The following is a 72,089-nucleotide window of genomic DNA, read 5'->3' on the forward strand; positions in this document are numbered from 1 at the left end:
GGGTGGGAAGATTTGGGAGAATGACATTGAAACATGTAAAATATCATGTAAGAAATGAGTTGCCAGTCCAGGTTCGATGCACGATACTGGATGCTTGGGGCTAGTGCACTGGGACGACCCAGAGGGATGGTGTGGGGAGGGAGGAGGGAGGAGGGTTCAGGATGGGGAACACATGTATACCTGTGGTGGATTCATTTCGATATTTGGCAAAACTAATACAATTATGTAAAGTTTAAAAATAAAATTAAAAAAAAAAGAAAAAAAAAGAGTGAATTTTATGGTATGTGAGTTATACTTTTTTAAGAAAGTCGTTGAATGAATAAAATAGTCGTATTTTGAATGTAGATGTAAGAGAATTCATTGCAGTTTTAAAATGCTGTTTTCTGATTCTTGAAATAGAACAACAGCAATGACCAAAACAAACACAAATAAAGCAAAGTTAAAGGAAATAAAATTTAAGTCTGATTTCTAAATAGCACAATTAGTTGTCAGGAGACAGTAAAGATACTTGGTGTATATCCTTGAATTTTGAGATTTTGGCAAGCATATATATAATAGAAATTTCTTTGCTGCTTTTTCAGAGGCAAAATTGTGACTAGATCAACTCTGCTCCTTTTTTGGCATAAAAATATTTTTATGCCTTGTAAGTATTACACTTATATTTACTGACACAAGTTTCTGATGCCTAACATGTTGCATGTTATTTTCTTGGGTAAATTTAATGTAATAATAGCCATGAAGTTTCTCATTAACTATAAAATTTTACAAGCAAACTCACCTGAATGTCGTATTTTAATATATTTGTTTTCTGAGTAAATGAGTATTTGTCATAAGGGTGGTAGGAATCTTTTAAGTTAGTTTTAAAGTAAAACACTGGGTGTTTGGTTTCTCTCTTATCTTCACCACGTAATTAACAGAAGAGGGCAGTCATAGACTGCTTTCAAGAATTCCATAGCTTACATATTTCAGAGGCAAAACCCTGTAATTCTGCTTTAAAAACACTGCCTTCAGCTAGGAAGGACCTTCAGGTCCTACTTGCTATCTAAACTCATTGCTGCCAACCATTTATACCTTGAATGTATTTCTTAGACATGAAGTTCGGTTCAGTTCAGTCTCTCAGTCGTGTCCGACATGAAGGGTCTTTAATAATTTTCTAATTCTCATTTTTTTAAGATTGAAGTATAGTTGGTCTACAGTATTGTGTCAGTTTCAGGTATACAGCAAAGCGATTCAATTACACACACACACACACACACACACACACACACACATTTTCAGATTCTTTTCCATCATAGGCTATTACAAGAAACTGAATATAGTTCTCTGTGCTATACAGGAGATTCTTGTTGGTTATCTATTTTATATTATATAGTGGTGTGTATCTGTTTACCTTATACTCCTAACTTATCCCTCCCTCCAGCACCTACCCTCCACCACTTCTGCCTTTGGTAACCACAAGTTTGTTTTCTATGTCTGTGAGTCTGTTTTGTAAATAAATCCATTTGCATTATTTTTAGATTATACATGTAAGTGATATCATATAAAATTTGTCTTTGTCTGACTTACTTCACTCAGTTGATAGTCTCTAGGTCTGTCTATGTTGCTGCTAATGGCAAAATTTCATTTTTTATGGCTGAGTAATATTCTATTACATATGTATACATACATATCATGTCTTCTTTATCCATTCATCTGCTGATGGGCACTTAGGTTGCTCTCATGTCTTCCTATTGCAAATAGTTCTGCTACGAACACTGAGGTGCACATATCTTTTCAAAATAGAGATTTTGTCTTTTCTAGATATATGCCTAGGAATAGGATTGCTGGGTCATATGATCGTTCTATTTTTAGTTTTTTAAGGAACCTTCCTACTATTCTTCATAGTGGCTGCACCAATTTACATTTTTGCCAACATTATAGGAGGGTTCCCTTTTCTCCATATCCTCTTCAGCATTTATTGTTTGTAGACTTTTTGATGATGGTTATCCTGACTGCTGGGAGGTGTGGTTTTGATTTGCATTTCTCTGATCATTAGCAGTGTTGAGCATCTTTTCATATACCTATTGGCCATCTGTGTACCTTCTTCAGAAAAATGTCTATTCAAGTCTTTTGCCCATTTTTTAATTGTTCTTTTTTTTAAATTTTATTTTATTTTTAAACTTTACAATATTGCATTAGTTTTGCCAAATATTGAAATGAATCCGCCACAGGTATACCTGTGTTCCCCATCCTGAACCCTCCTCCCTCTTCTCTCCCCATACCCTCCCTCTGGGTCGTCCCAGTGCACCAGCCCCAAGCATCCAGTATCGTGCATCGAACCTGGACTGGCGACTCGTTTCATACATGATATTATACATGTTTCAATGCCATTCTCCCAAATCTCCCCACCCTCTCCCTCTCCCACAGAGTCCATAAGCCTGATCTATACATCAGTGTCTCTTTTGCTGTCTCGTACACAGGGTAATTGTTACCATCTTTCTAAATTCCATATATATGCGTTAGTATACTGTATTGGTGTTTTTCTTTCTGGCTTACTTCACTCTGTATACTAGGTTCCAGTTTCATCCATCTCATTAGAACTGATTCAAATGTATTCTTTTTAATGGCTGAGTAATACTCCATTGTGTATGTACCACAGCTTTCTTAGCCATTCATCTGCTGATGGGCATCTAGGTTGCTTCCATGTCCTGGCTATTATAAACAGTGCTGCGATGAACATTGGGGTACACGTGTCTCTTTCCCTTCTGGTTTCCTCAGTGTGTATGCCCAGCAGTGGGATTGCTGGATCATAAGGCAGTTCTATTTCCAGTTTTTTAAGGAATCTCCACACTGTTCTCCATAGTGGCTGTACTAGTTTGCATTCCCACCAACGGTGTAAGAGAGTTCCCTTTTCTCCACACCCTCTCCAGCATTTATTGCTTGTAGACTTTTGGATCGCAGCCATTCTGACTGGCGTGAAATGGTACCTCATAGTGGTTTTGATTTGCATTTCTCTGATAATGAGTGATGTTGAACATCTTTTCATGTGTTTGTTAGCCATCTGTATGTCTTCTTTGGAGAAATGTCTATTTAGTTCTTTGGTCCATTTTTTGATTGGGTCGTTTATTTTTCTGGAGTTGAGCTGTAGGAGTTGCTTGTATATTTTTGAGATTAGGTGTTTGTCAGTTGCTTCATTTGCTATTGTTTTCTCCCATTCTGAAGGCTGTCTTTTCACCTTGCTAATAGTTTCCTTTGTTGTGTGAAGCTTTTAAGTTTAATTAGGTCCCATTTGTTTATTTTTGCTTTTATTTCCAATATTCTGGGAGGTGGGTCATAGAGGATCCTGCTGTGATGTATGTCGGAGACTGTTTTGCTTATGTTCTCCTCTAGGAGTTTTATAGTTTCTGGTCTTACATTGAGATCTTTAATCCATTTTGAGTTTATTTTTGTGTATGGTGTTAGAAAGTGTTCTAGTTTCATTCTTTTACAAGTGGTTGACCAGTTTTCCCAGCACCACTTGTTAAAGAGATTGTCTTTAATCTAATTGTTCTTTTTTATATTGAGTTGGATGAGCTATTAATATATTTTGGATATTGACCCCTTATGGGCCAGATCATTTGCAAATATTTTACCCCATATCTACTTCAGTAGGTTGACTTTTCATTTTGTCAGTGGTTTCCTTTGCCATGTAAAAGCTTTTAAGTTTAATTAGATGCCATTTGTTTATTTTTACTTTTGTTTCCTTTCCCTTAGAAGATAGACCCAAAAAGATATTACTATGATTTATGTCAAAGCATATTCTACATATATTCTTTTCTAGGAGTTTTATGGTTTCTGGTCTTACATTTAGGTCTTTAATCCATTTTGAGTTTATTTTTTTATATGGTGTGAGAAAATGTTCTAATTTCACTCTTTTATATGTAGCTATCCAGTTTTCCCAGCATCTCTATTGAAGAGACTATCTTTTCCCCCATTGTATATTCTTGCCTCCTTTATTATAGATTAATTGACCATAAGTGTGTGGGTTTACTTCTGGTCTCTTTAATCTGCTCCATTGATTTATGTGTCTATTTTTGTGCCAATACTGTTTTGACTATTGTAGCCTTGTAGTGTAGTCTGAAGTCAGGGAACCTGATATCTCCAGCTCTGTTCTTCCTTCTCAAGGTTGTTTTCACCAACTCTAACCTTTTCTCTGAGATCTGTATGAAAATTTTGAAAGGCTTTTTTGACGTCTCAAATTTTGAATTTTCTACAGACACTTCAAATTCATTTTGTTCAAAATTAAGCTCATAAAGTACTGAATTTATGGCAGAACAAAACTCCCTCATAGAGTCTCTGTCTCTTTGTATACAGTCACTATCTTTCCAGTTCCCTAAGTAAATTACCTTAATCATTATTATTCTTCCTTCATATCGTACTAACAATTAGTCACAAAGTCTTTTTTTAAAAAATTATAGTTGCCGTACAATATGTAAATTACAGGTATACAATATAGTGATTCACAATTTTTAAAGATTATACTCCATATAGTTATTATAATATATTGGCTGTATTCCTTGTGTTGTACAGGGCACCAAGTCTTGAAAATTCTGATCAGAGGAATATCTAAAATCTAACTTTCCTGTTTTATTCAGGTCTCACTTTTTTTCTTTCATGGCCCAAACCACACCTACATATCCAATCTTATTTCTTTAATCATCCTCTATTTTCTCATTCAAACTTGCATTTCTTATTAAAGAAACTACCCACTGGTATTTGCAGAAGCCATTCTGGCCCCCACTCCCTGGTTCTGGTCCATTTCTCGTATATACTGTGATTCCTCATTCCATCTCTTCTACTTCCTAACCTTGGCATTTATATGTAAGTCCCGGCCCTTAAGGTTTGAATCTGGGACTCCTAATTGGCTTCCTCTATTCTGGACCTTTGCAGGTAATTTAGTGACCGTAGTCATGCTCATGCCCAGTGGTCTGCAGCCCAGGCAAGCCTAACTCCCAGTCCCTGTGTGGAGACACTGGATATTTTGCTGGTGTTGATTCTAGAAACATAGTTTTGTGTGTGTGTGTGTGTGTGTGTGTTTAAGATAGGTGCAAAAATACACTTTAAACCAGCAGCTTTTTCTGCAAATATTTTTGCATACACACTGTATGCTAGCTGCTATTCTGGTTACTAATGATATAGCAGTCAACAAAAATCCTTACATTCTAGTGGGATAAGTGCATCTGTTGAAGTTCAGATATGAGGGAGGGGAACGCTGACCACATAGTTATACAAACCCACCTGGCTTAAAAAGAGAAACTGCTTGTCCTACAGGTGTCAGCATCTCCTCCCACAGTTGTCTAAGGGGTCTGCAAGCCATCACTGCTTTATGTATTCAAATACGTCTTGGAGTCGCTAAGGAAAACTGCCTTCCTTTTTTTTTTTTTTTGGCTGCGATGCACAGCTGGCAGGATCTTAGTTCCCCCAACAGCTTGAAGTCCTAGTCAATGGGCCACAGGGGAATTCCCCAAACTGTCTTTCTTACTTGTGTATGCATTCTAAGCCACTTCAGTTGTATCCAACTCTTTGCAACCCCATAGACTGGGACCCGCAGGGTTCCTCTGTCCATGGGACTCTTACTTAAGCAATTGCAATTCTGTTTGGAAACCCAAGACTTATAATTGGCATGTTTAATAGTACAATATTTTGTAATATTATAGTAATACAACGCAGTGCTCATTGCAGCCTTCCTCCAGCCTGGGTTTGAATCTTATCACACAAAAGGAGCCCAAGGCCATTCCACAAGGAAAGCTATACCGAAAAGGACATGGATGAGCTTTAAACTCAAAGGCTGGCTTTCCTGACCTCTCTAGGAAGATAATTGTCTTTCAAACCTGAAGAGTGAAGAGGTTTCCCCAGACTCCTTTTACTTGCATTTAGCATATCAAACGGAGAAGGCAATGGCACCCCACTCCAGTACTCTTGCCTGGAAAATCCCATGGATAGGGGAGCCTAGTGGGCTGCAGTACATGGGGTCGCACAGAGTTGGATACAACTGAAGCGACTTAACAGCAGCAGCAGCATGTCAAAAGCTAGGCCTAATAGCTACCAGTCTTTCAAAGCACCACAAGCCATAATAGGATACATTGTGTTCACATGACCCAGTTCACATGTGTGTATAACATTCAGGGTATATATCTGCCACAGGGAAAAAAAAAGGTTTCACATAAACAACTTACTTTTATTACTTGCAATGTATTTTGATATAATTTATCAATTTCCTTTCCTTTTAATCCACTATTCACAATACATAAAAAACTTGCCCAGGGCTTTTCAAAAGGCAGGATTCAAAAAGAAAAGGAGAGAGTCAGCTTCTGGAGGGGATAAGGTGTTGGGGGCCAGGGCTGAAGGACAGGATCTTTAGGGATCTGGAGCATTTAAATTCCTGGTGTTGAGTAGAACTGATCAGAGGGACAACATCTTATGTTGGAGGATGGAATTAAAGTGATGTAGGTTGTATGAAGAATGTATGAAGCCCCTGAATTCAGAGAGAATTGTAAGGTCACCAAGACACTGTGAGAAAGAGATAAGGATGATGCAACTGCAAAATGTTTACATTCTTATGATGATAAGCACAGAATGAGCTACAACCGCAACTGGAGTTTGACCAAAGAAGGACAAATTGTAACTGATGTTATACTGTATAGATCCCACTCCTGATGGCCTGGGCCATCAACCCCCTCTTCTTGATACTGATATTTTAATAAGAAAATTAATTGTTAAAACTGTGGTCTACTCAGTGTCTCCTTAGAGAAAAACTAGGGAGCATTTTTGGACTGAGAGGGAAGGAAACTGTGTAAGAAAGATGAGAAAATAAAAATTATAAAACTAGATTAAGCATAAAAATGTATAGACTTGCATACTTAGAATATACCTGGATGCCTTAGACCTATTATAATTAAGTGACAAGGTTGTATTGAGTATAGCGGTAGAAGTTGTGTCTCTATGTTGCTTCATGAGTGTGCCCTATCTAATGCATTTGCGGCAACAAGTAGATTAGCCTAAGATTTTCCTGGGTAGGATTAAATTTAGATTTTCTTCTTCTTTGCTTCCTAAAATAGTAGAGTTTTACAAGTAGGATCAGATAGAAGAGGCAAAGACCTCATTGTCATACATCTGAATATAGTGAGTAATCGTGTAACCTGTTTCAAATGACTTTTGTTCAAATATCATTCAGCAGGCCTTCCCTGATCACTCTATTTATAACTGTACTCTGACTACTCATTCTCCTATTATGCTTTACTTTCTTAGATTGCATTTATCACAAATGAACAGTTGTGTGTTTGCATGCACACATGTGTTAGTGACATAATGAATTCCCAAGTTCCCAATACCAAGCTTCATAGTCATTAGTATTTTACCAGTTTTATTTAAGCTATACCCCAACTGGGCTTCCCAGGTGGTTCAGTGGTAAAGTATCTGCCTTCCAATGTGGAAGACACAGGTTTGATCCCTGAGTTGGGAAGATCCCCTGGAGGAGGATATGGCAACCCACTCCAGTAGTCTTGCCTGGAGAATCCCATGGACAGAGGAGCCTGGAGGGCTACAGTCCATGGGGTTGCTAAGAGTCCAACATGATTGAGCAACAACAAAAATAACCCAACTACTTTTTTTTCCTACTGAGTTTTGAAGCAAATCTCAGATATTTTGGCATTTCTTTCCTGTGTTTTGCTTATTGTGTTTACTGTCTGTTTTATCTTACTAGAATGTGAACTAGATGAGGGCAGTGATTTTATTTATTTTTTAATTGAAGGATAATTGCTTTACAGAATTTTGTTGTTTTCTGTCAAACCTCAACATGAATCAGCCATAGGTATACATATATCCCCTCCCTCTTGAACCTCTTCCCCTCTCCCTCCCCATCCCACCCCTCTAGGTTGATGCAGAGCCCTTTTTTGAGTTCCCTGAGACATACAACAAATTCCCATTGGCTATCTATTTTACTTATGATAATATAAATTTCCATGTTACTCTTTCCATACATCTCACCCTCTCCTCCCCTTCCCCCATGTCCATAAGTCTGTTCTCTATGTTTTTTTCTCCATTGCTGCCCTGCAAATAAATTCTTTGGCACCATATTTCTAAATTCCATATATATGCATTAGTATATGATATTTATCTTTCTCTTTCTGACTTACTTCACGGCTCTAGGTTCATCCACCTCATTAGAAGTGACTCAAATGGGCTCCTTTTTATGGCTGAGTAATATTCCGTTGTGTGTATGTACCACAACTTCTTTATCCATTCATCTGTTGATGGACATCTAGATTGCTTTTATGTTCTAGCTATTGTAAATAGTGCTACACTGAACATTGGGATGCATGTGTATTTTTCATTTATGGTTTCCTCAGGGTATATGCCTAGGAGTGGGGTTGCTAGGTCATATGGTGGTTTTATTCCTAGTTTTTTAAGGAATCTCCATACTGTCTTCCATACTGGCTTTATCAATTTACTTTCCCACCAACAGTGCAGAAGTGTTCCCTTTTCTCCACACCCTCTCCAGCATTTATTGTTTATAGACTTTTTGATGATGGCCATTCTGACTGGTGTGAGGTGATATCTAATTGTACTTTTGATTTGCATTTCTCTAATAATGAGTGATGTTGAGTATCTTTTCATGTGTTTCTTAGCCATCTGTATGTCTTCTTTGGAGAAATGTCTGTTTAGGTCTTTTCCCCACTTTTTGATTGGGTTGTTTGTTTTTCTAGTATTAAGTTGTATGAGCTGCTTGTATATTTTGCAAATTAATCCTTTGTCAGTTGTTTAATTTGCTATTATTTTCTCCCCTTTTGAGGGTTGACTTTTCACTTTGCTTATAGTTTCCTTTGCTGTGCAAAAGCCTTTAAGTTTAATCAGGTCCCACTTGTTTACTTTTGTTTTTGTATCTGTTTCTCTAGGAGGTGAGTCATAGAGGATCTTGCTTTGATTTATGCCATCAAGTGTTTTGCCTTTGTTTTCCTCTAAGAATTTTACAGTTTCTGGTCTTACATTTAGGTCTTTAATCCATTTTGAGTTTAATATTTGTGTATGGTGTTAGGAAGTGTTCTAATTTCATTCTTTTACATGTAGCTGTCCAGTTTTCCCAGCACCACTTTTTGAAGAAGCTGTCTTTGCCCCATTGTATATTCTTGCCTCCTTTGTCAAAAATAAGGTACTCATAGTTGCATGGGTTTGTTTCTGGGCTTTCTATCCTGTTCCATTGGTCTATATTTCTGTTTTTGTGCCAGTTGCCATACTGTCTTGAGGACTGTAGCTTTGTAGTAGAATCTGAAGTCAGGAAGCTTGATTCCTCCAGCTCCATTTTTCTTTCTCAAGACTGCTTTGGCTATTTGGGGTCTTTTGTGTTTCCATATGAATTGTGAAATTTTTTGTTCTAGTTCTCTGAAAAATGCCATTGGTAATCTGATAGGGATTGCACTGAATCTGTAGACTGAATTTGGTAATATAGTTATTTTCACAATATTGATTCATTCTACCCAGGAACATGGAATATCTCTCCATCTGTTTATGTCATCTTTGATTTCTTTTATCAGTGTCTTATAACTTTCTGTATACAGTTCTTTTGTCTCCTTAGGTTGGTTTATTCCTAGATATTTTATTCTTTTTGTTTCAATGGTGAATTGGATTGATTTCTTAATTTCTCTTTCTGATTTTTCATTGTTGGTATATAGAAGTGCAAATGACTTCTGTGTATTGATTTTGCATCCTTCGATTTTGCTAAATTCACTGATTAGCTCTAGTAATTTTCTGATAGTATCTTTGGGGTTTTCTGTGTATAGTATCATGTTATCTGCAAACAGTGAAAGTTTTTCTTCTTTTCTGATTTGGATTCTTTTATTTGTTTCTCTTCTCTGATTGCTGTAGCTAGGACTTCCAAAGCTATGTTGAATAATAGTGGTGAGAGTGAACACCCTTGTCTTGTTCTTGATCTTAGGGGGAATGCTTTCAGTTTTTCCATTGAGAATAATGTTAGCTGTGGGCTTATCATATATGGCCTTTACTATGTTGAGGTAGGTTCCTTCTATGCCCATTTTTGAAGAGTTTTAATCATAAATGGGTGCTGAATTTTGTCAAAGGCTTTTTCTGCATCTATTGAGATTACCATACGGTTTTTATCTTTCAATTTGTTAATATGGTGTATCATATTGATTGATTTGCGTATATTGAAGAATCCTTGCTTCCCTGGAATAAACCCAACTTGATCATGGTGTTTGAGCTTTTTAATGTGTTGTTGCATTCTGTTTGCTAGAATTTTGTTGAGGATTTTTGCATCTATGCTCATCAGTGATATTGGCCTGTAGTTTTCTTTTTTGTGTGTTGTCTTTGTCTGGTTTTGGTATCAGAGTGATGGTGGCCTCACAGAATGAGTTTGAAAGTGTTCCTTCCTCTGCAATTTTTTGAAAGAGTTTTAGAAGGATAGGCATTAGCTCTTCTCTAAATGTTTGATAGAATTCACCTATGAAGCCATCTGGTCCTAGTCTTTTGTTTTGGGGGAGATTTTTGATCACAGTTTCAATTTCAGTGCTTGTAATTGGGTTGTTCATAATTTCTATTTCTTCCTGGTTCAGTTTTGGATTGAACTTTTCTAAGAATCTGTCCATTTCTTCCGGGTTATTCATTTTATTTCCATATAGTTGTTCATAATAGTCTCTTATAATCATTTGTATTTCTGCATCATCTCTTGTAATCTCTCCTTTTTCATTTCTAATTCTGTTGATTCGCTGTGGGGGCAGCTCAGATTCTAATCTGGCCCTACTCCTCTGTGTTCTTGCCTCCAATGTCCATAGCTAACAGAACTAGTGTGTTTTCTTTTGTGGGAGCTCTCAGTGTCCTTTTATATATTCCATAGACACAGAGTCTGCCTACTTGATCATGTGGATTTAATCTGCAGCTTGTACAGCTGGTGGGAAGGTTTAGGGTCTTCTTCCTTAGCCACACTGCCCCTGGATTTCAATTGGGGTTTTATTTCCATCTCTGCATGTGGGTCATCCACTGGGGTTTGCTTCTGAGGCTGCCCCGGAGGACCTGGGTCTGCCCAAGTGAGGGCCATGTGTGGAGGTGAAATAGCTGCTTGGGTCACAGAGGCTCTGGTAGCACCAGGTACTCAGGCAAGTTGGTGGCTAGGCCAGCAGGAAATATAGTTCTCTGGAAAGGTATGGCAACCAGTATTGGCGAGTACACTCCAGTATTCTTGCCTGGAAATCCCCAATGACAGAGAAGCCTGGTAGACCACAGTACACAGGGTTGCAAAGAGTTGGACACGACTGAAGTGACCCCCACGTGCATAGATGCCAGACTTTTTGTTTCACCTGTGGCAACTCTGCCCCAGTGAGGGCTAAGCGTGAAGATGGTGCCATTGCTTGGGTCGTGGGGACCCTGATGGCTCCATGAGTGCAGGCACATGGATTGCCTGAGCTGCAGGAGTTATGGCCCTCTCAGAGTCTTTTGTCCAGATTCTGGTAGCTGGTGATCAGTAGGCCTCTTTGACTAGTTTTTCTCCGTAGCTCTGCCCATTCAGGCCCTTAGGGGGCTTCCTTGCCTGGGGTCCTTCTCTGTTGTTTGGCACATCAGGCACACGTAGAGGGCCTCCCCTCCCCACCACCCCCACCCCGGCTGGGGTCCTTCTCTGTATCAGCACGTCAGGCACTAAAGGGGCACACTGGGTGGGATCCTACTCTGTTGTTCCAGGCATCAGGCACTTAGTAGCCCAGCCTCTCTATTGTTCAGCTGCTGATACTGGCGTGTGGGGAGAGAGAGGCTACAGTGATGGCTCTACCCACTCCGCATGACTCAGCAGTATTACCTTGCTTCCGTGGCTGCCTGGATTTCCTTCACAGGTGTTTCCCACCACAATCTCCTCCCTCAGGTCCCCTCAGTCTGTCTCTCTGCAGTCAACAGCAGCCCTCTCCCTGAGATTGCTCTACAATCCCTATGCTCCAACTCCCAGCCACTGTGCCTTCTCTGGGACCTGCATGCCTGTCCAGGGTACATATGGCTGCAGCAAGGACTGTCTGATTCTCATTCCATTTAGGCTGTCACAGATCAACTGCTTCACTCTCAGCCTTAAATGTTTCTCCTCTGACCCAGACAATTGCCCCAGTGTGGGGACTGGACCCTTACTTCAGTTTCCCTACCTGCCAAGGGCAAGTCCAGGCCAACTAACATGTCTGTTTCTCCCCCTAGTTCCTTTGTCCCACCGAGTTTTGACGGTTCTATATATTCTTTTCTGGAGGTCAGATACTCCTCTCCACTCTCCACTGGTTTTCTGCAAGCACTTCTGTGTCTCAAGGTGTATTCCTGATGTATCCATGGAGAGAGATGTACTCCACATCCACCTACTTCTCCGCCAACTTGTGCTATCTCTCTGAGGGCGGTGATTTTTATCTGCTACATTTGCAGAAACATTCCTAGCTACTAAAAAGTTTCCTGACACATAGTAAGTGCTCAATAAATACTTTTTAATAAATAAATATGGAATCTACAAAAGCAGCATTTTTATTCTCTTGCTAATTAGGCATAGATAAATGTTTAACTTAATTTAGAAAACCTGGCAGTTCCCCATTGGGTAATTTATATGGGGGTTTCTGGCCATCTCCTAGACTTTATTTGAAGTAGCCCACAGAAAACTAAGATCCTGGCATCCAGTCCCATCACTTCATGGCAAATAGATGGGGAGACAGTGGAAACGGTGATAGACATTTTCTTGGGGTCCAAAATCACGCCAGATGGTGACTGCAGCCATGAAATTAAAAGATGCTTGCTCCTTGAAAGAAAAGCTATGACCAATCTAGACAGTATATTAAAAAGCAGAGACATTACTTTGCTGACAAAGGTCCGTCTAATCAAGGCTGTGGTTTTTCCAGTAGTCATATATACAAGAGAGTGGGACTATAAAGAAAGCTGAGCACCAAAGAATTGATGCTTTTGAACTGTGATGTTGGAGAAGACTCTTGAGAGTCCCTTGGACTGCAAGGAGAGCCAAACAATCCATCCTAAAGGAAATCAGTCTTGAATATATATTATGAGAACTAATGCTGAAGCTGAAACTCCAATACTTTGGCCACCTGATGTGAAGTACTGACTCATTGGAAAAGACCCTGATGCTTGGAAAGATTGAGGGCAGGAGGAGAAGGGGATGACAGAAGATGAAATGGTTGAATGGCATCACTGACTCATGGACATGAGTTTGAGTAAACTCTGGGAGTTGGTGATGGACAGGGGGGCCTGGGGGCTGCAGTCCATGGGATCACCAAGAGTCGGACACGACTGAGCTACTGAACTGAACTGAATGTAGTTGACAAAGCTATTAATAGATTTTAGTAATAAATATTCTTTTCCCCTTCCTTAGCATGGAAAGGGAAGACCATTCCTCAGCTCCACTGCTGTTGAGTAGAGCTGTGGCACTAGATATGTGAGTGAAATGTGAGCAGCAGTGATGCGTATCACTTTTAGGCAGAGATAGGGAAAAGCCCGTTGAAACTTTTTTTTTTTTTCTTTTTAATTTGGCCACCTGACATGTGAGATCTTAGTTCCCTAACCAGTGATTGAACCTGTGCCCCTGGATATGAAGCATGGAATCTTAACCATTGAACCACTAGGGCAATCCTTTCTTTCTTTCTTTCTTTTTTTGCTGGTAATGGAGGAGGCCTTAAGCTGAGATGAAAGAGACAACCCATTGAAGCAATCTACATTAGTCGAAAGTCTATGGAACACAGCTGTGCGAAAACAGTCCCTAATCCTGCAACAACTGCATAAAGGAATAAACTGATTTTATCTGAGTTTTTTTTTAATAGTAGCATAGCCTAGATTCTCCTAATATAGCTACTATTGCTGTTATTTTTAAAGATGCTTTTATTTAACTGCTGAATTTAATTTTTTGGAGTACTGTTTTATAAAAAGAAATTTCTAATTAGGAATAATCATTAATTCAATCCATTACTAATTCTTTTAGAATTCATCTTCAAAAGATATCCCAATTACCACAACTTTTTCAATATTTAAAAAACTTTTAAATCTTTTATGTGGTTAACTACAAGAGCCTCTGAACTCATTCTCTATGTTCTCCAAATCCCTTTTCCTCCCCAGTCTATGCTCAACACAGTAGCTAGAGATGGTTTAAAGGCTAAGTCAGACCATGCCACTTCTTTTTACCAAATTTCTTTTTTTTCTTAATTTAAAATATAGTTGATTTATAATGTTGTGTTAATTCCTGCTGTACAGCAAAATGATTTCACTTATACACATATATGTATTCTTTTTTTCTTTTTTTAATTCTTTTCCATTACCACTTATCATGGGAGATTGGCTATAGCTCCCTGTGCTATGCAGTAGGACCTTGTTTATCTGTTCTAAATGTCAGTGGTTTGCATCTAGTAACCCCATACTCCCAGTCCATCCCCCTCCTTATGCACCTCCCCCTGGGCAACCACAAGTCTGTTCTCTATGTCTGTGAGTCTGTTTTTGTTTTGTAGATAGGTTCATTTGTGTCATATTTTCAGTTCAGTCAGTCGTGTCCGACTCTTTGTGACCCCATGAACCGCAGCATGCCAGGCTTCCCTGTCCATCACCAACTCCTGGGGTTTACTCAAACTCTTGTCCATTGAGTAGGTGATGCCATCCAACCATCTCATCCTCTGTCATTCCCTTCTTCTCTCTCCTTCAATCTTTCCCAGCATCAGGGTCTTTTCCAATGAGTCAGTTATTCGCATCAGGTGGCCAAGGTATGGGAACTTCAGCTTCAGCATCAGTCCTTCCAATGAATAGTCAGGACTGATTTCCTTTAGGATTGATTGGTTGGCTCTCCTTGTAGTCCAAAGAATTCTCAAGGGTCTTCACCAAGAGCACAGTTCAAAAGCATCAGTTCTTCAGTATTCAGCCTTCTTCATGGTTCAACTTGTACATCTGTACATGACCATTGGAAAAACCATAGCTTTGACTATACAGACCATAGTCAGCAAAGTAATGTCTCTGCTTTTTAATATGCTGTCTAGGTTTGTCATAGCTTTTCTTCCAAGGAGCAAGTGTCTTTTAATTTCATGGCTGCAATCACCATCTGCAGTGATTTTGGAGCCCAAGAAAATAAAGTCTGACACTGTTTCCATTATTTCCCCATCTATTTGCCACGAAGTGATGGGACCAGATGCCATGATCTTAGTTTTTTTAAATGTTGAGTTTTAAGCCAACTTTTTCACTCTCCTCTTTCACTTTCATCAAGAGGCTTTTTAGTTCCTCTTCACTTTCTGCCATAATGGTGGTGTCATCTGGATATCTGAGGTTATTTGTATTTCTCCTTGCAATCTTGATTCCATCTTGTGTTTCATCCAGCCTGGCATCTTGAAAGATGTACTCTGCTTAAGGAAAGAGCTTTCCTTATAGCTCAGTTGGTAAAAGAATCTGCATGCAATACAGGAGGCCTGAGTTCAATTCCTGGGTCAAGAAGATCCCCTGGAGAAGGAAATGGCAACCCACTCCAGTATTCTTGCCTGGAGAATCCCATGGACAGAGAAGCTTGGCAGACTACAGTCCATGGGGTTGTGAAGAGTCAGACATGACTTAGTGACTAAACTACCACTCTGCATATAAGTTAAATAAACAAGTTGACAATATACAGCCTTGACATACTCCTTTCCCAATTTGGAACCAGTCCATTGTTCCATGTCCAGTTCTAACTGTTGTTTCTTGATCTGCATACAGATTTCTCAGGAGGCAGGTCAGGTGGTCTGGAATTCCCATCTCTTGAAGAATTTTCCACAGTTTGTTGTGATCCACATAGTCAAAGGCTTTAGCATAGTCAATGAAACAGAAGTAGATGTTTCTTCTGGAATTCTCTCACTTTTTCTATGATCTAATGGATGTTGGCAATTTGATCTCTGGTTTCTCTGCTTTTCTAAATCCAGCTTGAACATCTGGAAGTTCTTGGTTCACATACTGTTGAAGCCTAGCTTGGAGAATTTTGAGCATTACTTTGCTAGTGTTTGAAATGAGTGCAATTGTGTGGTAGTTGGAACATTTTTTGAGATTGCCTTTCTTTGAGATTGGAATGATAGCAATATTTTAAAAGCAACTCACCTTTATTGAGTCTTTAAGATATTAAATGTAGTTTTTATAGACATAACTCTGTCTTTTTACATTTATGTTTCTTTGATTTGATTTTAAGTTTTACTCTTATAGTTTAACATTTATTTACAATATAATAAAATTAAAATATTTTTGCTTTATAATATTTTATTAAAATATTAGTATTCACTTATAATTGAATAAAAATAAATATCTCATTATATTATGTAATTATACTGATAAGCACAGCTGGCTTAAATAGATCAGGGAATGCATATATAGCTCTTAAAACAATTACAACTCATGTGGGAGAGTAGAATATTAAGAGGCACTGGAAAGGCACTCACTGCAGGATTCATCAGATCATGTGCATCAGCCACCAGGAGTGAGGCGTTAAATAAATTGTAGTTAACAGAGCTAATCTTTGACTGATTTTATGGAATACTACTGAGGTTTTATATAACACCTCTGTTCCCATACTTGATACTTATTAAATTTGGGGCAAATAATCTCCCCAGAGTTTTTATTTGCTCCCCAGGGGCAAATAAAATCCCCAAATTGTATATTAATACAATTAACTAATAATAAATAAAATTATTCTAGTTATTGGTAAATGAAGGTCAATACTATGATTTTCAGTTTTGTATTCTGCTTAGGCAACTTTGCTTCCCTTTTGGTCTGTGTCTAGACCCTGACCCACTTTCCTAATACTCATCTGTCATCCTCTCATGAGCCTATATACTCACCTGGTTTCTTGATGGCTTGTAGATGGTAAGAAGAGGTTAGGCATAATTCCTCAGTGATAAGAGAAGAAACTGTGTATTATTTCAATATCTTTAGACCATCAAATTTTTACATCTTGTTTCATGTCCCTGGATATGTTCCAATGTCTCCTGGTTTATAATCTATGGGAATTTGAACAGAATTTGTATCCCATTGTTTTGTGAAAGTTGTATACATCTTAATTATGTTGAATTGGTTCATAGTGCTTTTCAGGTCTACTATATTAAGAAGAGGTGGCAAGAATACACAGAAGAACTGTACAAAAAAGAGCTTCACGACCCAGATCATCACAATGGTGTGATCACTCACCTACAGCCAGACATCCTGGAATGTGAAATCAAGTGGGCCTTAGAAAGCATCACTATGAACAAAGCCAGTGAAGGTGATGGAATTCCAGTTGAGCTATTTCAAATCCTGAAAGATGATGCTGTGAAAGTGCTGCACTCAATGTGCCAGCAAATTTGGAAAACTCAGCAGTGGCCACAGGACTGGAAAAGGTCAGTTTTCATTCCAATCCCAAAGAAAGGCAATGCCAAAGAATGCTCAAACTACTGCACAATTGCACTCATCTCACACACTAGTAAAGTAATGCTCAAAATTCTCCAAGCTAGGCTTCAGCAATATGTGAACCCTGAACTTCCAGACAATCAAGCTGGTTTTAGAAAAGGCAGAGGAACCAGAGATCAAATTGCCAACATCCACTGGATCATGGAAAAAGCAAGAGAGTTCCAGACAAACATCTATTTCTGCTTTATTGACTATGCCAAAGCCTTTGACTGTGTGGATCACAATAAACTGTGGAAAATTCTAGAAGAGATGGGAATACCAGACCACCTGACTTGCCTCTTGGGAAACCTATATGCAGGTCAGGAAGCAACAGTTAGAACTGGACATGGAACAACAGACTGGTTCCAAATAGGAAAAGGAGTTGTCAAGGCTGTATATTGTCACCCTGCTTATTTAACTTACATGCAGAGTACATCATGAGAAACGCTGGGCTGGAAGAAGCACAAGATTGCCAGGAGAAATATCAATAACCTCAGATATGCAGATGACACCACCCTTATGGCAGAAAGTGAAGAGGAGTTAAAAAGCCTCTTGATGAAAGAGAAAGAGAAGAGTGAAAAAGTTGGCTCAAAGCTCAACATTCAGAAAACGAAGATCATGGCATTTGGTCCCATCACTTCATGGGAAATAGATGGGGAAACAGTGGAAACGGTGTCAGACTTTATTTTGGGGGGCTTCAAAATCACTGCAGATGGTGATTGCAGCCATGAAATTAAAAGATGCTTACTCCTTGGAAGGAAAGTTATGACCAACCTAGATAGCATATTCAAAAGCAGAGACATTACTTTCCAACAAAGGTCCATCTAGTTAAGGCTATGGTTTTTCCAGTGGTCACGTATGGATGTGAAAGTTGGATTGTGAAGAAAGCTGAGCGCTGAAGAATTGATGCCTTTGAACTGTGGTGTTGGAGAAGACTCTTGAGAGTCCCTTGGACTGCAAGGAGATCCAACCAGTCCATTCTAAAGGAGATCAGTCCTGGGTGTTCTTTGGAAGGACTAATGCTAAGGCTGAAACTTCAATACTTCGGCCACCTCATGCAAAGAGTTGAGTCATTGGAAAAGACTGTGATGCTGGGAGGGATTGGGGGCAGGAGGAGAAGGGGATGACAGAGGATGAGATGGCTGGATGGCATCACTGACTCGATGGACATGAGTCTGGGTGAACTCCGGAAGTTGGTGATGGACAGGGAGGCCTGGCGTGCTGCAATTCATGGGGTCGCAAAGAGTCGGACATGATTGAGCGACTGAGCTGAACTGATATCCTACTTCTCTGTTCATTCTATTAAGTTTTGAGAGTTTGATACTGAAACTCCAACTAAAAATTTTAATTCATCTACTTAAAAAAAGAATGGTAACATATAGTGAAGCTATATGTAACTTTGGTCTGTATATTCCAAGTCTCCTGTAAATATGTTATCATACTTTCATAATTAAAAAATTAAAAAAGAAATACTCAAAAAAGAATTTATGAAGAACTACCTCAAGCAAAGGTATATTGCAAATGAAAACAAAAATATTTTTTTCCCAAAGACCAAACACATCAAACTTGAATAATCTCTTAGATCTCTTTTCCATGTGATCTTTTTAAAAGGCAAGGTTTAGGAATTGAAGAGAAGAAAAGGAGAAAGCACCTTCCCAGTTAGGAGGATATCTGGGCCTATCAGCTACTTACCCATTAAGGAACCAAGTTTCTTAGAGAAAAGCTGACTGAGGAAAAACCAGATATCATATCACATGTACTCACAAGACTTTAAATAGTGCTTCTCGAAGAAGAGGACCAGAAATGTGCTTTGGGGCCAGGTAGGGGGTTAGAAGCCAGACAGCTAGGACCCTGTGCCAGTTGTCTCAGGCCAAGACATAAACTGAAAAAGGTTATAAAAGTAGTGCTTTAGCCTTTTCTCTTGTCACATTAAAAACTCCAGTCCCCAGCATGGCTACCTACTTTTGTATTTTATCACTTGTCCTGTTTTAGAGTTGAAGTGAAGCAAGAAGTACCTGGAGTACGTAATGTGAGACGTTTTCTGTATATACCGTATACATTTTAATAATGCAAATCTCTTCCCAGTGTCAAGCCAATCCCTTGTTCCTACAGAGAAATCGAAGCTCCAGTATTGGATCCAGGGTCTCAAGCCCTCTTGTATGACTCCCTTCTTGCCTGCACTCATGCACATTTTCTCTTTAACCATGCTTTCCCATATTCAGGGTCTAATTCAGGGGCCTCATCGCAGCCTGAGGTTTCTCCTCTGCAGCTATACCCTGGACCATTTTTCACTAAATCTGAGGTAAAACTTTTAGCATTTCCAAAATTTAGTTAATCCAATCTCAAAGCCCTCATCAGATTTACTTAACCCAAGTTCCTGAGGGTCAACAAGAATGAGATTATCATGGTAGCTGGTCTTATGAAAAAAATTTAGAAAAATAGAACATTCTACAATCAAACATGATCAAGGCAGCACTGTACACCCTAAAAGCCAATGTTTCTCAAAGTATGGTCAGGGGACTTCCTGAATCAGAATCTCCTAGGAAACTGGTTGAAAATACAAATTCACTGTTTGCATAGTTTCGCTGGGTGGGTGGGGGCAAAAATGGCATTTTAAAAATGTTACCTAGTTGATTTTTAAATACACTAAATTTTAGAACCACTGATTAAATAGTAGTTCGTATACAAAATGAGTAATGACCCTAGAACTAGCATATGTCATGGTCTAGCATTGACTAATGGAAAAATGATGCAAATCATAGGTATAATTTTGGCTTTTCTTGTAGTTGCTTTAAAGTAAAGTATAAGGAAACATAAAATTAATTTTAATAATATAATTAACTTAAATAACTATATCCAATGTATATTTTCAATATGTAATTAATATAAAAATTAATGAGATATTTTACTTGTTTTTTATACTAAGTTTTTGAAATGCAGCTATTTTATACTTGAATCTCTCAGTTCAGTCTAGCCTCATTCAAGTGGTCAGTAGCCACTGGTGTTTACTGCTTACTAGATTAGAGAGAGCAGGTCTAGATCCACATTGCTGTTACCAGCCTTAGGCCAAGAAAGCATTGCTATTTTCTGGGATAAGAGAGTAAACATAAAGTAAAATAAAAATAAAATAAAATGTTTTTTTGGTTCCAGCCTCACCAAGAGACCAATCAATTCCTGCTGGTTGTCAGGATCCACTTCCACAGAAGGCAAGCTTTGTGCCTCAGTGACAGGCCTTACCTGAGATCCTCCTCTCTGCCTTTTCCTGCAATACTTTTATTGTTACCTAAGGTTCCCACTGTTTGGCCTCTAGATTTTGAGGCTGAAAGCGGCCTGTGTGAGCTGCTTTCATCTCAGCAGAACCCCAACTTTGTTTGCTTGTGCTGCTGCTCTAAGCATTTCCTGTCACTCTGTGCAGGGGCTCATTAAGAATTGAATTATCTCAGCATGTCTCGTTCCCCAAATCTCACCTTTTGTCAGCACTGAAATCACATTATTGTTCAGTTGCTAAGTTGTGTCCAACTCTCTGTGACCCCATGGACTGCAGCACGCCAGGCTTCCCTGTCCTTCACTATTCCCCAGAGTTTGCTCAAACACATGTCCATTGAGTCGGTGATGCCATCCAGTCATCTCATTTTCTGTCACCCCTTTCTCCTCTTGTCCTCAGTCTTTCCCAGCATCAGGGTCTTTTCCAATGACTTGGCTCTTTGCATTGCTCCAAAGCATTGGAGCTTCACCATCAGTCCTTTCAATGAACATTCAGTACTGATCTCCTTTAGGATGGACTGGTTGGATCTCCTTGCAGTCCAAGGGACTCTCAAGTCTTCTCCAACACCACAGTTCAAAAGCATCAATTTTTGGTGCTCGGCCTTCTTTATGGTCCAACTCTCACATCCATACCTGACTACTGGAAAAACCATAGCTTTGACTATATGGACTTTGATGGCAAAGTTGTGTTTATGCTTTTTAATTTGCTGTTTAGGTTTGTCATAGCTTTTTTCCCAGGGAGCAAGCATCTTTTAATTTCATGGCACATAGCTTTGGCTAAACTTATCTTCTCATAGTGATGCAAATATTCTTTTTCATCACCTGTTGTCCTGTTTCAGCAGGAATTTTCTTCATTTTTTCTGGAGTTACATATTATTTCTTCTTCTCTGGGAGGAATAGGATGACAGAGGAAAACATTCTAAATGGGAGAACACAGAGCAGCCCAGCAAGATCACTGGCATTGCTAAGTTGGAAATTTACCTATTGAGATTCAGCCTTCAAATCAGCTTTAGAACTGAATCTTTATTTTCAGCACCACCATAGTTTACTTACTAGCTCCTTCCTGCTGCAGTAGCTTTGTTCTTCTTGTGGGGATTTACCCACCAACAGTGCAACAGTCCTTCAAGTTTGAGATTCTCAAGTGATCTTAGCTCCCAAACCTTAGCTTTATACTCACTTCAATCAGTTTAACTCCCCCAGATGTTGCTGATCAGAATTCCGAATTCTGAATCATGTTATTCAGGGCTTCCCTGGTGGCTCAGAGGGCAAAACGTCTGCCTGCAATGCAGAAGACCCAGGTTTGATCCCTGGATTGGGAAGATCCCCTGGAGAAGGAAATGGCAACCCACTTAATACTCTTGCCTGGAAAATCCTGTTGATGGAGAAGACTGGTAGGCTACAGTCCATGGGGTCTCAATGAGTCAGACACACTGAGCAACTTCACTTTCATTTTTATTTTTGGCTTTCAACCCCAGTGTGGTCTACTCATCAGGACCCTGTTCAATCAGGTTCAATCTGGACCCTGTGAGCGTCCAAAGATTTCTCTTGCCTGGATCAGAGGCAGACTGAGAGACCCATTCTTTAGGATTCTGGGTCATACAGTCGCTTTATTTTTAGTTTTTTAAGGAACCTCTGCAACTGTTCTCCATAGTGGCTGCCCCAATTTACATTTCCACCAATGGTGTAAGAGAGTCCCCTTTTCTCTATACCCTCTCCAGCATTTATTGTTTGTAGATTTTTTGATGATGCCCATTCTGACTGGTATAAGGTGATACCTCATTGTAGTTTTGATTTACATTTCCCTAGTAGAGATGTTGCGGAGAAGGCAATGACACGCCACTCCAGTACTCTTGCCTGGAAAATCCCATGGACGGAGGAGCCTGGTAGGCTGCAGTCCATGGGGTCGCGAAGAGTCGGACACAACTGAGCGACTTCACTTTCACTTTTCACTTTGATGCATTGGAGAAGGAAATGGCAACCCACTCCAGTGTTCTTGCCTGGAGAATCCCAGGGATGGGGGAACCTTGTGGGCTGCCGTCTATGGGGTTGCACAGAGTCAGACACGACTGAAGTGACTTAGCAGCAGTAGAGATGTTGAGCATTTTTCATGTGATTTTTGGCCATCTGTATATCTTCTTTGGAGAAATGTCTATTTAGATCTGTTGCCCATTAAAAAAAATTTTTATTTATTTTGGTCGCACTGGGTCTTTGTTGCTGCTCACAGGCTTCCTCTAGTTGTGGAGAGTGGGGATTACTGTTTGATGTGGTGCTCAGACTTATTGTGGTGGCTTCTCTTGTTGCAGAGCACAGTCTCTAGGCACCCAGGCTTCTGTAGTTGCAACACATGGGCTCAGTAGTTGTGGCTCATGGGCCCTAGTGCACAGGCTCAGAAGTTATGGCACATGGGCTTAGTAGCTCCGAGGCATGTGGAATCTCCCCAGACCAGGAATCAAACCATGTCCCCTGTGCTGGCAGGCAGATTCTTATCCACTGTGCCACCAAGGAAGTCCTTCTGCTCATTTTTGAATGGGTTGTTTATTTATTTTTTGATCTTGAGTTGTATGAGCTGTTTGTATATTTTGGAGATTAAACCCTTATTGGTTACTTCAATTACAAATATTTTCTCCTAGTCTGTGGGTTATCTTTTCATTTTGTTTATGGTGTCCTTTGCTGTGCTGAAGCTTTTAAGATTAATTGGGTCCCATTTTTTAATTTTTGTTTTTACTTTCATTACTCTAGCAAATGGATCCAAAAAGATATTACTGTGATTTATGTCAAAGATTGTTCCTCCTGTTTTCCTCTAAGAGTTTTAAAGTTACTGGTCTTACATTTAGGTCTTTAATCCATTTTGAGTTTATTTTTGTGCATGGTGTTTGAGAACATTCTAATTTCATTTTTTTACATGCAGTTATCCAGTTTCCCAGTACCATTTATTGAGGAGACTGTCTTTTCTCCATTGTATATTCTTGCCTCCTTTGTTGTAGGTTAATTGACCATAAGTGCATGGATTTATTTCTGGGCTTTCTATTCTGTTCCATTAATCTATATTTCTGTTTTTGTGACAATCTCATACTGTTTTGATGACTATAGCTTTGTAGTATAGTCTGAAGTCAGCGAGCCTGATTCCATTTCCATTCCCCCCATGCCTAGGATTGCTTTGTCTATTTTGTGTTTCCATACAAATTAAAAAAAAAAATCTAGTTCTTTGAAAAATGACTTTGGTAATTTGAGAGGGCTGCATTGAATCTGTAGATTGCCTAGGGAAGTAGAATCATCTTGACCATACTGATTCTTCCAATCAAGAACATGGTATATCTTTCTTTCTGTTTGTGTCATCCTTGGTTTCTTTCATCCGCATCTTAGAGTTCTTGGAGTAGAGGTGTTTTGTCTCCTTGGGTACGTTTATTCCTACGTATTTTATTTTTTTGATGTGATGGTAAATGGGATTATTTCCTTAATTTTCTTTTTCTGATCTTTCATTATTAGACTATATCCATATTACAGCATCATTCAGGTTGGAGTTTGCTGCTCCAAAAGATGCTGACTCAAAGAACACTAGACCATGGCTGGAGCTCTAAAACTGACCATCACTCCAACTGTGCTCCCTAGCAAAGGAAAGTGTAATGAGAAATAGGGAAACATCTAGGACAATTTCTGATTATCTTACTAGATGGAGGTACCCATATTTAAGACAATATAAAAGAGATAGCCATTATGTGGGAAAATGTGAATTCAGGTTTGGTTTTTAGTATTTGAGTTGTCTCTGAAATGTAGGGGTAAATATCTAGTAGGCAGTTGGAAATACTAATCTGAAGCTCGGGTAATAGAAAGTTCTGAGATTGGGATAGAGATTTGTGAAGCAGAAGAAAAAGGTAGTAGTTGAAAGTACAGGTGATCTTTAGATTTTGGTAGCTCTATCCCACTGTTATTACTGCTTTTCATGTTGATAATGACTAATTTTTGCCTCACAGTTTAAAGCATGATGTTAAAAATGGGCAGAAAGAATCTCCCTCCTTTTCTGTATCCTCAGTAATATAATGCGTTGATTCCATACTTAAGTGTTCTATATACAGGTTTCTTTCAAAGGGAGTTAACTGGTGCAGAAAAGGAAAGGAGAGTAGAGTATAGTTATCAGTATAACTATATCTGATATAGTTATCAGTATATTGATACTGATGAAAATCTCATCAGTTTCTTCCATTCCCAGGCAGATTTTATGTCTTAGTTTAGGATTATTTCTTAAAATAGAGTTGAGAACATCATCACAATATTTTAAATGCCTATTAAAAATTAAAATTTATAGGTCTTATCCATGCTTATCAAATTGTATATATATATATATATATATATTAATATTCAAACTAATATTTAAAAACCTGTGGCTTGGGCTCGATAATTATGATTCTATTGAAGACAGGTATTGATATAACCACCTCTGAAGCAATTCTCAAACTTTAGTATGTATGTCAGTCACCTGGATGCTTGTTAAGAATGAAGATTCTGCAGGTTTAGGAAAAGGCCAAGAGAATTGCATTTTTAATAAACATTCCATAAATGTGATCACTTGATCACAGTTTGAGAAGTAGTATTGCTTTTCTAGGGATCCAAAGATAGGTGTAGAATGGGGTTTCTTAATCTAAAGATCCAGATACTCCCAAGGAGCCTATTGTTCACAAATTTGGATGGGAAGAAGATACATCTTTATTTCAGTAACTTCTAACTAAACTTTAGCAATTAAAAAATTTTAAACATAGGCAACAAGCCACAGAAAAAAGAACAGTTCCTCTAGAACTACTAGAACCGATAGAAAAACAGATATTTTCATATCATATTAGAGTTGTTGCAAATATCTTAAAATATTGTTTACATCCAGTGTCTGCTATTGTTTACATCCAGTGTGTGCTAAGTAGCTTCAACCCAGGGTTGCAACTGTTTGCAACCCTATGGACTGTAGCCCATGAGGCTCCTTTTTCCATGGGATTCTCCAGGTAAAAATACTGGAGTGGGTTCTACATCCATTACTACTTTAAAATTATGATAGTGTTTAGACTGCCATTAGATCTCATTTAATTTAATAAGGAAGCACATGTAATGCTCTAAAATTTTAAAAACACTTTGATAACTGTGCCTTAATAAAATTGATTTCTTTCATAACCCTATGTATTTTCAAAGCATTTAGAAGTTGTTATGAGATGAGGTCTATGGCTTCACTAGAATGTTAAAAAGGCCCATGACATAGAAAGGGCTAAGAATCTTAATGTAGAGAAAAATAGTCCCGTATTGAGACATTAGAGCGATATATTACTTAGTTCTATGAAGAAAAAAGTGCTTTTTACACATTGAAAGAGATTCTTTTCCAAGCACCTGTTCTTCATTCCTGACTAACTTCACTCTCCAGTATTTCTTCTCATGGAGGACACTCTCCCTGGGTTTGTTTACTGCTTCTCAACAGTTGAATGACTGTTTTTCATCAAGAATAACAGATTTTAATCACATATCTCAAGCCCATTATGAACATTAATTAATGTCTGACATCTCTTAATGAGGTAGGTGAAAACTATTATTACTGAATAGGTGAGAAAATCAGGTCTAGGCAAGTTTGGTGACTTGTTCTTAGGCCACACAAGAAAGTGTGGCTCATTTCCAGAATCAATGTTTATTTATTTATTTTTATTTTTAAACTTTACAATATTGTATTGGTTTGGCCAAATATTGAAATGAATCCGCCACAGGTATACATGTGTTCCCCATCCTGAAACCTCCTCCCTCCTCCCTCCCCATACCATCCCTCTGGGTCGTCCCAGTGCACCAGCCCCAAGCATCTAGTATCGTGCATCGAACCTGGACTGGCAACTCGTTCCATATATGATATTATACGTATTTCAATGCCATTCTCTCAAATCATCCCACCCTCTCCCTCTCCCACAGAATCCAAAAGACTGTTCTATACATCAGTGTCTCTTTTGCTGTCTCGTATACAGGGTTATTGTTACCATCTTTCTAAATTCCATATATATGCGTTAGTATACTGTATTGGTGTTTTTCTTTCTGGCTTACTTCACTCTGTATAATAGCCAGGACATGGAAACAACCTAGATGTCCATCAGTAGATGAATGGATAAGAAAGCTGTGGTACATATACACAATGGAGTATTACTCAGCCTTAAAAAGAATACATTTGAATCAGTTCTAATGAGGTGGAGGAAACTGGAGCCTATTATACAATGTTTATTTTTATATGCAAACAACTTTTTGATTCACCATTCACCAATCTGTTGCAAAAACAACCTATTTTGCAAAATACTTTATTGATATGGGTATAGAAACAATCCCCATAAGTAGAAACATTTGATGGTATTAATATTCATATTACTCAGTATGAATAGCTTATTTGCTGGATTGTTCTCTGAAAAATAATCGATGACCTGTTAGAAAGGAAAAACCCCAAACAAAATAAACCATTAAAAACCAATTATTCATTTTTTAATAAAGTGATTAGCTTCTTATTTTCTTTAGAAACTTTACTCAATAAGAGAGTCAGAGAAAAAACAAAATGAACATTAGTCATCAAAATGCATTTACTTTACTTTTGCCCTCAAGACACCACAAGTTAGTAGTCAGCAAGGATTCTGTCTTTTTGAGGTCAGTTTGTTTTTTATGGGTTCATGTTGCTTTGATCAATGGCATTTATGCATCTGATCTTCTAACTTTTTTCATTTGACAAGTCCATCTGACTTGACAGTATAAGGACAAAACTTTGAAAATATTTTGTGAGCTGTCTTTTTAAATGGTGTTTACTTTTCTCTATTGCTACTGGATTTCTGCTAGCCTGACAAGGAAAGGAAACAGAAGGAACACTCAAAAAAATGAAAGAAACAAACAAATAAATAATTGAGGGGGATGGGATAACCCCTCCTTATATAAAAAATTCCAATTAATATATGTAGAGGGAATAAAGAAAATTAAAAGTCATTAGACAGACACCATAGTGATAATTATCAGAGGCAAAAATACAATGAAGGGTGCTAAAATTCATGGGTAAAAGTTTAAGGAGAAGCAGAATATTTGTATAGTCTCAAAGTATCTCCCCTAAGATATTTATTAATGTCAAGGGAGTGGAATAATTACCTGGAGAAACTTGGCAGATACTACCATGTCTCCTGATATGTACTGAGCACAACACATCATTTCTATGGTGTTCTTGCCCAAAATGCATAACCTTGATCTAAACATGAGAAAGCATCAGATGAGTATGTGATGAAATAGTTCCACTGGTACTCTCTTCCAAAGTGTCAAGGTCAATAAAGAAAAAGAAAAAAAAAAAAAACAAAACACTGAGGAGCTGTAACAGATTGAAGGGGACTAAGGCAACTGGCTTCGCAAGTAGCCCTACTGGTGAAGAACCTGCCTGCCAAAGATGTGGGATCCTGGGTCAGATCCTAGAACAGAAAATGGACCCTGGAGGAAAACCAGTCACCACTTTAAAGTCTGTAGCTTAGTACTAATATTGTTTCCTGGTTTTGATGACTGTACTGTGGTATATAAATGTTAACATTAGGGGAAGCTGAATAAAGGGTATATGGGGACTATTTTTACTATTACTATTTTTGTAACTTTTCTGTCAATCTGAAATTATTTCAGAACCAAAATTTTAAAAACCAAAGGAGCCTTTATAGCAATTTTCTGAAATAATCACCCATTGGTGATGGGGGAAAAGATTTTGATGGTTTCAAAATATCTGGATAATATATTATTCCAACTACGTTCAATAACTCTTTATCCTGTACTGTTTTAAGAACTTCACCTCTTTCAGATGCTTAGAAGATCATAGCCTTTTTCTACATGAAATACTCTATTTTTTTCCCTCATATGACATAGGCACTCAAAAAATATTTTTATAATATGTAAATAATGATTGCTGTCTTACCCACCCTGCTTTTCCCTGTTGAACTTACAGGGTTGTCCTAAAGTATAAAAGGATAAAGGAAGCAGAAAGGATTTTGCAAGTTGTAAGCACTGTCCAAGTATAAGGTGTCCTATACTTCCTCTGTACTCCAGTGATATTTCCACTTATCTCCCAGGGGCATGTGTGCTAAGCTCTTTCAGTAGAGTTGTGTCCAACTCCACGCAACCCTATGGACTGTAGCCTGCCAGGCTCCTCTGTCCATGGGATTCTCCAGACAAGAATACTAGAGCAGGCTGCCATACCCTCCTCAGGGGATCTTCCCAGCCCAGGAATGGAACCCACGTCTCTTAGGTCTTCACATTGGCAGGTGGGTTCTTTACCACTAGTGCCACCTAGGAAGCCCAAGGAAGTGGTATCAGTTACCAGAGCTCCAGCTGCCCTTTTCTTTGTCCCTCATGTCTCTTCTCTTCTATGCCATATGAAATTACAGATGTAAGAAGAAATTTTGGAGTAGGATAGGGCCATAGAAGTAATCCAACTCAGTGTCACATAAATAAATCTGATTATGAGAATCATCTAGTGAGGTCATTTCAAACAGTATTTCTGGACCCCTGAAATCATAATCTACGGGGTTGTTATTTAGTCCGTCTTGTCTAACTCTTTTGTGACCCCATGGACTGTAGCCCATCAGACTCCTCTGTCCATGGGATTCTCCAGGCAAGGATACTGGAATGGATTGCCACTTCCTCCTCCAGGGAATCTTGGAAACTGCAGCTCCTGCCGCATGTTCTGCATTACAGGTGGATTCTTTTACCATCAGGTAAAAGAGTCACCAGATACATATCTGCAAGGCAAGTACTGCAATTTCTGGAGGCTTTCCTGACCCTCTCTCTCAAGGAAGAATTAGTTGTATTCAGCTTTGTTTGTATGTGCACGCACACTGAGTCACCTCAGTCATGTCTGACTCTTTGTGACCCTATGGACTATAGCCCTCCAGGCTCCTCTGTCTCTGTTCAAGAGATTCTCTAGGCAAGAATACTAGAGTAAACTGCCACGCCCTCCTGCAGGGGATCTTCCTGACCCAGGGATTGAACTGGCATCTCTCATGTCTCCTGCATTGGCAGGTGAGTTCTTTACCACTAAGGCCACCTGGGAAGCCCCAGCTTTGTTTCCTCTCCTAAGCAAAGTATACACTACAATTGTTTACATAATTGTTTCTTGTTCTAGATTGTATCCCAGAAATTAATATCTATCAAAGATAGTGTATGCTCTTTTTAAAAATAAATTTGGTGATTTTGTCTCAGTTCCTCTATCTGTAAAATGTGAGTGCTTCTAAATTTGTGTGCTGGTAGTAACCAGTTGAAATATATATTTAAATACAGGTTTTAGAGTCCCTCCTCCCGCCTCCAGGCTTCCCTGGTGGCTCAGCCTGGAATGTAGAAGACATAATAGGAGCTGCAGTTTTGATCCCTGGGTTAAGAAGATCCCCTGGAGTAGGAAATGGCAACCTATTCCAGTATTCTTGCCTGAGAAATTCCATGGACAGGAGCCTGGTGGGCTACAATTCATGGGGTCGCAAACAGCTGGACATGATGGAGTGGCCAACGACTATTTATTTGGCTGCACCAGATCTTCGTTGTGACATGCAGGATCTTTAGTTGCAGCACGCAAACTAGTTGTGACATATGGGATCTAATTCCCTGATCAAGGATGGAACCCTGGCCCCATCTTAGCCAGTGGACCACGAGGGAAGTCCCTCTATTCCTTGACTTTTGATCTAATGTTCTTTGTATTGAAAGCAGGTTTCCTGTGGATAGCATATAGTTGGTCTGTGTTTTTTGATCTCCTCTGACAATCACTGTTTTTTAATTGGTGCATTTAGATCATTGAGATTCAAAGCAACTTTTGATATAGTTGGACTAATATTTACCACATTCATTACTATTTTGAGTTGTATACAAGCTTTGACAATTATAAAGCTGAAATAAACATTCACGGACAGATCTTTGTGTGCACAGAAGTTTTTAGTTCTCTCAGGTAAGTTTTGGGAATAAGGCTACTACTCCCACATAATTATAATTTTTGTCAGATATTTACTATGAGAATCTAGTCAAGCTCCTGGAGGTAAATCTCACAATATTGTAAATATTATAGATGAATTTCCCTGGAGTTTTCAATTTTCAGTTGTTTGCTCTCAGCTGCTAAGTAATTTGCCAATGACAGTTCAGGTTTTCCTACCCCAGTGCTAGTTCCTGACGCTGTTCCTGGTCACCAGGCTCTGCTGTGGTAGACCACTGCTCCCTGTAGGCACCTGTCTATCTCTCAAATCTTGGTGTTAGTAGTTTGTTCTGTGTCCTTCCCTTTCCTATGAATCCAAGATGAATTGTTGAGTTTTCATTGTCTTTAGTTTTTTAATTGTTATTGGATGGAGTGGCAACTTCCAAGTTCCTTACATGCAGAACTAGAAACTGGAACTAAAAACATATAAATTTATTAAAAGTCAAGCAAGATAAGGATCTAGAAAAGACTTTTGGATTTTTAAATAATGTATGTTGTTGGTGACTGAGCTGTTTTGATGAACTGGGGCTCATTAAAGCCTAACTGCATTATGTTTCAGAGGAAGTGAGGTGTATAAATGAAAACATGTAGTGTACATAACTTTTTAAAGAAATTTAGCTATAAAGGGGAGAAGGAAAATAGCTGGATGAGAATGATAGCCCACAGAAATTTTTAATTTTTTATTAGAGATCAATTAGAAATAAAACTAATAAAATATGCAAATTATAGAGAAAATTACAGAATTTAATAAAAGATATAAAATATCCCAATAAGTAGATACATCATGTTCACTGATGGGATAGCTTAACATTATAAAATTTTCAATGTTCTCTGAATTTATAAATCCTATCTCAATGAAAATACTAATAGATTTTTTTTATGGACTTTGCCAAAATAGATTCCAAAATTCACTAGGATAAGCAAATGTGTAAGAATGTCAAAATCTTTTGACAACAGGTGGTACAACAGATGAATGGATAAAGAAGATGTGGTACATATCAATATATACTATGGAATACTACTCAGCCATAAAAAGAATGAAATAATGTCATTTGCAGCAACATGGATGGATGTGGAGATTGTCATACTAAGTGAAGTCAGAAAGAGAGAAATATATGATATCACTTACATGCAGAATCCAAAAAGAAGTGATGCAAATGAACTTATCTATAAAACAGAAGACTCATAGACTTAGAGAATGAACTTATGGTTACCAGGGGGGAAGGATGATGTGGAGGGATAGACTGGACGTACATGCTGTTACATTTAAAGTAGATGAGCAATAACGGATCAGATCAGATCAGTCGCTCAGTCATATCCGACTCTTTGCCACCCCATGAATCACAGCACGCCAGGCCTCCCTGTCCATCACCAACACCCAGAGTTCACTGAGACTCACGTCCATTGAGTCAGTGATGCCATCCAGCCATCTCATCCTCTGTCGTCCCCTTCTCCTTCTGCCCCCAATCCCTCCCAGCATCAGAGTCTTTTCCAATGAGTCAACTCTTCCCATGAGTTGGCCAAAGTGCTGGAGTTTCAGCTTTAGCATCATTCCTTCCAAAGAAATCCCAGGGCTGATCTCCTTCAGAATGGACTGGTTGGATCTCGTTGCAGTCCAAGGGACTCTCAAGAGTCTTCTCCAACACCACAGTTCAAAAGCATCAATTTTTCAGCACTCAGCCTTCTTCACAGTCCAACTCTCACGTCCATACATGACCACAGGAAAAACCATAGCCTTGACTAGACGGACCTTTCTTGGCAAAGTAATGTCTCTGCTTTTGAATATGCTATCTAGGTTGGTCATAACTTTCCTTCCAAGGAGTAAGCATCTTTTAATTTCATGGCTGCAGTCACCATCTGTAGTGATTTTGGAGCCCCCCAAAATAAATTCTGACACTGTTTCCACTGTTTCCCCATCTATTTCCCACGAAGTGGTGGGACCGGATGCCATGATCTTCGTTTTCTGAATGTTGAGCTTTAAGCCAACTTTTTCACTCTCCACTTTCACTTTCATCAAGAGGCTTTTGAGTTCCTCTTCACTTTCTGCCATAAGGGTGGTGTCATCTGCATATCTGAGGTTATTGATATTTCTCCTGGCAATCTTGATTCCAGCTTGTGTTTCTTCCAGTCCAGCGTTTCTCATGATGTACTCTGCATAGAAGTTAAATAAACAGGGTGACAATATACAGCCTTGACGTACTCCTTTTCCTATTTGGAACCAGTCTGTTGTTCCATGTCCAGTTTCAACTGTTGCTTCCTGACCTGCATACAGATTTCTCAAGAGGCAGATCAGGTGGTCTGGAATTCCCATCTCTTTCAGAATTTTCCACAGTTTATTGTGATCCACACAGTCAAAGGCTTTGGCATAGTCAATAAAGCAGAAATAGATGTTTTTCTGGAACTCTCTTGCTTTTTCCATGATCCAGCAGATGTTGGCAATTTGATCTCTGGTTCCTCTGCCTTTTTTAAAACCAGCTTGAACCTCAGGAAGTTCATGGTTCACATATTGCTGAAGCCTAGCTTGGAGAATTTTGAGCATTACTTTACTAGTGTGTGAGATGAGTGCAATTGTGCGGTAGTTTGAGCATTCTTTGGCATTTCCTTTCTTTGGGATTGGAATGAAAACTGACCTTTTCCAGTCCTGTGGCCACTGCTGAGTTTTCCAAATTTGCTGGCATCTTGAGTGCAGCACTTTCACAGCATCATCTTCCAGGATTTGAAAGAGCTCAACTGGAATTCCATCACCTCCACTAGCTTTGTTCATAGTGATGCTTTCTAAGGCCCATTTGACTTCACATTCCAGGATGTGTGGCTCTAGGTGAGTGATCACACCATTGTGATTATCTGGGTCGTGAAGCTCTTTTTTGTACAGTTCTTCTGTGTATTCTTGCCATCTTTTCTTAATATCTTCTGCTTCTATTAGGTCCATACCATTTCTGTCCTTTATCGAGCTCATCTTTGCATGAAATGTTCCTTTGGTATCTCTGATTTTCTTGAAGAGATCCCTAGTCTCTCCCATTCTGTTGTTTTCCTCTATTTCTTTGCATTGATCGCTGAAGAAGGCTTTCTTATCTCTTCTTGCTATTCTTGGTATAGCGAAAAAAAAAAAAAAAGTAGCATATCATTTTTTTTCTGCCTGCTTTCAATATTATTAAATTTCTTTGTCTTTAGTTTTCAAAATATAGAAATAAATACATTATAAAAAAAGAACTTGGTAATTGCCTCATTAGTTTTGAAGATACTATAAAGCTGTATTAATAGAAACAGTTTGGTACTAGGGCAGGAAAAGATATCCAAAATTTAGAGATAAGTGGAGTCCCTTGAGGAAGAATGCTATAACTCTACCAATAGGATATAATGTAAATCTTTCTCTTTTACTTCTTGGGTCATTTACCCAGGTATATGTGTAATGGAAATAGGGAAGCATTCAGATATTTTGAAATTACTGATAGGCTTGGAAAGTGAAGTGAAAGTGAAAGTTTCTCAGTTGTGTCCAACTCTTTGCGACCGCACAGACTATACAGTCCATGGAATTCTCCAGGCCAGAATACTGGAGTGGGTAGCCTTTCCCTTCTCCAGGGGATCTTCCCAACCCAGGGATCCAACCCAGGTCTCCTGCATCACAGGTGGATTCTTTACCAGCTGAGCCACGAGGGAAGCCCAATAATACTGGAGTGGGTAGCCTATCCCTTTTCCAGTGGATCTTCCCCACCCAGGAATCAAACTAGGGTCTCCTGCATTGCAGGCAGATTCTTTACCAACTGAGCTCTCAGAGAAGTCCTAAGATAGGCTTGGGGTTGATGCTAATTCCTGGGGATCCCAAATATTCTTTGGTCAAATCGACAGTGAGGATTTTTTTAAAGACTAATTTTATATGTTTATTTTTGGCTGTGCTTGGTCTGTGTTGCTCCATGTGGGCTTTCTCTAGCTGTGGAGAGTAGGGGCTATGCTCTAGTTGCCATGTGTAGGCTTCTCACAGCAGTGGTTCCTCTTGCTGTGGAGCACAGGCTTCAGGGTGTGAGGGCTTCCGTAGTTGTGGCTCGCTGGCTTTAGAGCACAGGCTCAATAATTATGGCACACAGACTTGGCAGCTCTGAGGAATGTGGGATCTTCCCAGATCAGGGATGGAACCTGTGTCTCTTGCGTTGGCAGGTGGATTCTTTACCACTGAGTCACCAGGGAAGCTGGGCAGTGAGCATATATAGAGATTAGATGATAAATGGAGGTTTGGTCTGATTCCTTCTAACAGTAGGCCCAGAGTATCCACACATACAGCCTTATAGCAGTTCTCTCTGTACCTGAATTTTACCTGAATTTATGCTTCATTCACTACGGTAAAGCCTTTGACTATGGGCATCACAACAAACTGTGGGTAATTCTTAAAGAGTTGGGGATACTACATTACCTTGTCTCCTGAGAAACCTGTATGGAGGCTAAGAAAGAATTAGGACCAGACATAGACCAACACTGGTTCAAAATAGTGACAATAGCTGTATATTGTCACCCTGCTTATTTAACCTACATGCAGAGTACATCATGAGAAATGCTGGGCTGGATAACATACAAGGTAGAATCAAGATTGCCTGGACAAACAGAAACAACCTCAGATATTCAGATGATACACCCTAATGGCAGAAAGCAAAGAGGAACTAAAGAGTCTCTTCATGACAGTGAAAGAGGAGAGTGAAAAAACTGGCTTAAAATTCAACATTCAAAAAACGAAGATCATAGCATCCAGTCCCATCAGTTCATTTCAGTTTAGTTCATTTCAGTCGCTCAGTCATGTCTGACTCTTTGCGACCTCATGAATCGCAGCACGCCAGGCCTCCCTGTCCATCACCAACTCCCGGAGTTCGCTGAGACTCACGTCCATCGAGTCATGATGCCATCCAGCCATCTCATCCTCTGTCGTCCCCTTCTCCTCCCACCCCCCAATCCCTCCTAGCATCAGAGTCTTTTCCAATGAGTCAACTCTTCACATGAGGTGGCCAAAGTACTGGAGTTTCAGCTTTAGCATCATTCCTTCCAAAGACATCCCAGGGCTGATCTCCTTCAGAATGGACTGGTTGGATCTCCTTGCAGTCCAAGGGACTCTCAAGAGTCTTCTCCAACACCACAGTTCAAAAGCATCAATTCTCCCGTGCTCAGCCTTCTTCACAGTCCAACTCTCACATCCATACATGACCACAGGAAAAACCATAGCCTTAAGTTGGACTGTAAAGAAGGCCAAAGATTTGATAATTTCAAATTGTGGTGCTGGAGAAGATTTTTGAGCGTTCCTTAAACAGCAAGGAGATCAAACCAATCAGTCCTAAAGGAAATCAACCCTGAATGTTCATTGGAAGGACTGATGCCTGAAGCTGAGTCTCCCCATTACTCACCTGATGTGAAGAGCCAACTCATTGGAAAAGACCTTGAAGCTGGAAGCTGGGAAAGTTTGAGGGCAAGAGTAGAAGAGGGAGACAGTGGATGAGATGGCTGGATGGCATCCCTGACTCAATGGACATGAGTTTGAATAAACTTCAGGAGATAGTGAAGGACAGAGAAGTCTGGTGTGCTGCAGTCCAAGGGGTCACAAGGAGTCAGACATGACTTAGTGACTGAACAACAAGAACAATATTTCCTAAGAAAATATTTGCAAACCAGCAAATTCTTCATGCCGGCTCCCTGAATTGTGGAACAAGCGCTTATATGATTAAAAAAGGCCAAGTGAAAACCACTGTAATTGCCCTGCTCAACTAGAATATTAAATCAAATTCACTTCTGTATTCCTGAAGAGGCTTGTGGAGATTAATGTCAGAATGAAGGTCTTGAGTGATGCAAGAGTGTTGACTTGGCCTGACCACGTGGTGGTGGGGTTTTGGAGAGTGATAGAGGATTTCCCTAAACTTAATCAGCTGGTGACCCTAAATGCTTATGCTTTTATAGATAGTCTCCTCACTCGGGCAAAACCACATAATCTCTGACAACTGGTATACAGCTATTGCTCTGGCAAATACTTTACTCTTTCTTTATTAACGAAGAAGCAACAGACTTTCATATGATCAGGTCAACAAGACACACTCTCTATTGCTTTCAAATCCAGGGCTCTTTGTCGTGATATAGGGTGTCAGTTCAGTTCAGTCGCTCAGTCGTGTCCAACTCTTTGTGACCCCGTGAATCGCAGCATGCCAGGCCTCCCTGTCCATCACCAACTCTCGGAGTTCACTCAGACTCATGTCCATCGAGTCAGTGATGCCATCCAGCCATCTCATCCTCTGTCGTCCCCTTCTCTGTCTGCCCCCAATCCCTCCCAGCATCAGAGTCTTTTCCAATGAGTCAACTCTTCACATGAGGTGGCCAAAGTACTGGAGTTTCAGCTTTAGCATCATTCCTTCCAAAGACATCCCAGGGCTGATCTCCTTCAGAATGGACTGGTTGGATCTCCTTGCAGTCCAAGGGACTCTCAAGAGTCTTCTCCAACACCACAGTTCAAAAGCATCAATTCTTCGGTGCTCAGCCTTCTTCACAGTCCAACTCTCACATCCATACATGACCACAGGAAAAACCATAGCCTTGACTAGATGGACCTTTGTTGGCAAAGTAATGTCTCTGCTTTTGAATATGCTATCTAGGTTGGACATAACTTTCCTTCCAAGGAGTAAGCATCTTTTAATTTCATGGCTGCAGTCACCATCTGCAGTGATTTTGGAGCCCCCCAAAATAAATTCTGACACTGTTTCCACTGTTTCCCCATCTATTTTCCATGAAGTGATGGGACTGGATGCCATGATCTTTGTTTTCTGAATGTTGAGCTTTAAGCCAACTTTTTCACTCTCCTCTTTCACTTTCATCAAGAGGCTTTTTAGTTCTTCTTCACTTTCTGCCATAAGGATGGTGTCATCTGCATATCTGAGGTTATTGATATTTCTCCTGGCAATCTTGATATAGGGTATAGAATCTATGAAATCATGCTAATAGACCTGTTAGGCAAGAAGTAGTGAAATCTGGAGGCTTCAATAAGATGTATATGTGCCAGAATGTAGAAGATAAAACCTATGATAATTCAGTTGGTTTGTAGGGCTCCAGGAGTCTGGAATACACTGAGATCTCTTCAAAGTAAAAACTGTGTTAATGTATCTTCCACCTGCTAATGTTAAAAAAGAGATCTGATGATTTGTGGGGCTCTTTAGGTTCTGAAGTGCCTCATTGGGTGATTTACTTTGTAGGTTTACTGGGTTTCAAATGGGCTCAGAGCAAAAGAAGGCTGTGAAGCTGGTCCACAGTACAACCTATTACTCTACCATTTAGACCATATGAAGCTGCAGGTCTGTAGCTTTTAGGGCTTTTCTAAGGAGCTTCTGGTGGCACCCCATAAGAGAATGGCAGTGCATTGCCCCTAGGGTTTTAAAGCCAAGCCATGCAGAGATCCATTTTCCTTTTGCAAAATGGCACCTTTCTGGCTATTTAATGCTGGTTGGGACTAAATACTTAATTATGAAATACCAAATGACCAGACAGTCTGGGATGACTGTAATGAACTGAGTGTTATCTGATTCACAAAGCTCTAAAGTTAGATAGGAATAGCAGTACTCCATCATAAAGGGATAGTGGTGTGAGATTGAACTCAAAGACATACTGAATATATAAGTTGCATGAGCTGAAGTTCAGACCTTCATGATACCTACTTCTACTGCATTGTTGCCTCTCCTTCACCTCACATCTATGACCTCGTGGGGTGCTCCCTCTGATCAGATGACTGAGGAGAAAGAACTTCAGGCCCAGTTTACACATGTCTTCTTTGTGATACATTGCCACAGATCAAAGTGAATTGCTGCATAATTATGGCCCAACTAAGGTGTGTTCTGATTGATAGTAAGGAAATGAAGTACTTCCACTGAGGAGAACTTCAAGCAGTAAATCAAGCTTGCTTACTCTGTCTGAAAGGAGAGATGACCAGAGATATAGATCACATGGGCAGTGGCTAGTGGCTGATACTGGATATTCAGGGACTTGGAAGATACAATATTGGGAAGATTGGAGACAAGGAAATCTAGAAGACAAGGAAATCTAGGAAGAGGCAGATAGATGTAACTCTTAGAATGAGGACAGAATATGAAGATTTGTTTCATGTGAATTCTTATCAAAAGTCACTGACTAGAGTTGTGCAATTACCAGCTGGAAAAGATGGCAAATTGTGTGGATAACTTTCAGCTTCTCTTTCCAGTCACCGCAGTGCTTACCTAAGAGCTTATAAACAAAGTGGCATAAGAGCAGGGATGAAGGTTATGCATGGCCTCAGAAACAGGTGCTTATTCTCATCAAAGCTAATCTGACTACCACCTTTGCTGCATGCTCAACTGGCCAAAAGGGTAAATCATGGCTGAGTCTCTGAAATGGCAACAATCCCCTGGAAGACTAGTTAGCAGTCTGGTGGCAGGTTGATTTCCTTGGGTGTACTCTTATTTTGGATACATTTGGAAAAATTTGGCTTCCCTGTCTGCAATGTCTCCATAGGTACCCCCATCAGTGAATTTATTAATACTGTATTATCTATTGTGGTATCCCATATAGCAGTGTGACTCTACAGTTCTCCCAAATTCTCAGGAAGTCTCTGAGGTCAAATCTGTGTTTTGTTTTGTTTTTTTAAATTTTAATTTTATCAGAGCACAGTTGATTTGGTCTTCTCTGGTAGCTCAGCTGGTAAAGAATCCTCCTGCAATACAGGAGACCTGGGTTTAATTCCACAGAAAGACCCCTGGAGAAGGGATAGGTTACCCACTCCAGTATCCCTGGGCTTCCCTGGTGGCTCAGACAGTAAAGAATCTGCCTGCAATGTGGGAGACCTATGTTCTGTCCCTGGGTTGGGAAGATCCCCTGGAGGAGGGCATGGCAACCCACTCTGGTATTCTTGCCTGGAGAATCACATGGACAGAGGAGCCTCATGTGCTATAGTCCATGGGGTCATAAAGACTTGGACACGACTGAGTGACTAAGCACAGCAGCATAGTTGATTTACGGTGTGTTAGTTTCAGGTGTATAGCAGTGATTCAGTTATACATGTCTTAATGCATATATTCATTCCTTTTAAGATTCTTTTCTCATATAGTTTATCACAGAATATTGAACAGAATCTCCTATGCTATATAATAGGTCTTTGTTACTTATTGTTGTTGTTCAGTCGCCAAGTCGTGTCTGACTCTTTGTGAGCCCATGGACTACAGCATACCTTGTTTTCCTGTCCCTTGCCATCTCTTGGAGTTTGCCCAAGCTCATGTCCATTGCATCAGTGATGCCACCCAACCAGCTCATCCTCTGTCACCCCTTTTTCCTCCTGCCCTCCATCCTTCCCAGCATCAGGGTCTTTTCCAATAAGTTGGCTCTTCATATCAGGTGCTAAAGTATCGGAGCTTCAGTTTCAGCATCAGTCCTTCCACTGAGTATTCAGGATTGATTTCCTTTAAGATTGACTGGTTTGATCTCCTAGCTGTCCAAGAGACTCTCAAGAGTCTTTTCCAACACCACAGTTCAAAAGCATCAATTCTTCGGTGCTTTGCCTTCTTTATGGTCCAGCTTTCACAACTGTATGTCACCGCTGAAAAGATCATAGCCTTGACTACACAGCTCTTTGTCGGCAAAGTGATGTCTGTTTTTTAACACCCCGTCTAGGTTTGTCATAGCTTTCCTTCCAAAAAGCAATGGTCTTCTAATTTCATGGCTGCAGTCACCATCCGCAGTGATTTCAGAGCCCGAGGAGAGAATACCTGTCATTACTTCTACCTTTTCCCCTTCTAATTGCCATGAAGAAATGGGGCCAGATGCCATGATCTTCATTTTTCTGATACTTAGTTTTAATAATTTAGTTTATTGATTATCTATCTTATGTATGGTAGAAAGTATATGTTCACCTCAAGCTCCTGATTTATTCCTTCCCTCCAAGTTTCCCTTTTGGTAACCATGAGTGTTTGCAATATATATATCTGTTTTGCAACTAAGTTCATTTTTTTATCATTTAAAAAAAGTTAGACTCCACATATGAGTGATAAAATATGATATTTGTCTTTGTCTGACCTCATTAGGCTTCTGGGTCCATCTGTGATGCTGTCAATGACATGGTTTCATTTTTTATGACTAAGTAATATTCCATTGTATAATGTACTATATCTTCTTTATCCATTCATCTGTCAGTGGACATATAGGTTGTTTCCATGCCTTGGTGATTGTAAATAGTGCTGCAATAAATATCAGGGTGCATGTATCTTTTCAACTTATGGTTTTCTTCAGATATATGACCAATAGTGGGATTGCTGGATCATGCTATGCTATGCTATGCTAAGTCACTTCAGTCGTGTCTGACTCTGTATGACCCCATAGACGGCAGCCCACCAGGCTCCCCCGTCCCTGGGATTCTCCAGGCAAGAACACTGGAGTGGGTTGCCATTTCCTTCTCCAATGCATGAAAGTGAAAAGTCAAAGTGAAGTCACTCAGTCGTGTCCGACTCTTTGTGACCCCATGGATTGCAGCCTAACAGGCTCCTCCATCCATGGGATTTTCCAAGCAAGAGTACTGGAGTGGGGTGCCATTGCCTTCTCCAGTACACACACATATATGTACATAAAACATACCATTTACATATATATATATATATATATATATACACATACATACACACATACATATACACCAAAAATACCATTTACAACATGTGAAGATTTCAGATGCTGATTTTTCTCCTTTAAATTATTCCAGTTGATCATATGGTATCTCTATTTTTAGTTTCTTAAGGAAATTCTGTACTGTTCTTCATAGTGGTTGTAGCAATTTACATTCCCACCAATAGTGTGGGAATGTTCCCTTTTCTCCACACCTTCTCCAGCATTTCTTGTTTGTAGACTTTTTGATGATGCCCATTCTGACTGGTATGAGGTGATACCTCATGGTAGTTTTGACTTGCATGGTAGTTTTGATTTCTGTAATAATTGGTGATGTTGACCATTTTTTCATGTGCTTTTTGGCCATTTGTATGTCTTCATTGGAGAAATGTCGATTTGGATCTTCTGCATAATTTTTTTTTCTTCTTTTTGGACATAGAGCTGCATGAGCTGTTTGTATATCTTGGACACTAATCTCTTGTCAGTCACTCTGTTTGTAAATATTTCCTCCATTCTGTGAGTTGTCTTTTCATTTTGTTTATGTTTTCCTTTGCTGTGCAGAAGCTTTTAAATTTAGTTAGGGCTTATTTGTTTATTTTTGTTTTTATTTTCATTACTTTAGAAGGTGAATACAAAAAGATATTGCTTCAATTTACATCAAAGATCATTCTGCCTGTTTTCCTCTAAGAGGTTTATAGTGTCCATTTTACTTTTGATTTGTTTTGAGTTTTTGTGTGTGTGTATGGCTATAATTTCAGTTCTTTACATGTAGCTGTCTGGCTTTCCCAGCACCACTTATTGAAGAGACTATCTTTTCTCAATTTTCTATTCTTGCCTCCTTTGTCATAGATTAATTGACCATATGTGCATGGGCTTATTTCTGGGCCTTCTATTCTGTTCCACTGATCTATATTTCTGTTTTTGTGCCACTATCATACTGTTTTAATGACTGTAGCTTTATAGTATAGTAGGAAGTCAGGGAGTCCAGTGCCTCTAGCTCCATTTTTCTTTCTCAGGATTGCTTTGGGTATTCAGGGTCTTCTGCGTTTCCATATAAATTTTAATGGTTTTTGTTTTAGTTCTGTGAGAAACACCATTGGTAATTTGATGGGGATTGCATTGAATCTATAGATTGCCTCGGGTAGTATAGTCATTTCGACAGTATTGATTCTTTTAGTCCAAGAACATAGTATATCTTTCCTTCTTTTTGTGTCATCTTTGATTTCTTTCATAAGCATCTTATAGTTTTCAGAGTACAGGTCTTTTGTCAAAACTGTGTTTTAATTAAACTAAGACATTGTTTGCCATTTTCTTTGTGTTCATTTATACCAATGGTCCAATGGTCAGTAAGACCTGTGACCCCTTGAATAAATGAATCAAGGAAGGGACAAGAAACTAGATGAAAAGTCATAGAATTCTTTACCACTAGGCACTCCCAGGAAAAATTTTTCACCCAGAATATGTAAATGTTCATCAGGGAACTCAAACTGGGGCTCAGTAACAACCTAGAGGGGTGGGATAGGGAAGGAGGTGGGAGAGATGTTCAAGTGGGAGGGGGCATGGGTAAACCTATGGCTGATTCATGTCAATGTTTGCTAGAAACCAACACAATACCGTAAAGCAGTTATCCTTCAATTAAAAATAAATTTAAAAAAGAATATGAAAATATTCAAGATGGGATAGTCAAAATGTTTAATTTTACTAAAGTTTGACCCATCTAGGATATATCTGTGTAACAAAAGAGAGGTTGTGCATACAGCATTTTACTTTTGATAGGCAACAAATAGATTTATTAATATAAGACACTTGTAAGGGATATGAGTAGTCAGGCAAGGGCCTCTGCCCAGAGAACTAAGTGGGAAATCAGGTTTATTCAGAGAGATACACATTCCATAGGCAGACTGTGGACCATCTCAGAAAGTGAGAGCTTTAGCATTTGTTTACATACCAAAATATAATGTTTGTATTGTAGAAAAGCACTCATGCAACGCGTAAATTACAAGTTGAACTAGCTGCCTTTTTACTTGAAAGAACGATTGACAAATGAGAATTATTCAGACTTGTGTATTTGGCAGATATTTTCTCAAAAATAAATGAAACAAGCCTGTCATTTCAAGGGAAATAATTGACAATATTTGTTTCCAATGATGATATTCAAGCTTCCAAATAGGTTAGAATTTTTGAAAGCTATCTACCTCTGTGAGCTTAAAAATTTGGCAATAAAGACTTTAGATACTATAATGGTGATGTTAATTAATGTGATTTACTTTTGATATCATATAAGGGTATGTGTCACCATATGGAAGGTCTGAATAACTCAATGAGCCAATATTTTTGAAATGATTGAAGCGCAGTGTTCCAAAATCACACATGCTAAAAGATTCATTTAAAGTGTAAGATAGACCAGTAGTTTTAATATAACACAGTACATTAAACAGCAAATTTAAGTTAAAGGCAAAAAACAGTTGAGAAAACTATCTCTAACACATAGTAACACTTTGTCAGAAATAAAAAGCTTTTTATATCATTAATAATAAGTATAACAGACCATTGAGCTGTTTCTACTTCTTTGGGTATAAAAATGAAGTAGCTTTTTAAAAAGAAAAACCAAACCATTGCTTGAAAATGTGCTGTGTTTAACTTTCCTTTTTTATCCCTTAACATTTTCCTGGACAGATTCCAAAATCATATAGGGATTTTGTTATTAAATGAGTCCTGAATAGCTTAAGACCACAACCTCATATCCCCGTCCCTGGTACCACTAGAAGCTGTGTCTCTGGCCAGTGGGAGTGACTTCAGGAAATGGGTATAGGGAGTTGAGGAAACACTACAAAAACTGCCTAGCCTGGTGCTTTATCTGGGGTGGCAGAGAGGGGTGAGAGGAGACTGGAAGAAATAGCATTGTTTCTGCTACCTTTTTCTACCTTAGAGGGAGGGAGAACTCTCTAGTGAAAGCTTTCGGTGACATTTTGGCACAGTGTATCTCTTTAGCATGTAGGATACTTTGTACCTCTGAACCTCAGCTTTAAACCTGAACCTAGATTCCAGATAGTGGACATCCTATTCTGCCAGAAAAATACTAATACTGCAGTAAAAAAAATGACCAAAGTGCTTAAACAGAAAATACCCAGGAAAACAAAAGACTCACTTTTGCCGTTTCAGATGACTTATACTAGTATAATAATTTTATATATTCAGTTTAGTTGCTCAGTCATGTCCGACTCTTCACTACCCCATGAATCACAGCACGCCAGGCCTCCCTGTCCATCACCAACTCCCGGGGTTCACTCAAACTCATGTCCATCGAGTCAGTGATGCCATCCAGCCATCTCATCCTCTGTCGTCCCCTTCTCCTGCCCTCAATCCCTCCCAGCATCAGAGTCTTTTCCAGTGAGTCAACTCTTTGCATTAGGTGGTCAAAGTACTGGAGTTTCAGCTTTAGCATCATTCCTTCCAAAGAATACCCAGGACTGATTTCCTTTAGGATAGACAGGTTGGATCTCCTTGCAGTCCAAGGGACTCTCAAGAGTCTTCTCCAACACCGCAGTTCAAAAGCATCAATTCTTCAGTGCTCAGTTTTCTTCACAGTCCAACTCTCTCATCCATACATGACCCTGGAAAAACCATAGCCTTGCCTAGACGGACCTTTGTTGGCAAGTATGACCATTAAAATGATAATACTGAGATGTTTTAAGGTTGTAGTGTAGTAGGCACTTTTCATTTGCTATTAATGGAACTTTAAACCAGAATAGCCAGTTGTGAAGAACAGTTTGATGACCTGTGTCAAGAAATACATGTACATCCATACTCTCTGATATACTAAGTCTCCTTCTAGTAATCTATTCAAGAAAATGATTGTAGATGCTATCAAGGCTATATGAGTAAAGCTACTTTTCATGAAATTATAAGAGCAAAGATTGCAACCACTTAAATGATCATAAAGAGAATTATTAAATTATGGTGTAACCATATGATTTAAATGGTATATAGCCAAGAAAGGCAAATACTGTATGTTTTCACTTTTATGTGGAATATAAAAAACAAAACACATGAGCAAACATAACAAATCAGAAACAGACTCACAGACACAGAATAAAACAGTGTTTGCCAAAGGAGAGGATGGGGGCAGGAGGGGTGAAATAGGCGAAGAGGATTGAGAGGTACAAAGTACCAGTTATAAAATAAATGAGTCACAGAAATGTAATGTATAGCACAGGGAATATTTGGTAATAACTTTTTATGGTGTGGAATCTAAAAATATCAAATCACTGTGTTCTATGCCTGAAACTATTATAATATTATAAGTCAACCATGTGCGTCCTCAGTTGCTTCTATTGTGTCCAACTCTGTGTGACCATATGGACTGCAGCCTGCCAGGCTCCTCTGTCCATGGGAATCTCTAATGCAAGAATATTGGAGTGGGTTGCCATGCCTTCCTTCTGGTGATCTTCCTGACCCAGGGATCGAATCCATGGCATCTCCTGGATCACAGGAGAATTCTTTATGTCTGAGCCACCCGGGAAGCCCAAGTCAACTACACTACAATAAAAAGGAAATATAACTGTGTTGGTCAGAGTTCTCCAGTAGGATACATAGATAAATAGATCAATAGATAGTTACTTAAGTGTACAGTTGACCCTTGAACACCACAGGGCTTAAAAGCTTTGAACCCCCAGCAGTAAAAAATCTGTGTATAACTTTTGACTTTCCCAAAGCGTAACTAATACTCTGCTCTTGACCAGAAGCTTTACCAATAGCATAAACGGTTGATCAACACACATTTTATATATGTATTATATACTGTATTCTTGCAACAAAGTAAACTAGAGAAAAGAACATGTTATTAAGAAAATCATTAAGAAGAGAAAAACATTTATAGTATATAAATTATGTATTGATTGAAAATAATCCCCACATAAGTGGACCTGTGTAGTTCAAACCTGTGTTGTTCAAATGCCAACTGTGTTTGTCAATAAATAAAATTATTTATTGAATACTTTCACATAACTAATTGCTTACCTAAGTAATATCAAAAGTATAGTCTTTTTAGACTTTAGAATAAGGAAGAGAACATATGCATGTAAATTAAATACCCATAGGCTATAAGGAACTGTCAATATTAAGAACATAGGAAATGCTATAGGAGTTCAAATTCCAAGGAATGATTGTTTTTACAAGGGACAGTGGCAGCTGAGGAAGTAAGGTGTAATTGGGCTTCTAGAAAAGAATAGAATTTTTTTAAAGAAGAAGGAAGAAGAGAAATAAAAGCAGAAGAAATAGTATCAAGAGAAGCTTGAGATTTACTCCTAGGGCTGCCATAGCAAAGTACCAACAAATGGATGGCTTGAAACAGTAGAATTTTATTGTCTCATAGTTCTGGAAGATAGAAATTCAAAATCAAGGTGTAGACAGGGTCATGCTGTCTTTGAAACCTCTAGGGGAAGCCTTTCTTACTTCTTCCTGGCTCTGATGGTTTACCAGCAACCTTTGGCATTCCTTAACATGCATCACTTTAATCTCCCATCTTCATGTGGTATTCTCCCTGTCTCCATATCATCTTTCTTCTATTCATGTCTGTCTCTGGATCCAAATTTTCCCTTTTTATAAGAATACCAGTCACACTGAATTTGGGCCCCTCCTAGTGACATCATTTTAACTTGATTGCCTCTGTAAAAATCCTGTTTCCTAGTAGGGTCACTTCTGAAGTATTGGGATTTGACATACTATTTTGGGGCGGGGGCGGTGAGGGTGACTATGAACTAATACAGTAGTTTTATGGAACAGTGGTCTGGAGTAACAGATGTTTGTTCCTTGGAGGAAAGCTATGACAAACCTAGGCAGCATGTTCAAAAACAAAGATATGACTTTGCTAACAAAGGTCCATAAAGTTCCATCAAAGCTATCGTCTTTCCAGTAGCCATGTACAGATGTGAGAGTTGGACCATAAAGAAAGCTGAGCACTGAAGAATTGATGCCTTCGAACCGCGGTGCCGGAGAAGACTCTTGAAAGTCTCTTGAACAGCAAGGAAATCAAACCAGTCAATCCTAAAGGAAATCAGTCCTGAATATTCATTGGAATAGGAAAAGACCTGGATGCTGGGAAAGGTTGAAAGCAAAAGGAGTCAGGCTGGCAGAGGATGAGATGGTTGGACGGCATCACCGACTCAAGGGACATGAATTTGAGCAAGCTCCGGGAGACAGTGGAGGACAGAGGAGCTTGGCGTGCTGCAGTCCATGGGGTCACAAAGAGTCAGACATGACTTAGTGACTGAATAACAACAGCAGTAAGCTTGAAGAGATCTGCTAGGCCATGAACACTAGACTGAGAAAGTAAAAATTTTTAAAATAGGTAAATAGGTGATGAAGAGCCACTGAATATGCTCAGGAGGGAGGACTGAACTCATGTACCTCCTTCACTTCCCTGCCAGGCTTCCACTGAAATGCCAGGAAAGCTATCTTTGCTCTTCAGGTTTTGTTTGTTTTGGTAATGAAACCACAGCATCACTCTTAAGTAGGTAAGACGTGAGGAATAATAGGAGGTAGAAAGCAAATGGTGTCAGATGGACTGAGAAAGAACAGAGGAAACAGCACCATGGGATGTGGAGGGGAGCTCTGTTCTTCCTAGGAGAGCTCTGGAGAAGCTCTGGGCTAGATCCAGGCAAAACAAAACAGAACAAGTGGGACATGAAGAAATCTACAATGCTTTTATGTATGAAAGCTGCCAAGAATTTCTATGAACTGGAAAGTCTATTCAAAATTTGCACTGTTGATACTGTCCAGCGACTATAACTATGGTGACTCATCACATAAAACCTAAAATGAGCTTAATTTTCACAGGCCACATGTTGGGTAATTGTCCTTGATATACGGCTTTATTATGACATCATTCTCATTTAAGAGCAACTTTATTTCTGGAAAACTTCACTCTGTAAAAATTATTTATAGCTGTTTTGCTTTAAATCAGTGCAAAAATTCTCTCATCAAAATGGTAAATACCTTGTTGAAGCTGCTGTCACTGTAAATCCAACTTAATTATATTCTCAGAGTTTGAATTCTGGATGCAAGATCGCACTCAAGAGGGCAAAGTACAAACTCAAATTTTTGTAGAGGCTTAACTGTTCTCCAACATAAAAATGTAAACAATCAAGATTCCAACTTTGTACACTTATCTCTGAAGCAGTCACAGCAAGTTGACTTTCAAAAGCCAACAAATCTTATAACAAAAACTAGCTTAAATGTAATGTTGCATATTTTTAGGCATTGGAAGAAAATATATTCTCTCCTTTTGGTCTCAAATTTTCAGATTATTTATTAGAAATGTCACAAAATGTTGGAGCAAATAGTCAATGAGCAAAATATTCAACTGTAGTCAATTGCTGAAATCTTAAAAGGAGGAAACTGCCATATATGTCCCTATTCTTTGCCATGGGGGTTATTTTTTTGTTCAGTTCAGTTCAGTTCAGTTTCTCAGTCGTGTCCAACTTTTTGCAACCCCATGAACCGCAGCACACCAAGCCTCCCTGTCCATCACCAACTCCCGGAGTTTACCCAAACCCATGTCCATTGAGTCGGTGATGCCATCCAACCATCTCATCCTCTGTCATTCCCTTCTCCTGCCCTCAATCTTTCCCAGCATCAGGGTCTTTTCTAATGAGTCAGCTCTTTGCATCAGGTGGCCAAAGTATTGGAGTTTCAGCTTCAACATCAGTCCTTCCAAAGAACACCCAGGGCTGATCTCCTTTAGGATGGACTGGTTGGATCTCCTTGCAGTCCAAGGGATTCTCAAGAGTCTTCTCCAACACCACAGTTCAAAAGCATCAACTCTTCAGTGCTCAGCTTTCTTTACAGTCCAACTCTCACATCCATACATGACCACTGGAAAAACCATAGCCTTGATTAGACGGACCTTTGTGGACAAACTAATGTTTCTGTATTTCTCTGTAGTAATTTTATTACAAGAAAGGGAGACTCAGATTGAACCCATGTGCCTGCCAATGAAGGAGACACGGGTTCAATCCCTGATCTGGAAGGATCCCACCTGCCCGGACCAATTAAGCCCATACCCCTCAACTATTTAGCTTGTGCTCTAGAGACCTGGAGCTGCAAATACCCATGTGCAACTACCCATGTGCAACAGCCCACGTGCCCTAGAGCCTGTGCTCTGCAACAAGAAAAGCCACAGCAATGATAAGACAGAGCCCACAGCTAGAGAGTAGCCCTCACTTGTTTCAAGGAGAGGAAATGCCCACACAGCAATGAATACCCAGCACAGCCAACAATAAATTAATAAAATTATTTTTTTTAAGAAAGAGAGACTTATTCATATATGTACTTGTCAGTCTGTCAGAGGAAAGAAGGAAAATCTATGTGAGTGATGTTTTGTTCTGATTCATATCTGCTTCAAGTTTTAATTGAACCTTAATCTAACAGTCACTGCCCCCTTCCCATCCTTCCTTTTAACTGAAGCCTTGAGGATAGTAAATCTAACTTTTTTATTCCAAACAAATCATTTCAAAATCATAAAGAGAACAGATTAAATGACAGATCAGCCTTCGGAAAATGAATGTCCATGTAAAAAATTCCAAGATGGTGAGATTCAGATCTAGGCTAGATGTATGCTGCTACTGCTGCTGCTAAGTCGCTTCAGTTGTGTCTGACACTGTGGGACCCCATAGACGGCAGCCCACCAGGCTCCTCTGTCCCTGGGATTCTCCAGGCGAGAATACTGCAGTGGGTTGCCATTTCCTTCTCCAACGCATGCATGCATGCTCAGTCACTGCCATTTCCTTCTCTAGGCTAGATGTATATATTTCCATAAATAGTTGTGTAGATAAAAGGGCCCAAGAGACTGCAGAGGATTCTTAATAGGTCCATCTATGGAAATTTAAATATTCTTTAGATTGTTGTGGTTGATCTAGGACCTGATCTGTTATGTGGTTCTAGTCAAAGGAAGATCTCACCTCCTTTTAAATTGCAGAAACTGCAGAACTTTTCTCCTTAAGCATCAGATAAATTATTCAGAAAATCAAGCCAAGGAGATGTTTTATTCCACTGCAAATCAAAAAGGAAAGAATAAGTCATCTCCTTTCCCCAAACAAGGGAGGAGAAGCCAACACTTTGTTTCTAAAGGCCTGAGTTAGAATTTCCTGAAAGTTCTTGTGCCCATAATTGCCACTAAGGGAATGGGCTATTGGTCTTCAGGTGGACATCACAGATAATGACCGAACCCAGACCAGAGTGCTTCTCCAAGTTATCACGGCAGATCTGATAAGCTCTGCTGCCTCCTCACGATAACTAATGTCTGCTGATTTTACTTCCTTGTGAGTATGCGTGTGACTCCAAATTTAATTTGATTTAGGAAAATAAAGCAATGTGATACCTCCTGCACCTGGATGTATAGAAGACATTTGCATTCTAGAAGGCAAGAACCATGGTTGTTACGAGATTAGATCCACATCAGGGCTAACCCCAAGGTTTTCGAAGTTACTCTGGGATGTTTGTGCTACCAGTATAAAGTTATTCAGTGCTGGATTTAGTTTATACAACTGCTGCTACTAAGTCCCTTCAGTCGTGTCTGACTCTGTGCAACCCCATAGACGGCAGCCCACCAGGCTCCCCCATCCCTGGGATTCTCCAGGCAAGAACACTGGAGTGGGTTGCCATTTCCTTCTCCGATTCATGAAAGTGAAAAGTGAAAGTGAAGTCATTCAGTCATGTCTGACTCTTTGCGACCCCATGGACTGCAGCCTACCAGGCTCCTACATCCATGGGATTTTCCAGGCAAGAGTACTGGAGTGGGGTGCCATCGCCTTCTCTGAGTTTATACAACTATCCTGATAATAAAATTCTAGGAGGATGGGTGATCATTGAGAAGAGCCTAATATTTGTTGTTCATGAACTATGTTAACATACTTTTATTCTGTGTTTACCTATTATTCTGGCTGTCTTATCTACTCTACTTTTTACTTCAGTTGTTTTCTCTTTTGTTAACAATCTCTCTCTCGACCAGTTGAAAACTCTAATATCTAAAACCAGGAAGGAAATATAAACTACTAAATGGGGCTCTAGTAAAAGCTAATAAATGGTAACTGGCTCTTGGCTTCAGTGTCAGGGAAGAATATAGAGGGACGTTGGGGGTGGGTTGGCACAATACCGAACACACACGTTCTATCTGAGGAGACTGGTCACCGTTCAGATGTTAACCACGTGGAAATGTTGGTCCAAAGTTGCCAAATTTTAGATTTTTTTAAGAGAACTTGGAAGTCATGCTTATTTTCCCCTTGTGAAATACCCTGCATTTAAAGTTGCTTTGTATTCAAATACAAGCTATGCTATGCTATGCTATGCTAAGTCACTTCAGTCGTGTCCGACTCTGTGTGACCCCATAGACGGCAGCCCACCAGGCTCCCCCGTCCCTGGGATTCTCCAGGCAAGAACACTGGAGTGGGCTGCCATTTCCTTCTCCAATGCATGAAAGTGAAAAGTGAAAGTGAAGTCACTCAGTCGTGTCTGACTCTTAGCAACCCCATGGATTGCAGCCTGACAGGCTCCTCCGTCCATGGGAGGACTCTTTCCAAGCAAGAGTACTGGAGTGGGGTGCCATTGCCTTCTCTGAATACAAGCTATAGAGACTCCATATTCTACTACAGATTGGCTAAGGTGTGGGACGGCGTGAGATAGGGAAATAGATGCTCTCGTGTACTGTTTATGGAAATGTGAGTTTGAGAATATTTCTGTGGAAATCTTTTGGCATTGTCTGTCAAAGCTGTATATAAGTGCATGTATTCTTTGACTCAGCAAGTCTGCTTCTAGGAATTTACCGTGCAAGGATACTTGCATATTTGCAAAGTGATATGTGCATAAGGATATTCATTGCAGCACTTATTTAATAGTAAAATATTGGCGACATCCTAAATGTCCATCAAAAGGGTCCTGTCTAAATAACTTATGCTACATGAATATAATGGAATGCTATATAGCCATAACGATAAATAAGGCAGCCTATACATACTAACATGATGTGTATTGTTAAGAAAAGCAAAGTATGTAATAAACAGTTTATATTCTATGCTAACCATTTGTCTTTATATTTTTCAAATAACAAGTATGTATATTATCTTAAAGAAGATATATAATACCTATGTATGTAGTATATTAAATGTATTTAAAGATTATCTGTGGAAAAACATAACAAAACTAGAAGTATGACTTGTCTCTGTGATGGGGGCCTGAGTGGTTGGCAACAGAATTGGGAAGGCTACTATTTACTTTTCACTTGCATCTTTTGTCATTTTTTTGAAGATTGTTTCATGTGCATGTGATCATTTTTGTTAAAAAATAAACAAAAAGAGGGAAAATTTAAAAATTTCTGGTGGCTCAGACAGTAAAGCATCTGCCTACAATGCGGGAGACCCGGGTTTGATCCCTGGGTCGGGAAGATGCCCTGGAGAAGGAAATGGCACCCCACTCCAGTATTCTTGCCTGGAAAATCCCATGGACAGAGGAGCCTGGTAGGCTACAGTCCATGGGGTCGCAAAGAGTTGGACACAGCTGAGTGACGTCACTTTCACTTCACTGAGTAGGTCAATTTTGAATGGGCCACCAATTTGCAGCCTGTCCTTGACCTACAAGTCACTGACTTGCTGTCTCTTCTCTTGCCTGAGCTCTTTGAGGCTTTTGCCTCTTCCCTCCTGTACCAAGTACTTAGCACAATATCTTCCTCAGAGTAGTTATAACTAAAATGAGGGGATATTCTCCTCATGTTTCACTTCTCTCACTCTCTCTTTTTTTATTCTTCTTTTCCTTCAACAGAACCCCAAACTAGTCTTCCCCCAGATCGCTGGTCCTTATCCATCTGCTCTCTTCCTGCTACCATTCAAGATAAGAACGTGCACATCCTGTTCTGGGTCTCAGCACAACGGTGGCCTCAGCTTTGGCATCTGACAGGCAGAGATGAATTTAGATGCTGGCTACCACTTACAGGTAGTGTAAATCTTTCCTACCTTCTGAATCTCAATTTTCCCTTCTGAGAAACAAAGAATGGCTACTTGGCAGAATTATTGTGACTTAAAATAAGTAATGTACCAAAATTGGGGCTTCCCAGGTGGCTCAGTGGTAAAAGAATCCGCCTGCCAGTGAAGGAGATGACGCAGGTTCAATCCTTGGGTGGGATAGATCCCTTAGAAAATAAAATGGCAACCCACTCCCGTATTCTTGCCTGGAAAACTGCCTGGTCAGAGGAGTCTGGCAGACTACAGTCCATAGGGTCGCAAAGAGTCAGACGTGACTGAGTATGCTTGCTTGCAACCAAAAGTGCCTTTACAAAGTGCCAAGTCTAGAGCTTATAACATAGTAAGTGAGCAATAAATGGTAATTCTCAGAGTGATCAATAATGGCTAATTGACTCTCAAAGTCTAAAGCATTCCTCTGTGTATCAAAATTGTTTTTTAGAATCATCCATTAGAATATAATTAATAGTATTGCAGAAAGCATTTTAACTTTAGCAGAAATTAAAACATTAGGCTGAAGGCATAAACCTTAAATGAATATAATTTTAAGTATCAACTAAAAGAGAGAATTTGCTGTAGAGGAGAGGGAGCTGTGGGAGAGCATCTTGGCAAGGAGCTTGGAAGGCCGTGCAAACTAAAAGCAGTAGTTCCTGGGAGCCTCCTCAGTCCATCAGGCTCACCTGGGAAAGACATACATAACTGTGGTGCTGTGGGACTATTTAACTTAAATATTGTTAATTAGAGCATTGCACCCCAAGGGAGAGAAAGCAATTCGGGATACAGTAGCGGTGAGTTAACAAAGCTACCTCTAGAGAATTTCTGAACTCCTCTAAGGATTTTGGAATCCATCTTGCAATTGGAACCTGAGAATTCCAGAATCTGAGAAATCTTTCTTCCTGCCTCTGTTGCCTGCCAGCTGCTCTCAGCTTCATTATAGGTAAAGTATATTTAAACTGCACATCAAAGGTACCTTGTGGCAGGGGGGTGGGGGTAGAATATTTCACAAGAGCCAGAGATAGCCTAAACGAACTGAGTGGAGAAAGACCCTATTCATATGGGTTACTTTGGTGAAGAGAGCAGAAAGAAGGGAAGAACCTGTGTGTGTAATTAATTTTAAAAAGTATAAAGCTGACTTCTTTGAGCATAAATGGGCAGCCAAAGATGACAGAGTAAAGCTCTTTTAAGTTGCGTGTTGTTGACTTTTCAAAACAAAAGGCCCAGAATACCCATCTTAACCTCTTCCCTGTAAGTCAAGGCATTGCAGACTTGGAGCAGCGTTCTAGCAATGCCTTCTAAGTCTATGATTTCAGAGTATGTAATTTTCTCTTGAGGTGACTAGAACAGTTTTCAGACATTGCTTCATTTAAGTCTTTGTACCACTGAAAAAAAAAAAAAAAAAAAGTAGTACCTGGGATCTGGATTATTTTAGCTTCCGGATTCTAGTGAGTATCTTGGAGAGGGCAAGACCGCAAAGCACAGGAGTGGAAGAAATGTGCAGAAATTTGCTTAGAAAGTGCTGACTGAGCTAGGAGTTTCACCAGCATTTCCTGTGTCAAAAACAAGTTCTCACTTTGGTCATCAATGGCAGTAAAATGGGGATCAGAAACTGTTACTGTTTGTTCAAAAGCAGAAGCTATAATCATTTCAGAGAAAGAGAGAGCAAAATTGAAACTGAAACTCTCCTTCTACCTGTCTGTAACTCCAGTGGGATGTGTCCGCTGGGGGCTTCTGCTCCCTTGTTGCAAGTGAAATGATTAACCACAGAGGTGTCTTTCACTTAGATTCTAAATCGGGACATATCTTACTGTTTTCTGTACCAACCAAAGCATCTTATGGATACCCAAAATAGTTATTTGTGGCTTTATGAAGAGTCTTGCTTCTTTCCCTTTCCACGGCATGTGTATTCACTGATATCATTTCTGAGAGCTTCGGTCTGCTTTGGTAAATTAGACTCACCTGTACCATTAATCATCCACTCCAGTGTTCTTGGCTGGAGAATCCCAGGGATGGAGGAGCCTGGTGGGCTGCTGTCTTATGGGGTCGCACAGAGTCAGACACGACTGAAGCAACTTAGTGGCAGCAGCAGCACCATTAACCAAAATGCTCTATGAGATAACCCAAACTCTAAAGAAGAGAATGGCATGATATGCAGATGTTAAGCTTCTTTATTTTAAGCAATTCCATGACCTTCTTGGGATCCAGTATCAGATTTAAGAGAATTAATTAGCCCTAAACCTTTTATCAGCAGGTTTCATTCATTCCTCATATTATGGTAGGCCACCCAGTATTTTATTATACTTTAAAATTTCAAAGATAGTAACAGAAAAGAAATTAAAATAGAGGGAATTCTCTTGGCATCATGCATACAAGGAAGTTATGTGGAGATGTCACAGAGGAGGCAAAAAATTGCCAAGAGACTGAGCAAATCAAGTACTTTAATACCTTCATCAAACATTCTCTTTGCCTCAAATGCTCTTTTCTTAGGTTTAAATGATCAGCTCATTCTTCTAGGCTCAGTTCAAATAATTATTTCCTGCCAGAAACTCTCCTATATCTGCCCCCAGACCTCAGATTTACTGGTTTCTTATTTGTGTTTCTGTAGATGCTTCTCAATACATCATATTACAGATTTTAATTTTTTTTTTTTTAGTTTATCCTATGATAGACTCGGGCTTCCTTGGTGGCTCAGATGGTAAAGAATCTGCCTGGAATGCAGAAGACCCAGGTTCAATCCCTGGGTCAGTAAGATCCCCTGGAGAAGACAATGACAACCCACTCCAGTATTCTTGCCTGGAAAATCCCACAGAGGAGCCTGGTGGGTTATAGTCTATGGGGTCACAAAGAGTTGGACACGGCTGAGTGACTTTCACTATGATAGACCCAGTTCCCTGAGGATGCAAAATGTGTATCCTTTCAATTCTTGTAATATGTGTATTATCTAATATGTGAGTGAAGAGTGAGTGAACTCGCTCAGTCGTGTCCGACTCTTTGTGACCCCATGAACTGTAGCCTACCAGATTCCTCCATCCATGGAATTCTCCGGGCAAGAACACTGGAGTGGGTTGCCATTTCCTTCTCCAAGAGATTTTCCCAACCCAGGGATTGAACCCAGGTCTCCCGCATTGTAGACAGACGCTTTACCATCTAAAGCCTATTGAAGAGAACCAATTTGGGATAGGGCGTTGGTAGTTGAAAATAACCAAAAATGCCCCCTTTCTTTCATTTTATCTCACCCATTCTTCCATTTGTCTGGATATGTCTGTTACTGCTCAGATGATGCCTGATCATACACCCCATCTAGTAAGTTGTTTTTCAAATGTCAGACTCTCATTTCTAACAATGTTCCCCAAATGTGTGTTATTTTAAATGCTTCAAATCTCTTTTGCATGTATTACCTTATTTAGTTCTTACAAAAATTCTACAAGTTTCCAGATGAGAAAACTTAGACTTAACAAGCATTAATGACTTGGACTACAGCTCAGGTCTGTTGAACCGTGTGTGCAGTTTCATTTGACCTAGAACTTAATATTTTTAAGTCTTTTTTTTTTTTTTTTTGAAATAGTTTTAAACTTAGAGAAAAGTTACAACAGTAGTGTGAAGAACATGTGTATTTCACCCAGATTTGCTCATTGTTGTCATTTTGCTGTTTTTTCCTCCCTCACCTATTTATCTACCTGTGTGTTCAGCTGTGGAGAAGGCAATGGCACCCCACTCCAGTAATGTTGCCCGGAAAATCCCATGGACGGAGGAGCCTGGTAGGCTGCAGTCCATGGGGTCGCTAAGAGTAGGACACAACTGAGCGACTTCACTTTCACTTTTCGCTTTCATGCACTGGAGAAGGAAATGGCAACCCATTCCAGTGTTCTTGCCTGGAGAATCCCAGGGACGGGGCAGCCTGGTGGGCTGCCATCTATGGGGTTGCACAGAGTCGGACACGACTGAAGCAACTTAGCAGCAGCAGCAGTGTTCAATTGCTCAGTTGTGTCCGACTCTTTGCAATCCCGTGGACTCTGTCCCCTGGATTCACAGTTCTGAGGCCTCTTTAGAGGTCCCAGTGGCTCTCATCCTAGTTGTCTTTGGTCATGTCCAACCTGAGAGCCTTCCATGTACTGATTTTCCTTCTTCCATTTTATTCTCCTCAGTCCTTCCATCCCTGGCCCCTAGATCACTGTCCCTGATCCCAGAGTTACCAAAGAAATACTGAAATAAAATTCCCCTCAAAGCAATTTCATGATTGCCTTACATAAACTCATAAAATAAGTTCAGAAACTTCAGAGCACACATACCTGGGGTTTTTTTGTTTTGTTTTTTTTTCTCTCTCTCTCTTTTTTATTTTTTGGCCACACCATGCAGCATGCAGGGTCTTCTCTAGCCAGGGATCATACCTCTGCTCCCTGCATTGGGAGCATGATCTTAACCACTGGACCACCAGGGAAGTCACATACCTGTTTCCCCCGCTGCCAAGTGTTTTAATTAGAAGTTAGCGTCTTTCTTAGGCGCTGACCTGTCCAGACCTTCCTTCTTAACCCCAAACAAAAACACACCCACTTCTACATTGATGTCACTCTATCAGGCTTGGTTGTGCCTTTGACACACCTCTGCAGCCCCAGTTCCTCCTCTATTTCCCCTACCAGAGCAGGGCCTTCCAAACTGTAACCCCTGAGGGCACCACAAGAAAATGAGAAGGGTTTAGAGAATGTGATGGTGATTTCTCTGCTCAATTGAACATACCTCTTCCTCCTCTTTCTCACCATCCTATCCCTCAACTGTGCTGTTTCTTTCCACTAATTATTTGCACTTTGTTCTTGCTCATTTTTTGCTGATAGGCAACTCGTTCTCCTTGTGGAAAGAAAATAAAACAGAGGAAAGGTGAAACTATTACTTAATCCTGTCTAGTAGCAGAACAGAACAGAACAAAATGCTCTGTACACCCAGGAAATAATTTGGGATACTGATTAAATAAAGGAAAACATCTTGATAATTGTGTGGCATGAAAAAAAGTTTTGAGAGTTGGAGAATTCTCTATCTTGGACATTAGGAAGACTGACAGTTGTTTCCAGTTCAATTCGATGACATAATTCAAATTTTAAAACCTCTGTAATAAATTTCTTCTTCTTTTAATTACAAGATATCTTTAGTTTTTATGGAGTTGAATAGAAATCTAAGACAATGGGATACGATAATATAATTTGTATCTATTTTTAGGTGATGCAAGAATAACCCTCAATATTGTATTAATCAACTTGTTTTTCTCTACCCTTACAACCCATTCAGGCCTACTTTAGGCCTACTTTAGGCCTGAATATAAAGTAGGCCCATGTGGCCTAGTTCATATTTGTTGTGTTATATTCTGTCACATCTTTCTTAAGATATCAAGGGTGGACTATAGGCCTGGAGCAAACTTTGCCCTTGGAGTGCAGACAGACATTGTAATTTAAGTTGGGATTTTGAGCGTAAACTCTCAGAATTGGAAGAGATCACAAGGATTCTTTCATGCAACTTTTGGCCTGGTGTAGGAAGTATACCCTGGAGAAGGCAATGGCACCCCACTCCGATACTCTTGCCTGGAAAATCCCATGGATGGAGGAGCCTGGTAGGCTGCAGTCCATGGGGTCGCTAAGAGTCGGACACGACTGAGCAACTTCACTTTCACTTTTCACTTTCATACATTGGAGAAGGAAATGGCAACCCACTCCAGTGTTCTTGCCTGGAGAATCCCAGAGACGGGGGAGCCTGGTGGGCTGCTGTCTATGGTGTCGTACAGAGTTGGACACAACTGAAGCAACTTAGCAGCAGCAGCAGCAGCAGCAGGAAGCATACCTACATTGACAGCTTACCTAAAAGCAGCTTTTTAGTATAATGATTCCAACCACTGGGTGGAATTGTAAGGAGTACACAAGCATCTTGCTGCAAAGGTACTAGTCTACATTGTCTTTGCTCACACTACAATAGAAAGTATGCATTGTTGGTCATAAACCAAGATGAAATCATGAACCCTAGGTAATGAAATTTTGTGGTTTGAGTCACCTCGCCAGTTACAGAGGTGAACATGCAACAATTCAGCCATTTTCTCCTTGCAGAGATAAGGTGTATTTTGGGGGATTGTGCCAAGGACAGGAGAATAAGTCATCTATGGTACACAATATCCAAGTAAGCTCACCTGCTAAAACTTTTTCAAAGTAAAACTGAACAGGAAGCCACAGCCGATAATGCCACTCTCTTTACTGGTAATTACTGGCCTTTCAGTTTTAACACATGGCTGCTATAGGATAAAAGGTAGGTCGTAATTTAGTCAACAGATTACTGTTTCATAGTCAGCAGTAAGGAAGGGTGGCACTAGGGAATAGAAAGAATTTTTTTTTCAACTTTTGAAGTGAAGTAGTAAAGATAGTATTAACAGACTAAGACCAAAAGAACTATGTCCTAACTGTGGTTCTTTTTTTTTTTTTAAAAAAAAAACAAAAAACCAAAAAAAAACTCTGCTAGAGGGATCTTAAGCAGCAATTGAATCTGGGTGCTTGGCAGTGAAATCATGGAGTGCTAACCACTGGTTTACCAGGGAGTTCCTATAGTCCCTTTTTCTCATCTTCTCTTAAAGATGATTTCTACTGAAAGAAAAAGTTAGAGTTATGCTGGTAATAAAGGGAATAGTAATTGTTTAGTTAAGATCAAAGAATTTCCCAAAATTTCAGTATACCAGAAGTCAGCTGTTTTTCTGTTTGATGCAACAGGGACTAGGTAACTCAAAGAAGTGAGGTTAAAAAGTATTTCTCAGTACTTACCACTAAAGTGCTAGAATAAACTAAACTGCAAAATTTCATAGCATTTCCGGTTTTCAGGGGATCTTCATTTTCAACCAACAGGCTGACATTGTCTCTGCAAGAGCCCCACCAAGTGGTCATCCAGCTTGTGGGTGAAAGTCACAGAAAGATCAGGAATCCTAAGAAAGAATGGTACGACAGAAGATGGATGAACACAAATCCTCCTCTGTAGAGAGATTCAGATTTAGGCTTCATGTTTAAGCAAGACATCTGCTTCTCTCCACCGTTTGCTTCTGCTGGCTTTCTTGTTCTTACTTGAACTATGCTTGCTCTTTGACCTCATGACCCCCAGTGCTTTGAGTATTCCATTTTCTCCTAATCAATCAGCCCCTTCTGTCTTCCCATTTTCCCCTGTCCAGCCCTGGACACTGGTGTCCACCACTTAAATCATGCTTTCAGTATCACTTTCACCTCTTATACAGCCATCCTCTTTCTTTGGCCCTTAGACTGAGCAGCTGAGAGTTCCTGGAGAAAAATTACACAGCTGTGACCATTGATGTCACTATATATTGCTGCTTTCTGACTAAGGCTGGGTCCTTATTGATAGTCAATATGTCTGATCAGCTGACAGTGGTTGCTCTAAATCTTCTCTCTCGTCTTAAATCCCTCTTTTTGCCACCAAGCTTTCTCAGACTCAGCCGATGACAATTCTGCCATTTCCCCAAGAAAAGCCAAGGACACAAGATAAGAACCGTATCTTCCTCTCCCTCTTTCTTATAAGCTTATTGGCATCTGTACCTCCCCTCCCTGATGGAAGAGATGCCCAAGTAAAGGTTCATTTTTAACCTATGGCCTGGATTCCATCCCCTCCTGGCTACACAATGAGTTCATTGTATCAGTCATCTCCCCTCTCCTCTTTTACCTTAGAAAACAGAGAGCACAGTGCTTTATCCCTTCAAAAACAGAACAAAAAGCAAGTCTACTGTACCAGTTTGGGGTTTTTAACCAAAAGCAAAGGAAATCAACTCAAAGTAATTTACCAAAAAAGTAGAATTCATTGGAAAAATATTGGTGTAACTCAGAGCCTAGAAGAAAACGCTAAACAATCAAACTTTCTGAGGGCAGAAAGTTCAGCATCATAGAAAATAGAATGGTAGACCTTCATGGTCACATATATTGGCAGATATAGGTTCAACTGACCCTCCCTGGGCGTTACCACTCAAGATTCAGCTCCTAAGAAGGGATCACTCGACATGTGTAGAGGAGACATTCTTGATATTTCCACCTCTGACTTCCACATGGTACAGTTCACTGGATGTTGTTTGCCCTTATCTTGCTTTATTTCTCTGTAGTACTTGACAGGGATGAACATTTCCTCCTGCACAAGTTCTTGTCTTTCTCTGATCTCTGTGACAGTATTCTCTCCACTAAAAGAAAAAATATATTGAAACTCTGTTTGGTCTCTATTGTAGATTCCATTATTTTTTCCCCTGCTTAACCATTAAATATTGTCTTCCTGATGGCCCTGTGGATATTCTCTTCTCAGATGTATGGCTTCAGCTTCCTCTGCTGTCAATGTTACAAACCAAACCACATGTTAAAAGTTTCTTTCGAGGGACTTCCCTGGCAGTCCAGCAGTTAAGACTCCACACTTTCACTTCAGGGGGCACAGTTTCAGTCCCTCATTGGGGAATTAAGATCCTGCACGCCGCATGGTGGGGCCAAAGTTTTTCTTGCATCTTAGACTGAATCCCACACTTGAATTATCCAGTAAAATTAAGCATATCTAAAAGACAGGCTTTCCTGATGGCTCAGAGGGTAAAGAATCCACCTGCAATGCAGGAGACACAGGAACCATGGATTCGATCCCTGGGTCAGGAAGATCCCCTGGAGAAGGAAATGGCAACCCACTGTAGTATTCTTGCCTGAAAAATCCCATGGACAGAGGACCCCAGCAGGCTACAGTTCATGAGGTCATGAAGGGTCAGCCATAACTGAGTGACCAAGCACAACAACAACAACAAAAGTGAACCTTCTTCTTTGCCCCAGATATGCTCTATTTTGGTGAATGGCTTATCTCTAATCAGTCTCCCAGTCCACTTCCTGTGAGCCTTCCCAGGTCACTTTGACACTGAACACTTACTCATCAGTCACCAATCACTCACGAAACCCTGTGTCATTTACTTCCTGAATATTTCTGGTCCTCCTCTCTCCCTCACTTGTAACCACACATGAGGTTAGGATCTTCATACTTTCTCACTTAGATTGCTACATCAACTTCCTCAAAACCAGTTTCCTTCCAAATCATACTCCATTTTTTCTAGTGGTTTTTCTAAAATGCTAATCTAATCTGTAAGTGTGGATTTACTCCTTTTATCTTTCAGGACAGACTTCAAAGTCTATCCCTCACATCTTGTCTTTGCCCACTTTCTAAGCCTCACTTAATGGCCAGTTCCTTCTGTCTTTACTACAAAACAATCAAGCTTCCTTTTGGAGCGACTTGAATTATTTTGTAACTTTGCCTGCGTGTAAGAAATTTTGGGGGCCCTGTTAAACATGCTGGTTTTTGGCCTGGCCCTATTGAATTGGGATCTCCAGGGGTAGAATATAGGAATCCCTACTAATTCTTCAGATGGGGCTGGTTTATGACATACTACCTGGATGTTTCTTGGCAGTACTTTTACTCATGTTGTTTCTTGTCCTAAAGTATCCTTCCCTCTTGTCCTTCAGAAGTTTAGTGTCACTTAACAGGCAATCCTCATTTTGACTTAGATGCTCCTTTTCTGTGCTCCTGTAACACTGAGACCTCTCTCTGTCACAGTACGCAACACACAGATAAACATTATTTGACTGACTTTTCTGTAATACAACTGGTCTAAGAACTCGTTGTTCATTTTTCCTAGCATATAAGAAGCTAATAGTAGGCATTTGACAAAAATTGCTTTGACATATAAAAATGAATAAAAAGATCAATATGTTTATTGTCATTATGGACTTTTTTTCTGTTGCTTTATCTCTAAAGATAGGCATAAGATAAATGGTGTACAGCTTCTTTAAAACACCCTTATTACTCCGATTTCACTAGTATCACACTTTAGAACAATATTTTTTGAAAAATGAAAACATAATATATGTACTATAGGAAAACTGGCTGTTTGTTTAGTCGCTCAGTTGTGTCCGACTCTTTGCAGCCCCATGGACTATAGCCCGCCAGCTTCCTCTGTCCATAGGATTCTCCAGACAAGAATACTGGAGTGGGTTGCCATTTCCTTCTCCAAGGAAAATTGGCTAAGAAAATATATATATTAAAACCTTAAAAAAAAAAAAAACAAATTAAGTAAAAAAATGTATCAGTTCAGTTCAGTCGCTCAGTCGTGTGCGACTCTTTGCAACCCCATGGATTGCAGCACACCAGGCCTCCCTGTCCATCACCAACTCCCAGAGTCTGCTCAAACTCATGTCCATCACATCGTTCACACTATCCAACCATCTTATCCTCTATCATCCCTTTCTCCTCCTGCCTTCAATCTTTACCAACATTAGGGTCTTTTCCAATGAGTCAGTTCTTTGCATCAGGTGGCCAAAGTATTAGAGCTTCAACATCAATACTTTCAATGAATATTCAGGACTTATTTCCTTTAGGATGGACTGGTTGGATCTCCTTGCAGTCCAAGGGACTCTCAAGAGTCTTCTCTAACACCACAGTTCAAAAACATCAATTCTCCAGTACTCAGCTTTCTTTATGATCCAACTCTCACATCCATACACGACTGCTGGAAAAACCATAACTTTGACTAGGCAGACCTTTGTTGGCAAAGTAATATCTTTGCTTTTTAATATGCTGTCTAAGTTGGCCATAGCTATTCTTTCAAGAAGCAAGCATCTTTTAATTTCATGGCTGCAGTCAACATCTGCAGTGATTTTGGAGCCCAAGAAAATACCATCTCACTGTTTCCACTGTTTCCCCATCTATTTGCTATGAAGTGATGGGACTAGATACCATGATCTTAGTTTTTTAAATGTTAAATTTTAAGCCAGCTTTTTCACTCTCCTCTTTAACTTTCATCAAGAGGCTCCTCAGTTCCTCTTTGCTTTCTGCCTTAAGGGTGGTGTCATCTGCATATCTGAGGTTATTGATATTTCTCCTGGCAATCTTGATTCCAGCTTGTGCTTCATCCAGCCCAGCATTTTGCATGATTTCTGCATATAATTTAAATAAGCAGGGTGACAATATACAGCCTTGATGTACTCCTTTCCCTATTTGGACCCAGTCTGTTCCATGTCTGCTTCTAACTTTTGCTTCTTGACCTGCATACAGATTTCTCAGGAGGCAGGTCGGGTGGTCTGGTATTCCCATCTCTTTAAGAATTTCCCACAGTTTATTGTGATACACACAGTCAAAGGCTTTGGTGTAGTCAATAAAGCAGAAATAGATGTTTTCCTGGAACTCTCTTGCTTTTTCCATGATCCAGCAGATGTTGGCAATTTGATCTCTGCTTCCTTTGCCTTTTCTAAATCCAGCTTGAATACCTGTAATTTCTCAGTTCATGTACTGTTGAAGTCTGGCTTGGAGAATTTTGAGCATTACTTTGTTAGTGTGCAAGATAAGTGTAATTGTTTGGTAGTTTGAGCATTCTTTGGCATTGCCTTTCTTTGGGATTGGAATGAAAAGTGACCTTTTCCAGTCCTGTGGCCCCTGCTGAGACATTTTAAAAAATGTGTACATATACATAAAATATATTGGGGAGATATTCAATGCAATTTTATTACTATTATCTTTGGATGATGGAATAATGGATGTTTTTTAATCTGCTTTCCTGAGAAATAAGTGAATTTTATGATTAGAAATAGGATAAAAAGAGTAAATAAGCACTGTCTTCTCCAATCTACTTTGAATATAGTGTGCGTATGTGCACACACACAAATATACACAAGTGCACCCCAACTTCCCCGGTGATCCAGTGTTGAGACTCTGCGTTTCCAAGGCAAGGGGTGCAGGTTCAGTCCCTAGCTGGGAAACTAAGATCCTACATGCTGCATGGCCAAAAAAAAAATATAAATGCACCCCAAAAGTAAGTGAAATATTTGGACCCTTTAAGGCTTGACTGTTCTACACAAAGATAAAATTCTTCAGAGAAAAGGGCTCAGGAACACAATAAACAGGTAACCATTGTCAAAAATAATTATTAAGTATAAAAAAAGGAAAGTTGTGTTTAAAACCTATTCACTGTGGGAGAGGGCGAGGGTGGGATGATTTGGGAGAATGGCATTGAAACGTGTATAATATCATATGTGAAACGAATCGCCAGTTCAGCTTTGATGCCTGATACAGGATGCTCGAGGCTGGTGCACTGGGATGACCCAGAGGGATGGTATGGGGAGGGAGGTGGGTGGGGGTTCAGGATGAGGAACATGTGTACACTCGTGGCGGATTCATGTCGATGTATGGCAAAACCAACACAATATTGTAAAGTAATTAGCCTGCAATTAAAATAAATAAATTTATATTAAAAAAATAAAACTTATTCAAAACACAAATTCTTTGACGTTTTTACCAGGCAGGGCTCAGTCAGGAGAGAGAAATGTCCTCCTGGGAGAACTTTTTACTCAAGTGAGATCTTGGGGTTCTTGAAGATTATAAACCAGTTAGATATATAATGCTATATATATCTTAACTGTTCTTCCTCAGGGCAATTTAGTCAACAGTGCAGTTAACATCATCAACTGCCAAAAGGAAGCAGTTTCCCGCTTCCTTTTGCTAAATTGATTAAAATAGGAAAAAGGAAGAGTCTAAAAAGATTCAAGTTGAATAGTTTTTATCTACCCTCAAGCTGGTGATCTTAGAAGACTTTTCTGTATTTCTTGAAATAGTACTTGATGAAGTTTATTAATTTTCCTTAAATATTTCTGCAAATGTTAGTAATTAAGATTTACTCTTTGGGGGGATAAAAGACCTTTTAATAAAATAGAAGTAACTGAATGGCCTGTGAGCCACACCTGCCGCTTCTTAGCTCTGGAGAGAAAAGCTCAAGGACATGATTGTATCTTAAAGCTTCAACCTTCACTGGTGGAATCAACAAGAACAGCAATGTTATTAGCATGGAGGAAATATGTCAGCCTTCCTTTAGCTGGCCTTATCAACTCTGACTGTATATGTCATAAGAAGAAATAAACAATTGTTCATTTGTAACTGACTCATAAGCCTAAATGTAAAAAATATAAATTAATTTAAATTCCTGCATTTTGGCTGGAATAATGAACCTTAAAAGCTATCTGTTACCTTAATTAGAAATTTCACAGCCACTTGAGGCCTTCCCCAGTGGCTCAGTGGTAAAGAATCCACCTGCTAATGCAGGAGACCCGGGTTTGATCCCTGGGTCAGAAAGATCCCCTGGAGGAGGGCAAGGCAACCCACCTCAGCATTCTTGCCTGGAGAATCTTATTCAGTCCATAAGACTGCAAAGAGGTGAACACAACCGACGCTACTGAGCACGCTTGGGGCACTTGAAATATATTCAAATAAAGTTAATCTCTAAAATCATTTATAATTTAGTCATAAATTTTCTTGTAGCATAATTTTTTTCCCATTGTGTATTTTGATGCTATTTTTTTTTTTTATTAAAAAATGTTTATCTATTTATTTAGCTTCAGTGGGGCTTAGTTGTGGTTCATGGACTCTCTAGTTGTGGTACACAGGCTTAATTGCTCTGTGGTATGTGAGATCTTAGTTCCCCAACCAGGAATTGAAACTTCATTGCCTGCATTGCAAGGTGGATTCTTAATCACTGGACTACTAGGCAAGTCCTCTGAAGCTATTATTTTAACTAAGAATTCCTGGTAAAATTAAAATATAAACTCCATGAATACCTGATTTGGGGACATTTTTTTCAGGAGTAGAGCTATTACATAAAATAGGGCCCCAAAAATCTGTATTTGAATATCACATTAATCTGCTTAAAATATACATTGTTTAGTTGTATAAACCACTTCAAGCACAAAAGATTAATACTAGAAAATTAACACTGAAATGTGTAATGCTCTAGCAAATTGTGACTAGGGAATCTTAAATCAAGTCATCAGTCGACCAGAAAGGTTTAACATCTGGCCTTTGATTTATAAAACTGTGTTGCTTACTCTGCAGGTGTCAAGTCCTAAGTTATCTAATAGTAAGCAGCTTCTTTTTCCTTCTATGCTTTCACAAAGCTAAGAGTTATCTTGGCAAGAGTCAGTAACAGGAGTGCTTTTTGAATCAAAGACCTGAGAAATTTTTCTTGGCCTTATTGAGAACTAGCATATAAATGGCAAGCATTGATTTATGTTCAATTAATTAGTTAGGCTTCCCTTGTGGCTCAGCCAGTAAGGAGTCTGGCTGCAATGCAGGAGACCTGGGTTGGGAAGATCCCATGGATAAGGCAATGGCACCCCACTCCAGTATTCTTGCCTGGAAAATCCCATGGACAGAGGAGCCTGACAGGTATAGTTCATGGGGTTGCAAAGAGTCAGACAGGACTGAGTGACTTCACTTCAACTTCAGTTAGTTAGAACCTGGAGTCCTGTAAAACATCCTTTGTTTCTTCACTTTGGTGGGAATTATAGGTTAAATATGTTTTATGACTAACTTCAAAAAACTAGCATAAATATAATTTGATGTTAAAAAAATAAACAGAATCTATTTCAGAAAATGTGATATGCTTGCTTTGTGGGAAAAATAAAAAGGCAAGGAATTGGTAATTGAACTAGTTGAAGTTAAACTAAGCACTAAATTTTGATTTGAAAATAGATACCCAGATGTTACTTTTATATATATAAAAAGACTAAATGAAAAAATAATGAACCATTTTATGAAAATTCCTTTAACTGAAGTTAGACAAAAGCTGGTTTTATGGACTCAAGTTTTGTCTCTACATAATGTAAGCTTCCCTGGTGGCTCAGCTGGTTAAGAATCCACCTGCGATGCAGGAGACCTAGGTTCGATCCCTGGGTTGGGAAGATCCTCTGGAGAAGGGAAGGGCTACCTACTCCAGTATTCTGACCTGGAGAATTCCATGGACTGTGTAGTCCATGGGTCAGAGAGTTGGACACAACTGAGTGACTTTCAGTTTCACAATGTAAGCTCCTTGAGAATGACCCTCTCCGGTCGACCACTACTTTTGCACTCAGCCTGGTGTTTATAGAGTTGAGCACCTGAAATTTCTCTTGATCATTGTCCTTTACACCCTATGTCCAGCTAACAGAAGCTACATTGCTCCTTCACAATTAAGTTCCTTGGGTGGTTAGGTAGTTAACACCTTCTAACTGTTAGGTAGCAGTGAAGACCATGGGTGTATTTTTCCTCAACCTAGATATGAGGTGACACATTTTACAAGGTGAGAAATCAAGAAACATTGAGACTGAATTTTGAAGTCAGCAAGCATCTATCAGCATGAAAACATCAACACAGTCATCCCACTCCTCAGTATTCCCAGTGAAGTCTAGCTCCCTTTCCGGGCCTCTGACAAGCAACTTGTGTGGAAGATTTACTCAAGGCAGATGGAATAATATTAGAGCATCAGAATCCAGGACCAATATTTCCAGCAAAATATTTCCAGCCAATACATGTACATTGAACACAGTCATCTCACTGCTACTGCTGCTGCTGCTGCTGCTAAGTTGCTTCAGTCGTGTCCGACTCTGTGCGACCCCATAGACGGCAGCCCACCAGGCTCCCCTGTCCCTGGGATTCTCCAGGCAAGAACACTGGAGTGGGTTGCCATTTCCTTCTCCAATGCAGGAAAGTGAAAAGTGAAAGGGAAGTCGCTTAGTCATATCCGACTCTTCTCGACCCCATGGACTGCAGCCCACCAGGCTTCTCCGTCCATGGGATTTTCCAGGCAAGAGTGCTGGAGTGGGGTGCTATTGCCTTCTCTGAGTCATCTCACTAATACTAGATAATTTCTAAAATCCATTATGTCAATGAATAAATACTTTGGTAGCTAGAGACAAAGATAGTTGAAGCTAGAAGGAGGTACTTTTGAAGGGCTTTTGAATAGTTGTCAAAATGCTAACTGTCTCTGGTTTATGTATTCTGCTTTTAATTTGTAGATTAAGTCTAATATATTCATATATATATCACACTGTCTATGGTAATGTACTTTAAGTTAAGTAAATGTAACCTTCCATCCTAACACTCCAATATAGTTTTTTAAAAAGAGAAACATCTTACATAGCCAAAAATGACATTATCACACATAACAAAATTAATGATTTATTAATGTCATCTAATAGTCAGTTCATATCTATTGTCTGCTTATAAGTGGTCTATTTGAAACAAGATTCAATCCAAACATGTTTTGTTAAACTCCTTGAGTCTCTCTGGTTTTTCCACAGGACTTTTTGCAATGACATTCTGACTTGTGGAAAATTTCCCAATTGTCTTTTAGGATGTCTTATATTGTTTGATTCCTTTCCTGAGGTGGTGTTTTACTTGTTCCTTCACCTACAATAATCTCTAATCTAGAAGTCAAAAGTAAAGGCTTTATAAAGTTTAAGTTTAAACATTCTTGCCAAAAAATAGGTTGTGTTGCATGACACTGGGAGTCACAAATGTCTGGTAATCCCACCAATGGTGATAAAATTTGGCCATAGGGTTGAGAGATTTGAAAGACCGATCCTTCCATTGTAAAGGTATGTTTCTTCACAAGCTTGTGATCAAATTTTCATTTTAGACTAGAACTCACTGAATGGCCTGGTTACCAACAGCTATTTGCCTAATCCTTTTAGCACCAGTTGATAAGACTTGATGGAATCAGTAATCTCATTAGGGCTTGCAAAGTACTTACAGCTGTAATTCTATCATTTATTTCACAGTTCTTAGCTGACTTTCTTCTATCAGGTAGACTATCTTCAGCTATTTTTTATTTTAGATGACAGCTCCCTCTGAAAAGGTGGAAGAAATGTTAACTCATTTCTTGGCCTCCAAAGTTTGGAAGTAATTTATTGAGCAGATATCTGTCTTCAGAACTCTAACTGACCCTGCACAAAGTGACTGCTTTCTAGTGTCTGTTAATTTTAAAAAATAATTCCCACTGTGCTTGTGCCAAAGTGGCTTTTGGGAACAATTATTATGGAGTATTGCATTTCCTATTTGTTTCCTGTTGTCATCAAAGTTCCCTTAGTGTCTGAAGATGTAGTTCGGTTCGGTTCGGTTCAATTCAGTCACTCAGTCGTGTCTGACTCTTTGCGACCCCATGGATCACAGCATGCCAGGCCTCCCTGTCCATCACCAATTCCCGGAGTTCACCCAGACTCACGTCCATCGAGTCAGTGATGCCATCCAGCCATCTCATCCTCTGTCTTCCCCTTTTCCTCCTGCCCCCAATCCCTCCCAGCATCAGAGTCTTTTCCAAGAAGTCAACTCTTCGCATGAGGTGGCCAAAGTACTGGAGTTTCAGCTTTAGCATCATTCCTTCCAAAGATATCCCAGGGCTGATCTCCTTCAGAATAGACTGGTTGGATCTCCTTTATTGGCAAAGTAGAAGATGTAGTAATCACTGCTTTTACTCTATGCATTATATGCCTTGTAGGAATTACGTGATTCATGTCCTGATAGAGTATTCCCATGATGTTCCATGATCTCTGCTGTGTTTCAGTTATTTCATTTATAGTACTTATTTGATGCTAAATGGGTTCTCACAAATATCCAATGCTGTATCCTGCTCCTTCCCATTCTGCCATCACTAACATTCTCCTCAGGATCCAAATCAATCATGGAACTCTCTTGTAGGTGGCTTCAGAAACAATTCATATGGCCAATATTAAAAAAAAAAAAAAGATCTAACACATTGGGTAGAAAATCATATCTTGAAAATTTTAATTAGTTATAATTAAATTTTTTTTGAGACAGATATCTGCTCAGTAAATTACTTCCAAACTTTAGAGGCGAAGAAATGAGTTAATATTTCTTCCACCTTCCCAGAGGGAACTATCATCTGGAGCAATAAAAATAGTAGCCTCAGCTGAAGATAGTTTACTTGACAGAAAAAAGTCAGTTTATTGTTGTGGTTTAATTGCTCAGTCATGTCTGACTATTTGCAACGCCATGGACTGCAGCACTCCAGGCCTCCCTGTCCATCACCAACTCCTGGAGCTTGCTCAAACTCATGTCCATCAAGTTAGTGATGACATCCAACTATTTCATCCTCTGTCGTCCCTTCTCTTCCTGCCTTCAATATTTTCCAGCATCGGGGTCTTTACAGTGAGTCAGTTCTTCATATCAGGTGGCCAAAGTCTTGGAGCTTCAGCTTCAGCATCAGTCCTTCCAATGAATATTCAGGACTGATTTCCTTTTGGATTGACTGGCTTGATCTCCTTGCAGTCCAAGGGACTCTCAAGAGTCTTCTCCAACACCACAGTTCAAAAGCATCAATTCTTTGGCACTCAGCTTTCTTTATGGTCCAACTCTTACATCCATATGTGACTATTGGAAAAACCATAGCTTTGACTAGATGGACCTTTGTTGGCAAAGTTATGTCTCTGCTTTTTAATATGCAGTCTGAATTGATCATAGCTTTTTTTCCCAAGGAGCAAGTATCTCTTAATTTCATGGTTGCAGTCACCATCTGCAGTGATTTTGGATCCCCCAAAAATAAAGTCACTATTTCCACTGTTTCCCCATCTATTTGCCATGAAATGATGGGACCAGATGCCATGATCTTAGTTTTCTGAATGTTAAGCTTTAAGCCAACTTTTTCACTCTCCCTTTTCACTTTCATCAAGAGACTCTAGTTCTTCTTTGCTTTCTGCCATAAGAGTGGTATCATCTACATATCGGAGGTTATTGATATTTCTCCTGGAAATCTTGATTCCAGCTTGATGTACTCTGCATATAAGTTAAATAATCAGGGTGACAATATGCAGCCTTGACTTATTCCTTTCCCTATTTGGAAACAGTCTGTTGTTCCATGTCCAGTTCTAACTGTTGCTTCTTTACCTGCATGCAGATTTCTCAAGAGGCGGGTCAGGTGGTCTGGTATTCCCATCTCTTTAAGAATTTTCCAGAGTTTGTTGTGGTCCACATAGTCA

Source organism: Bos javanicus, chromosome 7 (genome assembly GCF_032452875.1).
Source record: "Bos javanicus breed banteng chromosome 7, ARS-OSU_banteng_1.0, whole genome shotgun sequence".
Lineage (NCBI taxonomy): Eukaryota > Metazoa > Chordata > Mammalia > Artiodactyla > Bovidae > Bos > Bos javanicus.